Raw genomic sequence first — 72,089 nt, 5'->3', positions numbered from 1 at the left:
CCTCAGTTATCAACTCCTCTTTTTGTAGATAATCTGATTTTTCTGTAAGTTATTGAAAATTGTGGGGTGGGATAGTGTACTAAGGGGAGTTGAAAATGAAATGTACATCTACAATAATTCATATACCCTGCCCGTCTCCTTCTGCAGAAATGAAGTTAATGGATCAAGAGCAACATGTACAGTTTTCACATCTTGATATTGCACATGCACATGCAAACCATAACCGGCCAGATAATAGCCCTGACGTTAAAATTAAAAATATGTGATTTATTCAAAAACACAATCACACCAGGCACACCTTTATTGGCTGAGCGGTGCCTGAGGACACCAACAGCACCCTGCCTTTGCTGTGTCCTCTGGTGGAAAGGAAATGTAATCGTCAAGAGAAAAAGGCACAGTCTCACATCTCAATATTACACATGCAAATGGAAGGGAGCAGGGCAAGACAGACAATGGCTAGATAATAGCCACCTGCTCTGACTTCATACAGGACATCTAGAGTATTCAACAACACAACCATGCCAGGTATACCTGCATTGGCTGCGAGGCATCTGAGGGCACTGCCAGCAGACAGAAGAAATGAATGGGTCAAGAGGGAAAGGGACAATTCAGAAATAAATAGAACACATCTAGTGATGGCATACATATCACTTCATGCCAATGATCCATACTAAACTTACTGGCAGATGTGTACGTGGAAAGCGCATTGTTAGAATATTATCTGGGAATCTTAGTCATTATGTGGGGGCCTTTTTTGGTGAATTTGGCGGACTCATAAAACGCAGCACTGAAATGAAGACTGCATACATGGAAACAATTTCCTATTGTATCTAATAAGACTTAATTTGCACATCTGCTGACCTCAGCTGATTAACGCTAACCCCATCCCCCAATTGAGTAGCCATTGCTGGATTGCTGAAATATCTTTGGGGAGCACCAGGAGTGCGGTGCCTGGCTACTTGGCACGTAAGTATTAAGACAAGAGACGACATGCAGACAATGCAAGACAGTGGGCCTCATTACAAGCATGGCGTTCCGGGAACTACGATACCGGTAAGCATGCTGGTACCGTAGTTCCCGGGGCCGCCATACTACGGGCTGTGCTCGTGGATGCCTGACCGGCACCCGTGAATACAGCACGTTGGATGCACCGGCACAACTCTGCATGTGCCGGTGCATCCGACGTCCCCATCCCCATTCAGCCCTATGGGGCAGAATGATGATGGGGAGGCCCTTGATTACGGCACCGAAAATGGGCAAGTACCGGGTCCGCCTAACTCGGCATGACCCGGTTCTTGCCCATTTAAGGGTGCCGGAAAAAATGCAACTCTGGCGGCAGCCTTGCCGTTTTTAACAGCACGGCTACCACCAGAGTTGTAATGTGGTCCAGTATGTTACTAACAGAGGACACATCTGCAGTGCTTGGTCAATAACACTTAGATTGCGGAAATAAGACATTGTCATAAATATTCATACTAGCTTCAAAAGAGTTTGGCAATCCCAACAATCAATGATACAATTCACACTATGATTCCTGCACAGGACCTGGATAAAGTTATTCTGATTTTGTAATATCTTGCTTGATTTATGTACAACCGGAGAAACAACAACATATCAATTAAGAACAGCAATAGGAATAATGGCATGTCCCCCACCCCTCCACTCTTCTCCATTTATTACCAAACAAATGGTGACCTGACAATCACCCGCACACTATTCTGTTCCGGTCCATATTCACTGTTATGAGGCCATGCTATTGAGAGGTCCGTATGCTTACAGAAATGTGTCTTGGAGTGTGTAGTGCAACTGTAATCAAATTGCAGGAAAGCGATGCAAAGCAACGTCATGCACAACATCAAGTGCGGTCAAGCATACCCATTTTTTAAATCTTAGGTTAATGCAAGGACGCATTAAGGGCCTGCTTCACACGTGCGTTTTACAATGGTGCAACCCCATTAGAAAACCCTCGGTGAATCGGGCCTTAAATCCAATCTGTAACGAACAGTTTGAAGAAAAAAAAAATCATCCCCTATTGAGAAAAATGGCTCATTGCCATCACATTGACACCTAGCTCTGTGGATATCGTTATCTGCAGAAGATAATCCAATACGCTTTTTTGGCCAGCTCCCAAATGCTTCCGATGCCATGCTATGAGCCATTTCACTAGCACAATGCCTAGAGTCATAACATTAGTCGTCAGTTTCCCTGTATTTCACAAGGGTGTCACACCTAGCAAGGATAATGAAAGTGACATATCAATTTCCCTAATGATCACCGCAATCAAATATTTCAGCTCCCTTTACCACACATGGTGCATAGGGGTGCAACTTCAAACCATGAAAGAGCATTCAGATAGGAACACTTGGGACTCCCTGCAAACCAGTCAGGTGCAAACTTGAGTATTGGCACTGGAGGCAGGTAGGCTCTGTGCAGAAATGTAAAATGCATTAATTAATATTGAGCATTTGTAGCGATAGCGATGCACCAAGTGTTGCAACCCATACATGCTCATTCACCATCCGTTAAATCTACACCTCGTTTATCCTCCCACTGGCCCCTGCTTTTCAGTTAACATATTTTCAGTTAACATGTTTCTCTATGGAAGTCATTAAATTTAGAGCAAGGAGGAAGAGAAATATTAAGTGAATGAAATTCGATTTTACCTTATGCAAACTCATTAACATGTTGCTTACCTTTTGTGCTTGGATGCATAGACAATGCCGCCTTGACTAGTGGTGTGTACCTAATCAAAGCTGCAGTAATTCATTCATTTTCGAAGCAGCTGTGACTTTATACAGTGGGGTTTTGATGTGGTTATGGAACACAGAGTTTGTACCTGGATGAGGATTTATTAGACTTTTGTGAATTGATTTGCCCTGCTATAGACATGGGCCCAGGTTCTCGAATTGTCTGTTGGCAACAGTGAGGCTGTGCACTAGACCTCATCACTTCTGCCAAAAAAGAAAACCCCATTTCAAAAAGGGCATCTACATGAACACACCTTAGAAGCGATCATTCAGTTGCTCTGTTTTGGCCACCTTTGCACATTTGCACAAATAAGGAGGCATTTTATGGCATTTAAACGTGCATCCTGAATTCTCAACCAGGATGCTCTTTTAAATGCCCTGAAATGAGGATCTTCCCCCTGCGCCTTTTGAAACAGGTATGGGGGTGAAAATCATGCTAGTGTCATTTCTGACCCTATAATAATTTTTGTTTGAAGTGTCACAGCAGCCGTGGGTTAAACCAGGGGTTTCACACTAGCATAGACGGATGGACATGGAAATTCGTCTGCTTTTTCATATAGATGGGCCTTTTAAATGCCTGTCTCAGTAAATGTGCTCCCAGCAACCAATTGGTTGCTGGGAGCCTGTCAAACATTGTTGTCTGAAGCATACTCCAAACACGAATGTATACAAAGGGGCTGGGCAGCACATCTTTGCTCTACATTCCATCCCACGCCTGAAATGTAAATTGGTGCAATTGGTTATAGGTTTCTAAACACAGACCTAGCATTGAACCTGTGTTGCTCTGCATCGTCTTGCTTCCAAGGTGAGCACTTTGCCCCTGAGCTATCCTCCCAAGACAACTGCTCAGGTCACCTTTGTGAATAAGGCGATCTGAGTATTTCTCAAAGTAGAGCAAATGAAATGAGGGAATTCTCTGCACTCCTTTCATTTCCTCTGCTTTTCTAGAATCTGGCCCAGAATGTGTGCTTCTGTCCACGAACATGGAAAGACTCTTGACTGACATTAAAAGCTATTTTACCTGTTATAGGTAAAGTGACCCAAGTGCTCAATGCCATGCACGGCGTGAGGCAAGATCAAGATAAAATCATGCCAAGAAGAGTGTTGTGATATTTTGAAAGCAATGTCTTATACCTCAGTATGACATCCCAGTGTATTCTCGTTCCAAATACAAGACTTTAAGCCACATCAAACAGATCGAAATCAAACAAATGCATGATAAGTAGATGAAATATAAAGGCACACAGTGCTTTTGACGTGACATTCAGAGACCAATAAGGACACTAGCTATTGGGAAACAGTGGTTGTAGTCAGGGACTCATTTCACCAAAATGCCAGGGGTAGCGGAAGTGACATTGCATGACCCTTGACCTCTGATGACATCACAGGAAGTGATGTTATTTGACCCCCACCTCAAAGTGAATCACAGGAAGCGATGGAACACAATAGTTCACCCCTTGACAGAGCAGGAAGTGACATCACATAGCATTGTTCCTAAGTACACTATGATAAATATGGTTACGCTATCACTGTAATTTGATATACATTTCATACAAGATGGAATCACCATATGTATTGTTAATATCAGTGTGTATAGGCCCATATACCAAATTAGATTGCAAGCACATGTCCAAGGCCAAATGATAATGATGTGTTATTATATAGCACTTACGCTTAAGCGCTTTATATAGAACAAATATACATATAATAGCACCCAACCTGTGTTGGGACTCATTTCTAGACCTCAGAAGGATGAAAAGCTGAGTTGGCCTTGCCGGGATTCGAACCTGCAACCTGCAGATGACACACACATCGCAGCAGCGAGCACTCAACCTTTACATCTATGAATGTTCTCAAAGACAGAAAGTAAATTACACTCTGTAGTGGACAACAAAAAACTGGTAACTGAGATTTAACAGTAAGCCAGTTCATCTGCAGGTCTTGTGCAAAGTTGGCCACATGTGTATTAAAGAATTCAGAATAGCGCTTGAAAAGCACTGCACTCAGACAGCATTGCGTTCTCTGGCCATTCGTTACCTCACACATGCAAACAGCCAGCCTGAACAGCATGCCAAGGAGCTAGGAAAGCTAGACACATTACAACAAAGCTGTAAATGTGGCAAAATTAAATCAAGGGCCCCTTGATGTGCTATGGTAAAACATTTCTACACTGTACACAAGCTTTTAGGCACAAGGATTTTGTCAAGTCACAGAGAACACCGAAATGGAATGTCTTGTGATGATCGTAACAGAGACAATGGCAGCAAAAAACATGCCATAACTGCAACTTGCGAAAAGCAAAATTCATATAGTTTTTGTGTACTTTGTGAATTTAAGTTGTTTCAGACCAGACTATATCATACTAAATCAGTGGCTCACCCCCTGAAGTGTGCCTAAAATAAACTTTTAATGAGTCTAGCAATTATTGTATAGAATTCCAGAAAAAAACGATTTGTTATTCCTATTCTTTCTTGTTTAGGGTCACTGCTCAAAGTGTTACTCTTGTGGAACCCCCTGTTTTTTTAAGAGTTCTGTTCATGAAAGCCAGCCACTCCAGAAACAAAGACCTGCATGGCCCTGGCCACAGCCCAGGAGCTTCCAATAAAAAAAAAAGAAAAAAAAAAAAGAAGAAAATGAAATATTTTCTTTTTTTCTTCTTTTTTTAAGGGGTAGCAAAAGAAACCTCAGTGGTCGCAGTTGCGACCCCTGGTAACCGCCAAAGAACACCCCTGCTTGTAGTTCATTAAAGATTCCTACAGAATTGACTCAACTACTTGAAAAGACAGAGCTTCCTAGAGTGTATGGCTGACAGTGGGCAACATTACAAGTCTGGCGGTAACCGTGCCGGTTAATCCAGCAGGTTGCCGTCGGACTTGCAAATTTTACCAGCACCTGGCTTGCCGGAAACACCGGGGCATTACAGCTCGGCGATCTGCAAAGTCAGGTGCCGGTAAAATGTTAATCCCCATTCCCATAGAGTCCCATAGGACCCAACGGCAATGAGGAACATGGAAGCACCGGCACCGTTAATAACCGTGTAACTCTGCGGGCGAGTCGTACTGTGCTGGTCTGGTAACAACGGTACACGGCAAGGCCACCGTTGTTACTGGACCGGCATAGTTAGAATGATGCGCAGTGTCTTCAGACACACTCAGGTTGAATACATCATAGTATACATGAGAAAACTCACCAGAGCATGAGCTGTTTGATTACAGAGATATTGTCATTTCCTGCCCAGTGATGGTCATCAGGGGATAGGGCAGCCAATTGTAGTGCTGCATTCATAACATTTTACACTTCCTTTCAAATGATCAAAGGTGTTATATGTATGTTAGCTGATCATTGTTTTCATTGATACCAACTTTTGAGAAGGCATTTGAGTGTCATCTGCTGTGACGAATCCCAGAATGTCATTTGTGACAAATCAACTTCCATGGCATCATTAGTCCATGGATGAATATCTGTTTCTAAACCGTCAATTAGCCCCACACCTCTAGTACACCAGAAGGGATCCAATGTCACACCGCCCCCCGCACAAAAGACACGCCTTTCCACGTCCACACTCTCATCCCAAGCAGCACTCAAAAACACACGTCCCGATAGAGGTACCTTATTGCCTCAGCAGGTTTCACATTGTAGGGCACGACATGGCATACCTGACAAAACGGGAGTTTATTGCCCTTCACGTTTATGGCAAGTGAGTTGGAGGCTCCTTCATCACAAAAGATCACACCATCCACGGAGGACTGTCCGACACAGCACGGCAAGGATCACGTGACTCGTTGTCTAGCAATACGGCAACGCTTTAGTAACTTTCGTCACGTGACCGTTGTCACGTGTTTTCCTTAACTCGGATAAAAGGAGTCCAGTTACTGAAGGCGTTGCTTCACAGCTGTTCTTTTGGATCACGTGTTGCTATCGCTTTGTTCAGGACTCTCACTTTGATCACGGCCTTGTACTACGGATTGCTTTTTGTCTAGCCCTTGTCTGCTTTTGGAACTTTGGATACATTCGGCTGCCGAACTGGTTTTCCCATAACGGATTGCTTCGTGTCTTGCCATCATTGGTTTTGGAACTTTGATCAGCTGTTGCCGACCTACGCTCTGCCTTACGGACTGCTTTTGCTTAGCCCTCCTCAATCTTGGATCTCCTGTTTTTTGACCTCGGACTGCTCCAGTATATCCTACGGATCACGTGTTTCATTGGGACCTCGGTCCTACCTTAGGTGGTTGCCTGCCAGGAATTATCCTCACGCTCTACACAGCTATACAGACCACTTGCCACTAGAACCCCTATCTGGGTCAACACTTACAGGTATTTCAGTGTTTCAGATGTTTATACTTTGATAACTGCACACTGTACCATTTCATAACCATATACTTTCACTTGCAGTGCTCCAGGGGTTCTTCCGGTTGTTTCCGCGTCCTGACTCCACGGACTACCACCTTTGGCCCTAAATTTCATTCTGGCAGGTGTTGTCGTGGATGTCAGTTTGATACTTGGGGACAGAGGGATAGCCCATACTCTGCACGACCAGCAACTGTGTAACAGACTGTGAAGCCAATTGGTCGTTCAGAGCATGAATCCCTCCACCGGGGACCCCGTGACCGCTTTGATCCAGGCAGTAGCTTCCCTCAGGACTGACATGGCCGCCGCCACGTCCGCCATACATAATCGGCTTGATGCCCTACAAAGCACACGTTACCCATTGCCACCAGATACCGAATTCGGGGATATTGTCCCCCCGGATCAGCCAGCCCCTGTTCCAGCCCCTACACCCACTCCTGTGTTGCTTCCAGCACCTGTTCCCCTTGCTGCCCCAGAACGCTTCCAGGGGGATCCTCGGAAATACCGTACTTTCATTAATCAATGTAAGCTTCATTTTTTGTGCAGACCCTTGGCTTTCCCCGATTCAGTCACAAAGGCCGCATTTCTTCTGTCACATTTATCCGGGGTAGCGGCCACCTGGGCAAATCCTATGTTGGAAAACAATCACCCCGCTTTGTATGATTTTGAACTTCTCACAGCAGAAATGGCCAAAGTCTTTGACACACGCTATAAGGCTCAATCAAGGGATCTGGAACTTTTAGACCTAACACAGGGTAAACTATCACTGATAGAATACATCGCGCGGTATAACCAGCTCGCCGCTGAGACTTCTTGGCCAGAAGAGAAAAAGGCGATTGTGTTCTACCGTGGCTTATGTAACACCATGAAGGATGCACTTTCAGTGGTTCCTGCTCTTCCCTCGGTGTTTTCGGATCTGGTGGATCTCGCTTTACAGATCGACGCAAGGCGATCCGAGAGGAGGTCAGAAACAACGTTCACCAGTCAGTCCGGTCCAGCCTCTTCTACCACCCCCGAACCCATGCAAATAGGCGGTATCCGAAGCCCGATAACATCAACCGAACGAGAACGTCGGAGGGCGGATAATGCCTGTTTTTATTGCGGGTTAAATGGACACTATGTAAGGGAATGCACCCGACGTCCTAAGAACAAAACACCGGGTTTTCTGAAGGCTCGCCCATGATTCAGGGGGCGCCGGCGAGCCTGTCCTCAAATCCCTCTGAACCCGCCTTCGGCCACGTCAGACCGGTAGTGGTCCATGCCCTTATGAAACCCACTAGAGAGGTCACGCATATGGTCCATATTGTAATCGATTCTGGGGCTACAGGATGTTATATCGATATAGATTTGGCTCATCGTCTCAATCTGCCCCTGGTCAGAAAAGAACACGCAGAACCAGTACATGCGGTTGATGGCACGTCCTTGTCTTCTGGCCCCATCCAGTTCCAGACCGCTCCCTTGGAAGTATTGATCCAGAGTACCCATAGGGAAGTCATGTCCTTTGACCTTATCACTACACCACAATTCGGCATTATAGTGGGTATACCTTGGTTACGGCAACACAACCCTTTGATAAATTGGGGGACAGGACATGTCACGTTTGAGTCAGAAGTGTGTCAGCAGTTTTGTCTTGTAGAAAATGAGTCGTTTTTCTCTCCTGCCACAATCCTGGGTGCCATGGCCTCTACTCACATTGATAACATTACATCTGACACTAGGCATTCGCATACCGTGGGGGCCATCCTGGTTGATATTCCCGCAGAATACCATGAATTCCACATGGTTTTTGATAAGGCTACGGCGGAGGGTCTACCCCCACACAGACCATACGATTGTCCGATTGATCTGGTTCCAGACACTCCTATACCTAGGGGTAAGATCTACTCGTTATCACAACCAGAGGAACAGGCCCTCAAAGTATACATCCGTCAGGCTTTACAATCGGGTCACATCCGTCCATCGTGTTCCCCGGCTGCCAGCCCAATATTCTTCGTGCCAAAGAAGGAAGGCGACTTGCGGCCATGTGTAGACTATAGGAGGTTGAATGCCATTACTATTAAAAACAGGTACCCTCTACCGCTCATCTCCACACTACTGGACAGGCTGACAAAGGCTTCCATTTTCACCAAACTGGACCTAAGAGGGGCATACAACCTGATCCGTATGAGGCCTGGGGACGAGTGGAAGACGGCCTTCTGTTCCAAACAGGGACTATTCGAGTATACCGTAATGCCCTTTGGGCTTTGTAAAGCTCCCGCAACTTTCCAACGATTTATCAACGAAGTATTCTCTGACATCTTGGATACGTTCGTGGTGGTATATCTGGACGACATTTTGGTTTACTCATCCTCGATGGAGGAACACGTTTGTCATGTCAAAGAGGTTCTTTCTCGTCTCAAAGCGCACGCTCTGTTCGCTAAGCCAGAGAAATGTATATTCCATTCGAAAGAAGTGGAGTTCCTGGGTTTTTTCATCTCCCCCGGGGGTTTGTCCATGAACCAGTCCAAGGTTCGTGCTGTCATGCAATGGCCGATCCCGATTAACATCAAACAACTCCAGTCGTTTCTTGGTTTCGCTAATTTTTACCGGCGGTTCATCGCAGGCTTCTCCTCCATTGTTTCTCCTCTGACCGCTTTGACCAGCCCTCAGGTTCCTTACACATGGACCCCTACGCATCAAAAGGCATTCGAGGCTCTTAAGTCCAGGTTTTCTTCTGCCCCTGTCCTGCAACACCCCGATCCCGACCTACCCTATGTTTTGGAAGCGGATGCCTCATCATTTGCTCTAGGCGCTGTGTTGTCTCAGCCGTGTCCTGCCACGGGTATTTTGCATCCAGTGGCCTATCATTCTCGGAAGTTCTCGGCAGCCGAAACCCACTACACGGTAACCGAGAAAGAGCTGCTGGCCATCAAAGACGCCCTCCAGATCTGGCGGCATCATCTTCTGGGGGCCAAGCATCAAACAGTGGTCTATACTGACCACAAAAACCTACAAGATCTAGCCTCCCTGAAATGCGTCAACAGCCGGCAAGTACGTTGGCACTTGTTCTTTGCTGCCTTCGACTTTGTTGTAAAACATCGACCAGGCCACAACCACGGCAAGGCTGACGCTTTGTCCCGATCTCCCAGTGGGGAATCACTAGCTTCCTTCCCAGACACATTATTAGGAAAAGGCCACGTTGTTTGTATGTGTACACCCTCGCCAACCATGCTCACTGCCATCAGACAATGGGTTGCTCAACATCCTCATGCACTCACTGAATGGGACATTATACTTCAGGACGGGCTGCCGTTTGTCCAGGGCAAACTATTTCTTCCTACCTGCGATGTAAGAAATCAGGCGCTGGCCTGGTCGCATGATTCTGCCATAAATGGTCATCCCGGGCAGCAACGCACCCTTGAATTACTACATCGCTGGTGCTGGTGGCCATCCATGAGAAGAGATGTAGATAACTATGTAAACACATGTTCTATATGCGCACAATGCAAAACGCGCAGAGGACGTCCGTTAGGGTTGCTTCTGCCGTTACCCATACCTCCCAGGCCATGGCACACCATCTCTATGGATCTCATCACGGATTTACCCCGTAGGCAGGGTTACGACACCATATGGGTTATTGTCGATTCTTATACAAAAATGGCCCGTTTCGTTCCCTGTACAGGCATACCATCGGCTCCAACACTGGCACGCCTGTTCTTCAAGGAGGTTTTTTGTCTCTTTGGGCTACCACAAGTCATTGTATCAGACCGGGGATCCCAGTTCACGTCTTGTTTTTGGCGTGCTCTTACCAAACTCCTGGGTATCGATGCTCGCTTCTCTTCGGCATACCATCCCGAAAGCGATGGGCAAACTGAAAGGGTTAACCAAGCCCTAGAGCAATACCTGCGTTGTCTGTCCCTTCAGTTCCAGGACTATTGGTACAAGCTGCTCTACTTTGCTGAGTTCGCATACAACAATTCTCGTCACTCGGCCACTGGGTTCTCTCCCTTCTATTCCATGTATGGGCAACATCCACGAGTTCTACCGCTCCCTGATTTCTCCTCTGCCACTCCTGCTGCCAACGCCTGCGTACGTGATCTAGCTGGTGTTCATGCACAAACTCTGGTCCATCTCCGCGAGGCGCAGTCCGTGATGAAGGTTAAGGCGGACCGTAAGCGGGCTGAGGCACCGGTGTATCAGGTGGGTGATCGGGTGTGGTTATCGACCAGACACCTGCGAATTCCTGGTTGTCGCAAATTGCTGCCCCGCTTTGTGGGTCCCTATCGGATCATCAAAATCCTGAATCCCGTGGCCTTGCGATTGTCTATTCCACGTACTTGGCGGATCCATCCAGTCTTCCATGTCTCCCTCCTTAAGCCTTTCCATGCTTCCACTCATGTCCTTGTTCCTCCCGCCCCTGTCTCTGTGTCTTCTCAGGACGTGTTTGAGGTCAGTGCTATCCTTGGATCTCGCTTCCATAGGGGTCGCCTCCAGTATCTGGTGGACTGGCTGGGTTATGGCCCTGAGGACCGCTGTTGGGTTTATTCCTGTGACGTCCAGGCACCGCTCTTGGTGTCGCGGTTTCATAGGGATAACCCGGCAAGCCCACGGGGTCGTGGGCCTTTGAGGGGGGATTCTGTCACACCGCCCCCCGCACAAAAGACACGCCTTTCCACGTCCACACTCTCATCCCAAGCAGCACTCAAAAACACACGTCCCGATAGAGGTACCTTATTGCCTCAGCAGGTTTCACATTGTAGGGCACGACATGGCATACCTGACAAAACGGGAGTTTATTGCCCTTCTCGTTTATGGCAAGTGAGTTGGAGGCTCATTCATCACAAAAGATCACACCATCCACGGAGGACTGTCCGACACAGCACGGCAAGGATCACGTGACTCGTTGTCTAGCAATACGGCAACGCTTTAGTAGCTTTCGTCACGTGACCGTTGTCACGTGTTTTCCTTAACTCGGATAAAAGGAGTCCAGTTACTGAAGGCGTTGCTTCACAGCTGTTCTTTTGGATCACGTGTTGCTATCGCTTTGTTCAGGACTCTCACTTTGATCACGGCCTTGTACTACGGATTGCTTTTTGTCTAGCCCTTGTCTGCTTTTGGAACTTTGGATACATTCGGCTGCCGAACTGGTTTTCCCATAACGGATTGCTTCGTGTCTTGCCATCATTGGTTTTGGAACTTTGATCAGCTGTTGCCGACCTACGCTCTGCCTTACGGACTGCTTTTGCTTAGCCCTCCTCAATCTTGGATCTCCTGTTTTTTGACCTCGGACTGCTCCAGTATATCCTACGGATCACGTGTTTCATTGGGACCTCGGTCCTACCTTAGGTGGTTGCCTGCCAGGAATTATCCTCACGCTCTACACAGCTATACAGACCACTTGCCACTAGAACCCCTATCTGGGTCAACACTTACAGGTATTTCAGTGTTTCAGATGTTTATACTTTGATAACTGCACACTGTACCATTTCATAACCATATACTTTCACTTGCAGTGCTCCAGGGGTTCTTCCGGTTGTTTCCGCGTCCTGACTCCACGGACTACCACCTTTGGCCCTAAATTTCATTCTGGCAGGTGTTGTCGTGGATGTCAGTTTGATACTTGGGGACAGAGGGATAGCCCATACTCTGCACGACCAGCAACTGTGTAACATCCAAACAGATTAGAAATGCAAGCTAATTATAAACATCCTTGTCCAATTTTGGTAATATGGATGGAAAGCAGGCCTATCTCCGAAAGGTTGAGCACTGTTCCGTCCACTCCGTCCGTTCCATCCACTCTGTCCGTTCCATCCACTTTGTCCGTTCCATCCACTTCATCCGTTCCATCCAATGCATCCACTCCATTCACTGCATCCACTCCATCCACCCTATCCACTCTGCCCATTGTGCGTTCTATCCACTCTGTCTGTTCCATCTGCTCAATCCGTTCCATCTGTTCCATCTGTTCCACACAATACATCCGTTCCATCCACTCCATCGGTTCCATCCACTCTATCCGTTCCATCCACTCTGTTTTATTCATTCTATGCTTTTCATTCATTCTATTTGTTTAATCCACTCTATCCGTTCTATCCATTCTATACGTTCCATCCACTCTATCCGCTCCACTCTATCCATTCCATCCACTCTAACTATTCCATCACACTAACTATTCAATCCACTCTAGCCATTTCATCCACTGTATCCATTCCATCCACTCTCTTGATACCCTCCACTCAAACCATTCCATCCACTCAATCTGATCTATCCACTCAATCTGATCTATCCACTCAATCCGTTTAATCTATTCTATCCGTGTCATCTACTCTAGCCATTTCATCTACTCTATCCGTTTCACCGGCTCTCTTTGCTCATTTACTTTCTTGTTCAAGCAACCATTGGATTTCTGTTTGTTGTGGATATTCATTCCATTTGCTCAACGCGTTTATTTCTTTGTTTAAGCAACCTTGGATTTCTGTTTGTTGTGGTTATTCATTCCGTTTGCTATATCCGTTGATTCGTTTAGGGAAGAGACGTATTTTCAGTAATTTGCGGAATGACAGGTAGTCTTCTTTGTGTCGAATGTGGGGTGGAAGTGAGTTCCATAGGGAGGGGGCCAGGGCTGAGAATGATGATCCTCCTAACTTGACTGAGTTGGTGTTTGGTATTACTTAAAGGAGGGTGGAGCTTAATCTTAGAGTGTGCGGTGGGCAGTAGGGTTTTAATTTGTCCTGTAGGTATAGGGGGCCATTTTTATTCACTGCTCGGTGTGAGATGCATAGAGTTTTGGAAGTCACCCTTCGTCCAAACGGGAGCCAGTGGAGAGTTCTGAGAGCTGGAGAGGTGTGGTCTCTCGGGGCAAGTGCTAGAAGCAATTCGGCTGCAGCGTTGTGTGCTCTTTGTAGCTTAATGAGATGGTATGCTTAGACCCTGAGGTAGAGGCAGTTGGCGTAGTCCAGTCTCAACATTACAATAGAATGGACAGCGGTGAGTCTATTGGGAAAGGAGAAGTACGGAAAAATGCATCTGAGAATTTTGAGGTGGTAATGTTAGGATTTAGAGACGTTGTTTATTTGGTGAGAGAGGATTAGGTCAGAGTCGAGAGTGCATTAAAGGTTTTTTACTGTGGTTGAGGTGGAGAGTGGGTTGCCCATGGATGATGGCCATGGTAGAGGATGTGGGAGAAGCTCAGTGTTGCCGCACACCATGATTTTGCTTTTAGTGGGGTTTAAGAGAAGGTGGTTTATGGTCATCCAGTGATCAATGTCGAGGAGGCAGGCTGCGAGGTCGGGCTGACAGTGGGGTTTGAGTTGGGGAGTTTTAGGATTAATTGGGTGTCATCGCCGTAGTTATAGCACAGCATATTGTGCTGGCGGATTATTCCTAGAAGGGTGAACATATACAGGTAAACAGGAGGGCTGATAGGCATGCTCCTTATGGGACTCTGGTATTGACTGGTCTGGCGGCAGAGGCAAAGGTGGAGAGCAGGGTTATTTGTTTCCTATTGTTGAGGAAGGATGCTATCCACTTGAGACCGCTCCACGGATTCCAATGTAATGGAGGCGACCGAGCAGGATTGAGTGGTTGTGTCAAAGGCAGCAGGTTAAGATCTACAAATATAGTACCTTTGCTTTGTTAGTTCCTGATTGTCATGAAGAAAACTACCAGGCCTATATATGTCAGTAAAGAAAAAAAAAGGGAGCCAGACATGTGATGTCATCTGTGATGTGATCAATGCCATTTGTGATGTCATATTTGTTGTTATGGGTATTAGTTCCTGCAGTTATGGTTGCTTAGCTTACCATAACTGGGGAATTTCTGGGGGTTTTCGGTTTTACTTGTAACCATAATATGTATAGGTTGTTATTAGTGCAAAGTAACTTCAATGTTCCTTTAAAAAAAAAAAAGAAAATGTGCCCTGAATTTGATAGGTTTTTAGAAGCACAATTTAACAAATTCATCCCTTTAACAACGTTTTTTCACTGAATGTGATAGTTTTTTTTGTAAAGCAACTTAACCATAACGTCCCTTTAACACTGTTTTTTCACAGATATATATATATATATATATATATATATATATATATATATATACAATATCTGTTTCCCTATTTATTAACCTCAATGATACCCATCTTCCACATACAAACAGATAGGTAACCCTTAACAGCTACTTCTTCCCCAAAATGTGCAAGAACCTTTGGCAACTTGTGTCAGTTGTACCACCGATGGTAGCATACGAAACATAGTGCCAGCTTTTTGACATCAACAGAAGCCTTTCTTCCCTTGATCATTGTCTTTCTAGTATAGCCATATTAGGCAATATTTATTAATGTTCCACAAAATAGCAAAGTTACTTGAGAGCAACAATTGACCAATTGTTCTTTAAAAAACAAAACATGTTTTATTGTTATATGGTCTCAAAAGTTAAACATTTTTTATCAAAATAGACAAATATTCTCAAATATTTCCATTTCGTTATTTAACAATTTTACATATAAAACAGTTTACCATTATCTCATCTTAGTAGCTATAATGACACAAAATAGACCTACAAATGTGTACATATTAATCACACATAACATCCATGTATCAATTTCAGATTCATTTATTGACCATAGGATATTGATGAACCCCTTTACTTCAAACAACTCAATTAAAAAAAAAAAAAAAAAATATATATATATATATATATATATATATATATATTCCGTTAATATGCACAGTTCACTCCTAACTTATGGCCCCACGAGGCCCCTCCATTATAAGATGATCACGGACTGAAACCCTCATCTGGGAGCTATTGACACAAATCTTTCTTTAAGAAATGGCACTAACGTTAGATTTAGTGACAATTGCCTTCCATTCATTAGACGACACCAAAACATGTCCGTTATCACTGTCACCTGTATGTACAAATTTACCAAAAGAGAACAAACAGGAGGTTCTTATTATATTGCAATGTAACACCACATGATGAAGTGTTTCCGGAGTGTAAGTCAAAGTCTGCATATACACTCTAAGGTATTTATTTGTTTGTCTTGGTCCCAAGATTTCCATGACATGTAGAGTGTGAAACATACATCGTAGGACCAAGACCATGCATTAAAGCAGTGGTCTTCAAACTTTTTTGGCCTGGGCCCCCCCATGAGCAAAGTTTGGGCAGGCTGGGTCCCCCCAAAAGTGCCAGATGGACAGTATGTAGAAATCGCTATGAACTTTTGCGTGACGTCACCGCACCCTACTCCCAGTACAGACCCTGGGCTCTCCCCACCCTACTACCACCACCATCCCAGTGCCGCCGCCCATCCTGCTAAATGATTAAAGGAAGGGAATTTTAAGACATGCGTCATAGGTGATCTCAGTATCAGTAAGCAATTAACGTATTCCTTATATAGCTGGAATTGTTGTTTTTATCAGACAAAATGGCCATTGCATCAACACCCATTTACACCACCAGATGTCTCCTTGCCATTGAATAGGGTTTGAAGTCCCTATTCATGCAAGGCCCTTAAGCAAGCAGCCCCAGGAGCCATGGGTTTGAGTTCCATCACTGATAATCTCATACAATATATTTTCATTCACTTGTCATTAGTGAGAGTAATTTCTCAGGTAATAATTGACCAGGAAATACTGAAAACACCCATAGCTTAGTGTCATAGCACAAATACGTAAACTGCATGATAGAAAAGTGTCATCCATTATGCATTTTACAAGCTTTAAAACAGGGGCTGCATTAATTTGCAAGATAACCCTACACAAATTAATTATTTTATCACATGCATTCCAGCAGATGGTGACGTGTTTAATGTTCATTCAGCACCAGAAATGTTCTCTAGAATGGTAGAAACATGTTCCGCAATTGTGCAGCTAGCCGCGGTATTTCAAGATGAGGCAAGTGTTGAACAGCAACTGCAGGGGTCTCAGTAAAGTTACTGATCACCAGCCTGAATGGTCTCTTTACATTCAGTTTGAAAAGGGGCAGCAACAACCCTTCATAAGACATTGGCAGATTGTGGGTAAGAATCCTTGCTTCGTAAGCTTCCTGCCCCATGTGCTATATTCTTCATTTGTTAAAGCGTAAACTAATATTTTGTAAAACTGTTGATAACATATTGTTTTGATTTGATTGTATACCAATTGCAGGACATAACAATTGAAATTTTTGAAAAAGAAGAAATTGGCTAAGTGTTCAAACCTAGCTCATAAAGCTGTCGTCTGTTTTATTTTAAGCTGGGTGCACCATTACAATACAATACCAAGTATGTGATTATATCCACGGCTCAATTTACAGTAACACCACCAAACTCTTGACATGAAGTCTTGATATTTGTTGGGCAGAATTCCAGCATCTTGACAATCTGTAGGCAGTCAACAGTGAGGAATCCTACTGTAATGTAATTAGAATATTTTTGTATCTGAGCACAACATTGTGGAATTCACTGCTTCTCCACCTCAAGTTGGCAATCATCTGCTCTATTACAAAGTACTGAAAACATGTCTCTTTTCTGGCTTAGAAATGGATTTCAGACAGATCCAATCATTTGGCATTGGTCTACCTTAGTGCCAAGATGTCTACTCACAAAGGGTTCACAAGAACACACAAACTGTAAAACATAGTTCTTATTAAAGAACTGAAAAGCGTTCTGTAAGGAATCTCCCTCTCTGTTGTCTAGCATGGACAGTTCCCTCCCTGCCACTCAACACCAACATGCTAGAGATCAGTAATCCCTACTGTTTACAATTCTGCCAGCCTGTTTGTGATGGAATAAGGACAAACACACTTTCTATCCATCTTCCTTTGTGAACAGTCTAAGTGACCTAGGACCAGCTCCTCCCCCTTCTCTACAGTACCACTAGTCACAGTCCCATACACACTAGTACTCTCCTCCAATGCAACACAGTAATACTCTCAACTCTTCACACTACTACTACTCTACCCCTCCATACCACACCTTCTCCCACAGTTACCCTCCTTTTACACTGCTAGTCACCTTCTCATTCACCCCTACCCTAGAAGTCTCAGTCTTACTTTGTGCATGTATGCTTATTCCCAAGTACCACTTGCTCCCAACAACCACTACCTCACTGTGCACACGTTTTCAGCAATCTACCTCAGCACTGTCCTTCCTCCATTTGGTCTGTCAGTCCTACTTCTCCTCCCTTGATCTCACTTCAACAACTCACACCTTTCTGTTTCCTGTACCCCTTTTTATACTAAATCTACCTCCCACCCCCATTGGTCCGCTCCTGCAGTATGGTTCTCTGGCCAACTGCTGCTTGCTTTTCCCCAGGGGAGGTGTTACAGATAAGCAAGCACATAAGGGGGTGGCTTTAATCCCCAAACCCTCATCATACGCAGGTTCACCGGCTCTAGGCACTGATGGCCCACTACAATAATAATCAACGTCCAAATTTATGTTAGGGCTTGGCCGGCCATTTGATGTGCTGTCTCCCTCTCTTTGGGGCTGTTTCTTTTCTTTTACACCACTAGTTTTCTGGGAACCATAGTCCCAAGGGACAAATAGAAAGAGACTGGTCAGCATTGTGCAGAACAGGTATGGGGTTAGAAAAGGTGGTACTCATTTAAACAAAAAAGGCACAGGTTTACGGGACAGAGACTGGGGCCCGCCCAACTCCCACACCCCACTTCTGGGCAGAGCTGACTCCGGTGAAAACCCGGATAGGCCTCCCACTCTATGTTGAGAGGCGTCCTTAACCCCTTTTCAAAGGGTCAAGTTGCTGACCCTGTCACATAAATTAATATTTATGGAATATAAATGTAACAAACTAAACTAATATTACAGTGAATTCTGATTCTGCTCAGTATAAGGAATATGTATGAAGTAGGTACTCCGTGAATGACTGATGCAAACAGATCATTAGTTGTCTAAGATAACTGTCAGATGCCTAACCTGTATGTTTACCTAGTTCCCAGTACCCAGTTCGACTCCTGCTGGCTGACTAATTGGCGAACAGAAGTTCTATGGTGCCCCCATTGCTCAAATTACATTTTCAAAGGTCATTCTCTCCATATGATCAATGCCTTTTTCCTTTGATTGTATGCAACTTAACCTTTAAGCCAATGATAGTTCTTTGTGCATGCCACCTATTAAATCATGTACAGTAACTCTCTTGCTGTTATTTCTATCTTGATAATGACCTCCTGCTGTTTTCCCCCACATTTAAGATGTGACATTCGATTTTGTACAATATTTCTCATTACAAATATTTCATTTTAACTGTGGAATATTTATAGTCCATGACAGTTCACATTAAATAGACATAGGCCCTCAATACAACCCCAGCGCTAAACCATGGCGCTATTAGCACCATGGTTGGTGCCGGTGTTGTAACGAGTCCGCCATGGTGGAATGGGGAAATACCGCCCCATTCCAAGGTTGGCGGGCGGTATTTCCCCATTTCACCATGGCACTTCCTCATTCCCATTTTCGCCCCATAGGGCTCAATGGAACTGGGGAAGGTGCTAAGTACGGTACCGCAAATTGCGGTACCGTAATTAGCACCGAGGTCCCTTTGCGGCACCCTACTTTAATGGCTGGTAAAACCAGCCGTTAAGGTAGGGTCCCGCAAAGGGACCTCGTAATCAGGTGTTAAGGGTTTAACGGCGCCGACACCTTTTACGGCGCGTTAAACCCTTAACGCCAGGGCCGTAATGACCCCCATAGAGACCATTGATGCAAGGTTTAAAAACACAACAAAGGGAATCAAACACGTTCAAAGTTGTGTGTTCAATCCTTTCAATACCAATGAATACGCTTCAGCACACCAGAATTTACTATAGTAACCTCACGTCCAAACTCAGAGTTCTGCAGTGCAAGAAAGTGGCAGTAATATATCAGTAATTCAGTTACCAACATTGTACCACTATTCTTCTTTTATCACCCAACTTTTAATGTGACTCTTAAGCTGCAATTAAAAAAGGTGACTTTTAAAAAGCGGCTTTAACGTTGCCTTTTTTGTAAGACATTTGCAACAAGCTTGGGAGTAACAATAGGTTTGACCTTTCTTTCAATCATTTCATGACCAGGTGACACTTACTAATTTCGAATGCATTGAACTTTACTTTGTAATATTCTTTGTATTCAAGGTGGGAGTGGTTGTTTACTCAGCATTGTGAATTGTTGGCTATTTTGCGTGATATTTCTAATGTGCTTATTGCACCTCGCGTTCCTTATCCCAGCCTAGTGAAATCATTTCCATCAGCACTCTGAAGTGAGTTAATGGCCCTTGGAAACGTGCATCTGCAACTGGATCGGATTAGACCAGAATAATTCTGAGTCCAAATAACTGGGCAAACTCAAGAAGATGGCAAGTTGCTGTTTTATTAGCAATTATCTAAAACCGGGAGTTTATAACGAACATCAACTGATGTACACTCATTCACAGTGATTTCCACATGAGATACAAATATACACTTTTCAGTGTTTCAGAATGAAGTCATGCTATGCGGCAATAGTGAAAAACCTATCAAGGGTGGGATTGGTTAAAGGACACATCTAGATATACAATCATATAGGAGCTAGGTTTGTTATTAGCTGTCAGATATCAGGTGGACAACTCATCACTACCTCTTCATACGTGGCATTTAAGAACATTCTGTTAAACAGTGTTTCACTTGTTTCTCAAGCTATAAGGTCCTTTGTTGTATGGAATAATACAATTGGTTTGGCATGCTTGTTCCATGTCTGGAACATTCGGTTCAATTACAAGCACATACGCCAAGAACCAGGCACAAGCAGATAGGCATGGAGCTGCCCTACCACCCAATTAGCCCAACATCTCTCATCTCCTATGCCTTCTGCCATGACATTCTCTTTGTACTTGGCCTTGCAGAGTAATCTTGTCCTAGGAATGCAACCGGAGTGAGGGCACTCACTATCGTGTCTGTAACTCCACGTTCAAGCCCTATTTTCAGCCTAGACTCATGTGACAAGAGACCACAATGCTGTTCATTCTGCAAGCATTTAAATATTTTTATTAATAATGAAGACTTGGCTCTTTCACCTTAACGTGAGAGGATTCATCCTTTGCACACATTTTCCTCCTCAGCATAGATAGCTGACCATGAATTCTCAGTTCTTGACTTCAGGCCTGACAGCTTCCCAACGCAGCTCCAACAACCTGCTATTCTACTGCAACACAGCCTTTCATTTTCTCTTCATGGTTCTTTGGCTGACTTATTTCATGATACCAATGTCCAGTTTCTGTACAATAGTGCCTCCGCCTGCGTTCTATGCACTACTTGTAGGTAGCTTATATGGTGACTTGATCTATCCTGCGTTTCAGCAAATGTACAATAATTATACTTCTGATTTTTGCAGCACTTTCTACCATGTAATCTTCTTCTTTTACACTTTTAAGGTTCACTTTATTCTTTACTTAGTCCTTTCTCTTCTCGGATTCATACATTGTCTTTGTTCAGTACTTCAGGACATTGTGCACACTTTCTTATGAAATCATCAGTCCATTTTCTTAGCTCTTTCTCATATTCTTCAGGGATTTCCTCCTGCAGGCTGTCAACTTGAGGCTACATTCACTATTCCTGTCTTAATGGATACCATCTTCCAAATACTCGCTGAAGTATTGGTTCATTAGCTGGTGTTAGGGCACAGTCTCATGTCTCCAATACAGGAGATGTAAGGGGGTAGGATCTCCTGCGGATGTGTATGTCTGCTCCTCTACACAAATAACTTGATATCACATTTTTGGTTCTTTATCACTGAAAATGGAAAAAATTGTATAACGTGTACATTTGTTAGTTGTGTAAAAAATGCATTGCTTTCTTTTTGACACCCACAAATATACATTTAGGCCAAAGTATTGTTTTCATCTTGTGCAGCACAAAGAGGTCCGCTCCTGTACATGTTGAATTTTCTTCAGTGTCCCGGAAAAATTCCGCTGGTGCTTCCACAGCTGGTTGACGTGTTGGTCCTTTTCTTGTTACAGTTATAACCTTTTCTGAGAATTTGGCCATGACGTATCAGTAAAAATGTGCAAGCTCTAAAAAGGACTGAATATGCACTATAATCCTGATAATTGGCCATTTAATAAAAGACTTTTTACGTTTTGGGTATCACTCTTTTTTCCTTGTGGTGTAAGAATGAAACCCCAAAACACTACCCTATGGGTTTGAAATGTGCACTTTTTCTAATGTGTCATAAAGTTTGCATGCTCATCAACACTGTAGTAATGCTTTAACATTCATACATGTTGAGCTTCTGACTTGCTGTAGACTTAGAAATCATTTATGTATGAAAACATCAATGTTCCCATTTTGTTCCTCAGTGATTGCATGTTTGTGATAACAGGACAAGCGGACATCTGATTCTAAGTCAATGGTGCAATCATGATTTTGGAGAGATTGCGCCCACTTTTTAATCAAACATTTCTCTAAGTTTCTCAAAGAGCTCTCGGGGTTCTGACTCAGGGGTCCTACTCCCATGCCCTTCTCTAACGCCTTGAAACACTTGTGTATAGGCGCATTATGAATGTCATATAATATCATATAATATCATATGGCCTGTAAGATTATTTAGCATTTTTTCATGCAGCACCACTGCATGGGTTTGGTGCATTGCTATAATGCGGTACAGCAAGGCATGTGTTGCCAGTGGGACATGGACATGTAAATGAAAACAGGCTATTCAGTCAAAAACGATTTCTACATCTAAAATGCAAATAACTTTTTTCACAGTTAAAAGCATATATATTTTTTTCCTACCTGACATTCCTCTGTTTCAGGAGACACATTTGAGGATTAATGAACTAACCTCATTAACAATACTGACATGATTCTAACTCATTAATAATATAATGTGTTCTCCAGTGCAAAATGAGATGGAAAAGACAGGCTCTGAAAGTCATTTTAAACGTGCATCCAGATTTTTTCTCTTTGCTTCTATCTGTGCTCTGTCCACAGTATATGCAGGAAGCAAAGACTCGAAAAAGCAGGAAATCAGTTTTGTTACAGTTGCAACTGTATAAGCCAAGCCATTGTTGAAAGTAGGAGTATAGGACATGATGGATTTTTATTGGATGCACGTCACATTAAGGGAGGTAACAAGAGTTTTCCTGTAGAATCTCGGGGAAGAAAAGAGTGAGAAGACATTTTTACACAGCTCGGAGAAAGACCTGGCTGGTGGCTGGGGAGTTTCCTGATTGAAAAAGCAGATCCCAGTGCACTGCTGCAGAGACTAGGAATTCCAGTCAATAAGCCACGGTTTGAGTGACGGCAGATGCTCGTCCTTGCTGGGGTGCTTTAAGAGGGAGCATTGAGCCACTTTCAGAAGGCGACCAGCCGAAGAATTTCACATGCTGGACAGGCTTGGTAATTATATTGCAGAGTGCAGGGGCAGTGTGTATGTGTGCGAAACTATTCAGTCAGAGTAGAAGAGAGAATTCCAGTGTTTTATCAACATGTTTAATGTTGCAAATTGAATATGTTCTCACCGCTCTCTTCTCATTTTGTTACAGATAATGTTGTTACTGTGCAATTTCCATTTATTTCTGTAAAAAGAGTAAGATCTTGTTGAAATGCAATTTTTTATAATACACAAAAATATCTGAAAGCAGACGGGTAATGTGTTTTATTTTTCTCTTTTCTTTGTGCATCTACCATTATAGCAATGATAATATGGGAAGATGTTTAGACAGTGCATTTGTCATTTTTAAGGTAGCTAAAAATAAGACTTGGCGGTAGATGTGTGCACGATTCCATTCAGTATATAAGTGTGTGTGTTTTCTGAACGGAACATAATAATAACATAATGAAATAGCCTGCTGCTGGAGGTACATGAGTCAGCAGAAAGAGAGGCCCTGGACATAGGTCACTGATGTAGATAAATTGGTGATGAATACCACATGTTAGCTCACTGTCATAGATAAGTCAGTGAGGGGGGCGTGGCCTGATGTCCACGGAGTGAGGACGCGAGTTCCCTGAGCTCCGTCTGGGCCGCAGCAGTCCGATCCTTTTCTAGGTGATTAAGCCCACAGACACCGCATCCGAGGAGATCCACCGGCGGCCGAAGCGGGAGACCTTGTCTTCCACCCAACCCCGACGAAAATCGGGGCCTGAGAAGCTTATACCGCGACCCGGCGCTGGCTCCCCCTTCTTCCCGGGCGAGGCACACAAGATGGCGGCCGCCTCGCGTTGATAACCCAGCGGCTCGCACTGGATCCGGGAGCCAGCGACTCGCTGACTCGAGCAGTCCCACCCTGCAGTCGAGGGCACCGTCAGGACCCGGTGCAGCAGCCAAGAAGGGCCAGAAGGAAGATCGCTATGCGGCCGATAGACACGGGGGAGAGGGTGGCGACGGCACCAAAGAGGCAAGATGGCTGCCGCGAGGAACAAAGCCAAGCACGCTACTCTGGACCCCTTTGTAACATCCAAGCCTGCTGCTCAATCCACACCGAAGACCTCCCCAGCACAAGATGCCCCTGGGGATGAGACCAGACATAATCAAGTGCTTGAGGCGATCGCGGCCCTGAGGACATTCATCGATACGAAAATCGGGGAGGTTAAGACGGACATACAACTTATCAGGCAAGATGCCCGCAACTTAACGGAGCGCGTCACCATAGTCGAATCCTCCCAGAAGGACATCTCAGATGAGACGACGTCTCTACAGAAAGAGGTAGCGGACCTCAAACGGAAAGTGCACTTCTTGGAGGCGAGATCCGAAGAAGCAGAGGGTCGGGCCAGACGGAACAATATCAGGATCCTGGGCGTACCGGAGGGGTCGGAGACCATGGATCCGACGGCTTATGTGGAATCCCTGATACAGCAGGAAGTAGGGGTTTCGAAACTCTCGCAGGGATTCGCCATTGAAAGAGCTCATAGATCCCTCCAGAAGCGCCCCCCGCCTGGATCCTACCCCCGCCCCATCATCGCCAAGGTCCTCAACTTCCGCGACCGAGAGGTGATCCTGAAATTCTCGAGGGAAGGAGGTATAATCGAGCGGGGTGACTCAAAGATTACCATCTACCCCGACTATACCCAATCGGTGCAGAGAGCAAGGAATTCCTTTGTCCCCATCAAGGCCCAGCTGAGGACACTGAACATAAAATACATGCTGCTCTATCCATCACGACTAAAAGTAATCCACAATGGGCGGGCAATATTCTTGGAATCACCAGAAGCGGCCACTATGTGGATGGAACACAATAACCTTGCTGAGGCTCCCAAAGAAACCACGCTAGAGGAACGCACTTAGCACGCCCAAAAAGCTGACCGCATACTAACGCGGCTGGAGCACCCATTTCTTTGGTATTATACTCCAAACCGAACCGAGGCTATACCAATACTGAAGCAAAACTACCACATCAGAACGCTAAATGACTGCGGGCTCACTCGACCTCCCGCCCATGGACACAGACCACGGACCCACCGTTGACCAGTGCAGACCCCTCTCCTGCACACAACCACTCGCGCCAGAGACCTGGACTAGGTCGGACGGCGCGAGGGCCCCTGTGCACTCCACCCTGGTGGCTGAAGCTGGGTGCATTAGTTTTAGTTACTTGTTCCAAGTTGTTATTGTTATGACTGTCCCAACCCGGATGAATAAAGATTTCCTGGGCCTGGGCGGGCCTACCCACCCCACACAAATGGCTCATCACCCACCCTACAATACGGCTCATGCAACACTGGGAGAAGGGGTGGCACACCCCTCATCGAGGAACCCACTTATGCAATGGCAGCAAGACTCAAGCTAATTACATGGAACGTTAGAGGGATGGGAACATACATAAGAAGAAACCGGATTTTTTCTTATCTAAAGAGGAAGAAAATATCATTGGCCCTCCTGCAAGAAACACATCTCACCTTGGAGGCCACAGACAAAATCCTGAAATACTGGGGAGGCCAGGGCAGCGGCGCATCCTTCTCAAAGTATGCAAGAGGAGTCTATACATGGGTGAGCCCGGACACACCATTTCAACAAATGGGAACGGAGCTGGATAAAGAGGGCAGGTATGTCATAGTGTGGGGCATGCTTGAGAACACTCCCCTGTGTATAGTAAACTCGTATTTTCCCCAGCACAATATACCCTCACACATCAAGGACCTATGCGCTAAATTGCTGCACTACCGAGAGTATACGTTCATATGGGGGGGGGACTTCAACTCTATTATGAACCCGGAACTGGACAGATCGACAGCTCCACGCATGCCCCATAGCGCCTCTCCTGGGGCCCTCCCCAGGATGGTGGCATACCTACACCTGACGGACATTTGGAGAGACCTCCACCCCTCGGATAGATCATATTCATTCTACTCGGCTCCCCATAGCCTCCACACGAGACTGGACTACTTCCTCATCGCCAACGAACTAACCCCGCAAGTTGAATTGGCAGAATACATGGGCAGAACAATATCTGATCACTCCCCCTTGTTGTTGCTGCTCTCCCTCAAGGGCCCCCGCCCCCCCATCCCGACGTGGCGCATGCCATCAGATGCCTTGACCGACCCAGCATTCAAGGAAACCCTAAGAGAAAAGCTGGAAGAATACTTAGCGATAAACAAAGGTTCGGTCGAGAAGTGGAGCACGCTTTGGGAGGCGCTGAAAGTAGTGACAAGGGGGGAGATAATCGCCGAGGCGGGCGGGATCAGGCGACAACTGAGGAGAGAACTGGAGGTTGTGGAGGAGAGAATAAAGCGACTTGAAAGTGGCGCCCCACCAACCACCGAAAGGGAGGCTGAACTGAAACTGATCAGAGAGGATTGCAGGGAGGCATGGGAAAGACTCTCGAAGTTTGACTTCTCTGTGCGCACCTCGAAGGCCCACAGGGAAGCTGACAAACCGGGCAGAATACTCGCATGGCTCTGCAGGAAAGAGCACCCGAGACAGGCCCTCAAGGAGATCAAAGATACGAATGAAAAGACCTGCAGAACACGACAAGAGATCAATGATACCTTCACGGAATTCTACAACGACCTATACACTCATGAGACGAAGGTCCCCATAGCAGATATAAAGGATACGCTGGCTGAGGTGGAACTGCCTAGGCTGAGCCAGGAACAACAGGACAAACTTGGGGAGCCTATCACGGTGGAGGACATCACAGATGCAATCAGATCCCTCTCCACAGGCAAGGCTCCTGGCACAGATGGCCTCATCCCAGAATTCTACAAGGCCTACGAGGAGATCACCTCTCCTATACTACACGCAGTATATACGGAGGCATATGAGTCGGGCACTCTCCCTAACACTATGAGAGAAACCCTCATCGTCCCGATGCTCAAACCAGGCAAACCAGCCGATAGATGTGACTCATATCGCCCACTGGCACTCCTAAACTACGACGGCAAAATATTGACGACCATATTGGCCAAAAGGCTCTCGAGGGTGATCGGTTCCCTGGTACATGAGGACCAGAATGGCTTCGTTCCGGGGCGTAACACCTCCGCCAACCTCAGGAGGCTCCAACATATCATTTCACAGACGTCCGAAAGCGAGGAAGATCTAGCAGTACTCTCACTGGATGCCATAAAAGCCTTTGACTCTATTTACTGGGAGTGGCTGATCGAAACCCTGAGGGAGTTCGGACTTGGCGAACACTTCATCCGCTGGATAGAGGTCCTGTACAGCGACCCATTGGCAAGAGTTAAAACGGGTGTCATGATATCGAGGGCCTGGCCCATCCAGAGGGGTACCAGACAGGGATGCCCACTGTCTCCAATGCTGTACATTCTAGGCCTGGAGCCGGTGGCAATATACTTCAGGAAGCAGTTCTTTGACGCTGGCATTAGCATTGGAGGATCAGACAACATCATCTCGTTATATGCCGACGACGTCCTCCTATACCTGCGCGACCCCTTGGAGAATGCCCCGATTGTATTGGATGTTCTGGACAACTTTGCAAGATACTCGGGGATAAGATTTAGCAGGCAGAAGTCTTGCGCGTTCCCACTAGCAAGACTGAAAAATAAACCTGAGGAGGAGCTTCCTGAGATCGGGATCCGTTGGCAGGTGGACACTTTTCGATACCTAGGCCTCAACATCACACATTCACCAATATCCACCCACAAAGCCAACACGGAGGCCGCAATGGGCGGAGTGCGGAGATCCATACAGTTCTGGTCAAAGCTCCCGCTCTCCATGATGGGGAGGGCGGCGATAGCTAAAATGATAATCCTCCCCAGGTTCCTCTACTATTTCACCAACGTGGTGTATTACATTCCCCCACCCTTTTTCAGGACACTCGACTCTCTGATCAGGGACTTCCTCTGGGGACGAGCCCGGCACCGACTCACACTGAATACCCTCACACTCCCTTACGCAGAGGGCGGCATTCAGCTCCCCGACTTCCAGAGATACTTTCTGGTGGCTCAGTCGACACACCTGGCAAAATGGCTCTTAGATGAACCTTCAGCTGAGCTAGAACTTCTATCCCACTCCTCTTCACCGCTGCATCCCAAGGAGCTACTCTGGAACCCCCGACTTGGACCCCCCAACCCACCCACTATACTAGAGGTTGGAAGGCGGGTATGGAACAAGGTGAGATCCATGGCGGGCCTGCAACGCTCTTATACACCCGACACCCCCATGATGACGGATGTCTGCAAAACCTCCACCGACCTGGCAACTATGAGGAGATGGGAGAACCATGGTCTCTACACATGGGGGGACATGTTTCATGATGGCCTCTTCAGGGACTTCGAGTCGCTTCGAGAAGGAGATGGACTGCCACTGGGCCATTTCCTCTGGTACCAAAAAGTGAGACATGTGGCCAGAAAGAACTGGGTCGCATGGCCTGAGGAACCAGAAACTCACCCCCTCCTGAGAGAAATGTATGACGTTGGTGACGGATGGAGACCGACGTCCAGGTTGTACACTCAACTGAACAATCGACCCAACCCAAAGAGCGCCCGGCTGAAGGTAAAATGGGAGGCAGACCTCCGGACTGAAATCACAGAGGCCGAATGGGCGAGAGCCCTGATATATCCAAAGGAGGTATCCAGAAACGCCAGGTTTAGACTGATCCAACTGAACGTACTCTACAGAACGTATATGACCCCTCACCGGATATCCACGTTCAACAACAAAGCGGACTCAAGGTGCCCCTGGTGCTCCTCAGACCTGGCGGACATGATTCACATGTTTTGGACCTGTTCCAAATCTCAGAAACTCTGGCAGGCCGCTGAACGGACCTGCAGGAATGCTGGCCTAGAAACTTACGAGTGGACACCCAAGGAGTGCCTACTGGGCACCTATCCGAGACTTGGTAAAATCAAACACTTGACGAAGCTTATGGATATGGCCTGCCTTCTAGTTAAGAGAACAATTGCCATGGCCTGGAAGGCCCCAGCGGGCCCCAGGTATGACCCCTGGATCAGGGAAATGGAAAGATGGACTACGGCTGAGACTGTAGCCTGGGAGGAGGGAAACAGATGTGGCGGCGACGATGTGAGCAATGTGCTGGAGGCCTGGAAAGCCCTCCTTAGAGACATGGTCTTTGCAACGAGCTACAAACCTCCTTGAACCCATCCCCCTTGCATCCTAGAAAGCAACAGACACTACAGATTAGCCCACCACACCCAAGGGCTCCACCCAGCAACTGTACTGAGGGAGCAAAGCCGATACCCGCCTCCGGACCCACTCCCCGAACCTGGCGACATCGATTAAGAAACCACACCGAGAGTTGGGACAGTCACTGTTACTGTTATTGTTATTTCTTTTCTCTTCTTTTCCCTTTCTTCCTTAGTTTGTTTGTTCTTTATTAATAGTTTTGTCGTTGGTTATAAGCTGATCACCATATCACATTTACGCCAGTTATTGCATTTTGAATGTAACTGCTTTCAGAATCTTATCCTTGTACAAGTTTATTCACAAATGCCAATAAAGACATTTAAAAAAAAAATAGATAAGTCAGTGAGAACAGCCCATGGTGGCACTCCAAATGAAAATGTGGTGTTCCTGAAATGTAAGCTTGAGGCCTCCTAGTGATCACACGAACAAACTAAACAAAAATAAGGGGTTCTGGATATTGGGGCCACATATAAAACAAAGGAATTATGCTCACCAGAAATACCACCAATAACGCCTACCAACATAATGTATTCCACTAAATGTATCTGTGTGCTGAAATAATGTACGTATACTGTAGTACTATATACCAAATCTAATCTGAATGCAAAGAGTGATTATTACTGAATTATTTTCATTTTGGCGGTAAGAAAATAGCGCTAGGCCCCAAATCTATACAAAATACCCAACAGGCCTTTGACGAGATCTTTTGCAGGCCCCAACTCTGACACAATATCAGAGCCGCACTCTGGTGCATCGAAAACAACCTGTGCATTGTTGCCAGTCTTTGGTGGAATAATGCAGGGTGAACCCTGGTCTCCAACAAAAAATTAGCCCACATTGCCGTGCTGTTATTAGATCAAAACAAACATCTTCTTCCTGCTCGTGCAAACAAAGCATTTTAAGTTGGTTTGATTAGTAATTGGGACAGAGAATAAAAGTGAACAATCAACAGATCGTACTAGTTCTGACACTGACTTATGTTCAGCTGGCATTCTCAGTTTTTTGCCCCGACTGATGTCATTGAAGTTTCCAGATGTTCCAGAGTAAACCACAGCAGACACTGTGGCTTTAACATTATTAAAAGTTCAAGAATACCAACATGTATAAATGTGGTATTGCACTCGGCACTTTGTTTGCTATACTATTTGGGGCTTCTGGAACACCATTACGGCCGGCCCATCTCTTTTCACACCTCAGAATTTATTTTTTTATTTTTTTAAAAATGTAATGTCTCGAATGTCAGGCTTCAGTGACACATTTTCCTAAATGTCCTCTCTATTCTCATTCAAATGTTATCCATAAAAAAGGCACAGCCTCCCCTAACCCCCCTCTTCAAGATATTCGTCTTCTCTCTGATTACACTGCTGTCAGCAATGTCTGGAGGTGCTTTTGCCAATGTGACCTGAGACCAGGACACCCACCCACAGAGAAAGAGAGATAGAGTCAAAGACATAGGGCCTCATTAGGACCCTGGCGGTAGCAGTGCCCTTATTAACGGCACGGCTGCCACCGGTAATTATTTTTTTCCAGGGCCCAGAAAAGGCCAATAACCGGGTCATGGAGACCTTGGCGGACCCGGTTATTGCTCTTTTCTGATCTCTGGAAACAAAATATTCCCCATTCCCATTGAGCCCTATAGGGCTCAATGGGAATGGGGAGGATGCTAACAATGGGCCTGTTAATGACGGGCCCATTGTTAGCATCCTGAACTGCTAGTGGGACCCACAAAGGACGCCCAGTCCTCGTAATAGGGCAGCCCGTAATGAACAGTGCCGGTCCTGTACTGGCACCATTCATTACGGGACCGCCAGAGTCCTAATGAGGCCCATAGAGTAAGACAAAGGGCCTCATTACGAGTTTGGAGGTAGTGAAAGTGAGAGGCCCCCAAAAATGCAGTTATTTCTCCCAATGAAGTCAATCAGGACACTTCCCTGGAGGGAATGAGACAAAGACCAAGTGCTGGTTATATCAGAAGGCTTTATCTAAAATAGGGCAAGCAGAATATACTCTGCTCACACTGAGAGCGCTCTGCAGAAAACATGTTACAAATTACTTTTATACAGCTTTGTCGTCATCGAACAAAGGGAAGGCCTAAGGGGCACATGAACAGTCGGGATTGGTCACTAGGTGTGATCACTTATAGGTGCCATAGGGTCGGAGGGTTGAGGTTGTCTCGGAAGCACGTGGTGTTGTGATGATGCTTCTCGGGTCAATCGGTCAGCTGGGCTAATCGAATTGGTATTCGAGATCGGCAACTGTTATGATGTTTCTTATTAAATAACCATTTGAAATTTGCCCTTGTGGCCACACATTCCCAGTCATCCAATACCATAATTTGCTTTGTCCAGTGGGCTCTACGACCTGTGAGCTTAGACACTAAAGAAAAGACGTTTCTCAAATACAGGTTAATTTATCATTGGGCATAGGTCAAAATACAGCTATTAAATGCAGTGTTTGATCCGTTGATGGGCAGGTTTACTAGGTGTTGATACAATACAAGATATATTGGCTAAAGAGGTGAGACTTTTAGGGTCATTGTGTGGTCTGGAATGTCCATCTGATAAACAACAAAGGATACTCTAAATTTAAGGCCTCAATTACACATTAAACAACTAGGTCACAAAGAGGCACATAACACCATTGTCGTAAGTCTCATAGTGGGGGTTAAAGACTGGTTGTTCAAAGATCATTAAATGTCTGCTGATCTGCTTTGACACTATGAAGGGTGGCGGGGAATCGAAACACCTTTGCGATGTGGTTCTGCATTATACAAGAAAATAGGGCCTTCAGAAGTAGGTTTAATTAAAGGCTTTTTAGACGTGGCCTATTACATTCTGGTTATAGTCTTCTAAAGTATATTATCTTTCCTACCTGACTGAGTATTCTAATGGCTACACGACTTATAATGAAACTATGCACATACTTGGATTATTATCCATACAACAGTTCATGATTCAGGTTCTGCGCATGCGGCCTTAACACATATTGTCATGATGCAAACATACTGGTCAGGATGATTGGCTGCTGTATTGGTATTACACAATATCAAGCATGTATTTACATTGAACTTAAAAACAAGGTAGCTTTGTGCTGGCATGTACAGTGTTATGTTCTGTTATGCATTTTGTTATTTCAATCCATTTCTATTAAACAACATCATACTACACGTTAATACACATCACACTGTTATAACTGAATTCTAACGGTGGGGCTTTTGATTACACATATATTATACAGTGCGCTAATATGCTTATTGTTTTACTACAATCCTTGCATTATTCCGCATGTGATGGAAATCACCCATGAGCAGCCTATTCTGATTGTACAGGAAGGCACTTTGGTTTACTTCTATTAAGGCATGAACCTTCAAACATACTTAACGTTGCTTCTATCTGTTTGACCATGTTTAAATGAATATGGGGATGGTATTCTTTATGGCTAGGGTCTGTTGGGTGTTGGGCAGTTTTATAGAGATGAACGACTTCTGTTGCTGGCCCCTGTGCTGGGCCGTGTCAGGGTTAATGAAGTAAGACGGAAATCAGAAGATACAGTGTAAAATTTGTTGCATTCTCATGGCTCGTCTCTCATGGGAACCGGACAACTGTAGAGATGGCAAAGGGGAGGAGGTAGGGGGAGTAGCTTGCTCGCTGTGTGTGCCTGGCTGGGAGAGCTGCAGGCCTGCGTTCAAATTTCAAAACAGACCTGCCATTATAAAACAACAAAATGGAGTTGGTAGCCCACAAAATGGAGTCTCATTCAACTCTGGTCTTATGCTGTTTTAAGGGGGGCCCAGTTCCTAGGGGTATTCCTGCGCGGGTGCTGCGGGGCTGGGGCCCTGAACCCAAAGCAGCTGCAACTGTGCCTTCCCGTGAAGTATAAGAATGGAGGGGGGTTTCCAAGACCCTCTCCTCCCACACATTCCCCCTTTCATTACTTAAGTAACAAATATTGTAACTGCCCCAACCTCTTATGTTCTTCTTCCTCAGCCACTGCTTAATCCCATGCAGGTGTTCCTTGTATTGGCATCCATGCTCTGCATACCGCGCTGAAGCTTTCCCCCCTCTAGCATACTCATCAGGTCACCTTTCCTCACCCTCCAGGTCCACCCATACTTCCTTTTACCATTGTAACTCTCTGTGCTCCTTTATGGTTGTGCAATATAAATTATCCACTCTATGCCCTGTATTGTATATAGCAGTCATTCTGTATTTGGGCTCTGAACTATCTCCTGTTTGCACTTCTGCTTCGTGTTTTATTTGCACCACTCCATTTGCACATCCCATAGTTACCATCATCAGCGCACCATTAGGTTGTGCGTTAGCACAGAATATGAGTCCTAATTGGCACACACAAAAAATGAGGAGCAAATAGACGATGAGTGGTATGAGGCGTTTCACTGTCATTCCAAGCCACAATGGTACCCACGAAAAAGATTGTCGAACCAGGTGCTGGGCTGGGCTCCTCCTTCATCTTTCATACGTTCTCCAAGGTTGTGCACTGCTGCTATGACATGAGCAAGGGAGCCGTTGTCCGTGTCTGCAGAAGGTAAGAAAGTGCAACACGCGCTCCTGATTTTTTGGCAAACACCACATCCATTGCTGTTAACAGGTCTAGCACATACCTGTTCTGCATAGTCATTAGTCGCAGTGCTCTGAGTTCCACTTTAATGACATTGAATCCTTGTTCAGTGTCGTTGGCCAGTTGGATGAGATCCCACCTCCTTATCTGAAGCCATTTTGCATTTGCTCTCGCCTGGATGCTGGGAACGAGAAAAATGTCTCGACGGAGCTGAACATCCGGAATTGATCTGGGATCTGCGCCAGGAGTTCTGATGACCTGGCTGAGATATACTTTGATGATTGTTTCTTCCTCCGCATTGTGCTCTCTAAACTTTCTTCAGCCATTGCATACACAGGAACCTCTTCAGGCGGCGTTGGGGACAGTTCATTTGGCGTCGCCACTTGGGTGCCTTTTCCTTGTATGTGGCTTTCTGGAATCACCATTAGTGCGGAATGCAGCATTGCCAGAGAGCATGTGCCCCTGCATAATTGCGGGAGGTGCAGGTACGCCAGGTTGCCGTAAACCCAGTATGTATCCATCATTGCAGCCGTTCCTTTCTTCATGTCAGAAATTATGAGAGTTTTGTTGCAATTTTTGTTTTCCCCCATGTTCTTTTTACCTTCCCCATGGAAGCAGAGTTCGTAAGAAATGTCTTTTTGTAGTTTAAAGGGTTTTTCTATGGCAGTAACCCAAGTGAGTTTCATTTTATGTTCAGTCCATATGGGAGCGCATGTTCTCTGTACCCATGAAAGTTTTTCTTCAGACAGCCCTCGCAGTGCTTCTGCCTTGCACAATATTTCTTCATTCTGCCACTTATTGTCTGAGTGCAACGTCCCCTTTATCACCAAAAAAGGCTCCTTTAAACAAATTACTCCTTGCGGCCGGGAGTAACATGTCCACTCATTTCGTAATAGCTCAAATGAAACCGTGTGTGCTTGAAAAGTATTTTTGATTCGACACAGTGTGAGATGTAGGAGACACTGTGCCTCTGCAAATGGAATTTCTTGTGGCAGCAATACCTTAGGTTTGCTTGAGGCCTGGGGTATAAGCGAGCAAATGTAACAACTTTCATTTGTTGTCTGCTTTGCCGTGTTGCTCATGTCAGCATACCATTTGTTTGTTTGGTGTGGGTGCGGAGGATCATCAACTGTATCTAGGCCAAATTTATAATACTATTCCCATTTTTCCTGTTGTGTTCCCCTCTTCTTCCTCCTTTGTCCGTCCCCCTCATTCCCATGGGCCTCCTTGTCATTCTCTTTTCCCTCCCACTCTGTGTATAACTTGTAGTAGCTAATGGCCATTTGTTTGTTATCACTGTTCTCTACTCTGGTGGTTATGTTGCCTGATGATGCAGTTTCTGAGACTGGCATTGTGGTTGGGTATGGGTGATATTGTACCCACGTGAGTTCTGAAGGTGTTCTGTCATTCATTGTATAAACACTAAAGTCAGATTCATTCACATATTGGGGCTTTTGAGTGGCCTGCATCATTGTACCATTTGTAATATTGTATTTGTTCCGGTGACTCCCTTGGGCCCATATTAGCTTAACACCATCCCAAATTAAATGTGCTCCTTCTTTAATTGTTTTTATGCCCACGCCCTCCTGGCTCACATCAATTGAAATAAAAGCTATTGCCCAATACAGTACCAGGCCAAATAACGTTGAAAAGAATACCACTGCACACACAAACAACACACACTCATATAAATAACTAGGATAAACATTTGTTCTATTCCTATCTACACTATCATTGGTTGCCGATGGGGCCTCATCCATGCCCATTGTAGCTCCTAATAAATGAGATATAAGCATTTGTTAAGCATACATATGAAGATTTCATTATTTACACTGTTAACTCATGAAACACTTTAATCTTTCAAGTTTCCCGCACTTGCTTTTTGTTTCTCAATACGAGGAAATATGTTTGCATCCTTCCTATCTTCCTCCCCACACCTCGAGTTTGAGGAAGAGGAACCGAGGGAGACAATTTACTGTCAACTTGAAACCAACAATGAAGAGAAATGAATCGTACAAAAAGAGAGGGAAAGAAGAGACTCCGGTGAGTGAGAGAGAGAGAGAGAGCATGGAGGTTGTTTATCCTGATTTGTGTACAGATATTTTGCATTTTAACAGAAGTTTTTCATTTTTACCTATCACACTTATTATCATTACTCATCGAGTTTATGCATCTTTTTAAATGTTCTCTTTTATTCGTTGTTTACCCATGTTCCGTTCCTACAATCTATTTCTATACTCCTGCTTTTTCACTTTCTGTGTTTGCATGCTCTGCTCATTTCTGCCATCTTCATCATCTGTGCAGTTTGTATTCCAATGAGCCTTACGAACATCTGTCAAGTGCACCCAATACCTTAAGCCCTGCACCTTGACTGCTGTAGGTGTGTAGTATATGACCTTGTAAGGACCATGGAACATTTGTCCGTTCCATCTTCACACAAAACTTCTCACGTATACCATGTCACCGGTCATCAACTGGCAGTCTGGGCTATCTGGGGCTGGAGTGGTTGTGTCTGTGGCAATTTCTTGTGTAAATGGTGGTGCTATTTGTTTTGCTATGGCTTGTGCTGCTCTTGTAAGATTTCTAACATACTCAAGGAACTCTTCTCCTAGTTCTGTGGCACTCTGATGTGCATCTGACTGTCGGCGCAGGGGTGAGTGGGCTGTGTGCATCCTTCTACTCGTCACAATCTCATGGGGTGACCGGTGGTGATCCTTACTGGGCTGAATCCTCATCTCAAAAAGTGCTAAGGGTAAACAATATACCCAATTATTTTTGAGTATATTGCACAATTTTGACAATATGCTCTTGAGCAATCTGTTCATTTGTTCAACAAGTCCGTTCAATTGTGGATGATAAATCGTACAGAGCTTGTGAGTTATACCTAGCATTGGAGTTATATGCTTGAATATGTCATTCACAAAGTGCTTCCTGTTTTCGGAATGTATGACATCACAAAGGTCCCAGCGGGGAAATACTTCCCTGACCAAGAATTTGGCGGAACACTGTGCGTCTGGATGAGCACAGGGCCCTGCTTGCACCCACCGGGAAAAGGGACATACCACGACGATCAAATATCGGGCTCCATTACACCGCTCTCTCATGTCTGCATAGTCTATATGCAGCTCTCTGAATGGGGCTTCAGGTTCTGGCAATGTTCCCTGAGTGTTCGTAACATCATGCCAGAGTTGTATGTTTGGCATGTGATACATTCTGTTATTAGCTTCTTGACTTGCTCCTATAGTCCCGGGGCGAACCAATCTTCCTGTATGTCTGTGATAATGTGTTGCTTTGCATTGTGGGCTGGGAAGTACAGTTGCTGGAATGCTACCTGCAGTAATTTTGCAGGCATTACTACCTTACTGGTGTTATTCTGTCTCCATAGAAGGTCGGTGGATGACTGGCTACACCCTCTTTTCCCCCATGTCTCCTTTTCCTCACTGGGTGCATCTTGCTGAAGCTCAATAATGTGGGAGATTGGCAAGGAGTTGAATCCTTCTGGCTGCTCCTCCTCTACTACCTTCTGTAGTATGTACTCACCTGTTGAGCTTTTTTGTAAATAGGAGGCTACCTTGGCGGCAGCGTCTGCTGCCACGTTCCCCCAATGAGATGACATCATCACCTTGTGTGTGGGCCTGACATTTCACAACTGCTACAAGCGTAGGCTCTTTCAGCACGTCACTTAATTCTCCTAATAGTGATGCATGCTGGACTGGGAACTCATCTGCCCTTCGGAATCCTCTCCTACCCCATCTTGCTAACCCTCCATGTACTGTTGTTGCCATGTAGGCAGAGTCTGTGTAGATTGTGACTGTGTACTCTTTTGCTGTGTGTAGTGCTTCTATGAGCACTATTAGTTCTGCTGCGTGGGCTGAGAAGTGTGGTGGTAATCTTTTTTGTACAATCACTTCAAATTCACCATCCTCCACCCAAACTACATCTGCTCCTATGTGTTTTTCACCTGTTTCACAATCTATGAAGGCAGACCCATCAACGAAATACATTTCTCCTTCTGCTAGTACATTTTCGTGTGTTGTAGGTGCGTCACCATTGTCATCTTTGTATGTGGCACAGTCATGCTGCTGCATGTCTTTTAATGTGCATACTCCTGTGAGAAATGTGGCGGGGTTTACACTTTTGCACCACACGATATGAATGTTTGCACAGGACAAGATCAACTCATACGCTGTTGCCCTTTGGGTAGTTAGTGAGCTTTTTGATCTTTCCAGGGTGGCAAAAAGAGAGTGTTCTACATATAACGTGACAGAGCATCCCATCACGATTGTAGAACTCTTTAAGATTGTGAACGCGGCGGCTGCGAGAGCCTGTTCGCAAGCGAAATGTCCTTGCATTACTGCATCTAGTGTTCCACTGTAGATTGCAAGTGGCTTGTGGCCTAGAAATGTTTTCTGTGTTAATACAGCTGTCATGATTGTGCCATTGCAGTGTGAGAACAGATACAATTTGCGCTAATAATTGGGGTTGCTAGAACTGGGGCAATGGCTATCAACTCTTTGAGTTTGTCAAAAGCTGTGTGCATTTCTTGTGTCCCCTCTAATTTAGTGTTTTGTCGTTGCGCTTCCTAGACTGCCTGTAATAGGGGTTTTGTATATGCTGCATAATCTAGTATCGAGGCTCGGCAGTAATTACACATGGCAAGGAAGTTCTGCATCTCTTTTACTGTGTTAGGCTCCTTTACTGCTTTTATCGCTGCTGCTCTGTCGGGTATTATTCTCTTCCCATCTTTGGATATCAACTGACCTAAGTATAGCACTTCTGTCAAGCAGTATTGCAGTTTTTGTCTGTCTACCTTGTACCCTTTTTGTGCCAAATGTGTTAACAGGTGATGGAATCCTATCTGCACTCCTTTTGATCTTTACCGCAGACCAACAAATCTTCCATGTAATGAATTATTGGACTCGTTGTGTGTATGTTTCCAAGATCTTCGTGCAATATTCCGTTAAAAAGTACTGAGACTTTCACAGTACCCTTGAGGCAATCTGCAGTGCTCATATCTTTTCCCCCCTAGTGTGAATGCTGTTAGGTACCAGGAACTTGGGTGGAGTGGGATTGAAAATAATGCATTTTTCAGATACATCACTGTGAAATGAGTGACTTGTGTTGGGATGCTGCATAATATTGAAGCAGGATTTGGGACAAGCGGGAACTCCTTCTGTACTACATCATTAAGAGGGCGTAGGTTGTGAATCATCCTCCATGCCCCTCCCTTCATTTTCTTGATCGGGTAAATGCAAGTGTTGCAGAGTGAATTGGATGGCACTATTATTCCCTGTATCATCAAATAATATATTGTGTCTTTTATTCCCTCTTCTGCTTCCCTAGATAGGGGGTATTGTTTTACACAGGGTAAAATGGTTCCGGGCTTGAGCTTTATCTTTACAGGTGTCACTTCATGGAGCAGCCCTACATTGTGTGGGCCTGTGGTCCACAACTGCTGTTTTACTTGGGACATGTCTTCCTCAAAGTATGCTGGTGGTGCTTTAATGATTGCTACAAGGGCTAATGGCACCTCTCTTTTTTGAATCATCACATCACAGGGGATTGTAATCTCCATCACTATTTCCCCATCATCCTCTGTGTCACTTAAATGTTCCTCGTCTGTCAAATCCCGCAGGGCTGTATTGGCATTGATGCACATCACTGTTCTCCACTTGCATCCCTGCATGTCCATTGCAATTACTGCTATTCTTTGTGACGACACCTGTACAGCATGTATATCTAAGGACACTATTGAGCCTGGCACTATCTCTGGGTCAGTGATTGGGCAGAAAATGAATTCTGAAGGCACTCTCCATTTTTCACTTTTCAACTCTGGCACCACTCTCGCTAGTATCCTCAACCCTTGTATGAACATATCTGGATTTACAGGCATGCCACGTGTTTGCGGGAAGTTTGCTTGAGTGTGTATCACTAACATGGCATGGATCGCACATATGCCTGGTTTAGAGCACACTATTCCTCTGTCAGTGAAGGATATGGTTATGTTGAGTTTGCTGAGAAGGTCCCTTCCCAGCAAATTAATGGGCGACTGTTCGTAGTACAGTAGGGGTGCCCGCACAGTTTTTCCCCCACTGTTATGTCTAGCTCTTCAGTGTATGGAACCTCGACCACTGCCCCAGAGAATCCTTGCGTTTCCAAAGTCTGATTAGAAAGCGGGAACCTGCCCTCCTTGAGGCATGATTTTTCCGCTCTAGAATCCACCATAAAAATGAATTCTTTGTTTCCTATTGCCGCCCCTAAAAGTGGTTCCTCTGCTGCATTAAGGGTCGTCGGCAGCACTGGACACGCAAGTGTTCCCTGTGGGATGTCCTATGCTGAATGCCATGGGAGTTCATCACTGTCAAAAACATTTCCTGTTACCATTGCCATCCCTCTACAAGGTATAGGTGCACCATTTGTAGTGGTAGCGTAAGTTCTGCCGCGAGTGGGGGTGGTACGTTCATGAAACTGGGGGTGTTGAGTAGTGTTTTGTGAGGGCATCTGGCACTCATTCATGTACCTAGGGCCGGGCTGGATGTCCCTCCTATTTCCACCCATCGGTAACCCATAGGGGCACCCTGGGTGGGGGTGTCCATTCTGTTGTTCGGTTGAGTACAAATTAGTGGGCCTGCTCTGACATTCTCTCATGAAATGCCCCCACCTCCCACAATTGCAACACTGTCCTTGCCCTTCTCCTCGGGGCCCTCCGTACCCTGCACCCCCTCCTCTTGGCCCCCTGAATCCTCCTCTATTGCCCCGGCCACCTCTCAACGGCCACTGCGGTCCCTCGTACTGATTTTCCCATGACCATTAGTCCTGGCTGTTACTCATCCAGTTTGCTGCCATTTGCACTGGTATTACCATCTGTCCGTCGTCCTACTCCCACCCTGCCATGCTGGTTCATGCTACTGCACTAACCTTCAATAGTTTGCTTTGTACTAATTTAGCCTCGTCTGCCAACCGCTGCTTAGCTATCTAATTTTCCTTCTCTTTGATCCGTTTACAGTGGTGCACTATTATGCTTTGAATTTCAGGCCATCCCTTGGCTTCTATCCCAGCTATTTTATCAAGGGCCTTCTGGACTTCCTTTGGGAGCCCCCTTATTATATTGAAATAAAATAGGGAAGTTGATTGGTCCCAGGCCGTGCCCATTTCCGCTCTCCACATGTCCTTCACCCGGAGAATGAAGGACATCGCATCTTCCTCATCTCCCTTTGTACACTGCATTACTGATTGTAAATCTGGTGTGTCTGGAAATGTTTCCCTCAGGGCATCCCACACTCTTGCTTGTACTTTGTTGAATGAGGGCCCATCATGGCGGTCACAATCTATTGTTATTCCGGGAAACCCTTCCTTCGCCCAGACTTGGTTTTCCTGGTCTCCCACTGCAGATACCAGCAAGCTTTTAACATCCCCCACTGCCAAGGGCATTCCTGCTGTGTGTTTCTGAAATGAGTATATCCACTTACTGGCACCTCCGGACAGAGGGGGTAACTGTTTGAGCAAGTTGGTCTTGTCCATTTGGGCCCATGGTATGTGTATTAGTGGCAGCTGTAGATCCCCCCCTTACTGGTACTCACCTTTTTCCCCTTCTTCCCTATTACCGCCATGCGTCCGGTTCAATTCCTTAACCTCCCTCTCAACTCTTCCATGGGGGACAATCCCTCCTCAAATGAAGCCCCACCAGTGGCACCTCCTAATCTCCTTTCTTCTTCTTCTTCCTGCTCCTCTATGTCACACCAATTTTCTTCCTCCCTGTCCGATGCCATCCTTCCCTCTTCTAGTTCGTGTTCACTGCCAGCTGTGTTTATTTCTATGATTTGCGTGGAAGTGTAATTTATTCGAAATAGTATCTCTCCTTTTTTCCATCCATCTTCCCCCACCACTTCACTCGGTTGAGGCATCGTGTCTCGTTCTACCCTGGGGGTAAGTGACCCCACTTTTTCTCCCATGGCCCTTAGGCAGGACACCTCGGTTCCAGCCAACGTTAGTCGTGAATCTAGATCCTGTGTAAGTTTCTCAATATCGATCGTGGGGGTCTCACCGGTCCTGTTATTCCTTGGCTCTCATACAGGAGTGGTGCTGTGGCAGATGGCTTAGGTAGGGAGGGTAATGTGGGTTGTGCTACGTATACAGGGTCACTATATCCTTCTGCAGGCACTGGTTTTGTCAATAAGGGATATACGTGTGTGACCTCTATCTTATTCTCATTCTGTGTAATTGACCCTTCACTGCCAGTTGTTGTCCGGGGAGATGCTTAATACCTGCCACTTTTACCCGGGTGGACTTCCTCAAACAGCCACCACATGTCCAATATTTCCTTCCTGTTCTGCAACTGTTTCCCTTTATATTTAATGAACAGACGGGTGGCAACCATATCTAGCACAGCCTTATCAAACTACCCTCCCTGGGGCCAAACTTGGGGCACTCCTTCTCTCTTCAACTCTGTGACCCATTGGTCATGGTATTTGTTGATTTTCTCTGCGTATCCTGGCAGAGTTTTACAGATGTGGGCTAGTGGCGTCTCTGCACCCATTGTAACCAGCTGAAATCGTTACTCAACTAACAATCCTTTACACTTCTCGTATGGCCAAATCAGTATGTTATGCAACCCTTCTTAAAAGGAACGGACTGTTTACTCATTTTTCAACAATTATAAACCATGTCAATTTGAACAAACTTTTCTTCAATAAAATTTTAAATCATTTCATTGACGTTCATCAACAAGAAACAATGCTTCCACAAAAGACTGACATTTTAACACATACCATGTACAACGAATAACATAGACGACATACATTCTACATCACCTTCCCTGATATCCCCTTCCTACCCCTCCTCGATGTCTTTCTATTATTCTACAATCCTTTTGAATAATGCTCTCCCTTTACCCTATCTACATGCACCTGAGAGGGAGAAAGATAGGTAAGAAAAAGCATTTCTAAATACTACTCCGGGTCTTCCTTCGAGATCGCTATGTTTTTTCTTTACCTTAGTTTTCCCATATCCATATACCCTGTACTAGTCAAGATAGCACTATGAAGCGCCGCCTTTCACCCCCCAACAGAGATAGGATCCCTTTAACCTCTTTTCACCTTGTTCTCTGTCACCGTCCTAATGGCCATATGCTATAGAAGGAGAGTAGAGAGAGACCCAGACCCCCAGATTCCCCCCTGTGCTACAGGTCTCTACACCTGTTCAACCCTACTTGTGCTGTATTTCCCAGAACCTTCTAATCTGACTCCCACCCTCCTTTTAATATCACCTGCACTTGATACTCACGTGCCCGTCTTGATCCAAGACCATCTGGACCCGATCGGTCGGTGCGCCGCCCCTTGCTCAAAGACCATGCCCGGCTCTGGCGAATGGTATGGTGGATTTTGTAAAGGGGGATCCCATACCCTTTCGCCCTATTGCGTGCGCACGTCTATGTGTACCGGTTGCTGTTGGCGGGTAGCTCTTAAGGGAGCGTGCTCCAGGTCATGACAGGGGGACATCTCGGTGCCAAAAGGACGAAAAGAACACTATCGGGTCGGGTTCATCAATGAAAGTGAGAGGCCCCCAAAAATGCAGTTAATTCTCCCAATAAAGTCAATCAGAACACTTCCCTGGAGGGAATGAGACCAAGACCAAGTGCTGGTTATATCAGAAGGCTTTATCTAAAATAGGGCAAGCAGAATCTACTCTGCTCACGCCGAGAGCACTCTGCAGAAAACATGCTACAAATTATTTGTATACAGCTTTGTCGTCATCAAACAGAGGGAAGGCCTAGGGGGCACATGAACAGTCGGGATTGGTCACTAGGGGTGCGGCTGGCTCGGGAGCATGTGGTGTTGTGATGATGCTTCTCAGGTTAATCGGTCAGCTGGGCTCATCGAATTGCTATGCGAGCTCGGCAACTGTTGTGATGTTTCTTATTAAATAACCATTTGACATTTGCCCCTGTGGCCACACATTCCCATTCATCCAATACCATAATCTGCTTTGTCCAGCGTGCTCTAAGTCTTGTGAGCTTAGACACTAAAGAAAAGACGTTTCTCAAATACAGGTTAATTTATCATTGGGCATAGGTCAAAATACAGCTATTAAATGCAGTGTTTGATCCATTGATGGGCAGGTTTACTAGGTGTTGATACAATACAAGATATATTGGCTAAAGAGGTGAGACTTTTATGGTCATTGTGTGGTCTGGAATGCACATCCGATAAACAACAAGGGAGACTCTAAATCTAAGGCCTGAATTACACATTAAATGACTAAGTCACAAAGAGGCACATACCATCATGGTCATAAGTCATATTGTGGTGGTTAAAGACCAGTTGTTTAAACATCATTACATCTCTGCTGATCTGCTTTGACACTATGAAGGGTGGAGGGGAACCGAAACACCTTTGCGGTGTGGTTCTGCATTATACAAGAAAACAGGGCCTTCAGAAGTAGGTTTAATATAAAGGCTTTTTACACATGGCCTATTACATTCTAGTTATATTTTTCTAAAGTATATTATCTTTCCTACCTGACTGAGTATTCTCCTTGCTACACGACTTATAATGAAACTATGCACATACTTAGATAATTATCCATAAAACAGTTCATGATTCTGCGCATGCGGCCTTAACACATATTGTCATGATACGAACATACTGGTCAGAACCATTGGCTGCTGCATTGATTGTACACAATATCATACATGTTTTTACATTGAACTTTAAAACGAGGTAGCTTTGTGCTGGCATGTACAGTGTTATGTTCCGTTATGCATTTTGTGATTGCAATCCATTTCTATTAAACAACATCATACTACATGTTAATACACATCACACTTTTATAACTGAATTCTAAAGTTAGGGCTTTTGATTACACATATATTGTACAGTGCGCTAAAATGCTTATTGTTCTACTACAATCCTTGCATTATTCCGTATGTGATGGAAACCGCCCATGAGCAGCCTATTATGATTGTACAGGAAGGCACTTTGGTTTTCTTCTATTAAGGCGCAAACAATCAAACATACTTAAGGTTGCTTCTATCTGTTTGACCATGTTTTAAAGAATATGAGGATGATATTCTTTATGGCCAGGGTCTGTTGGGTGTGGGGCAGTTTTATGAAGATAAACAACTTCTGTTGCTGGCCCCTGTGCTGGGCCGTGTCAGGGTCAATGAAGTAAGACGGAAGACGGAAGATACAGTGTAAAATGTGTTGCATTCTCGCGGATAGTCAAAGGGGAGGAGCTTGCTCACTGTGTGCGCCTGGCTGGGAGAGCTGCAGGCCTGCGTTCAAATTTCACAACTGTCCTGTCATTATAAAATAACAAAATGGAGTCAGTAGCCCACAAAATGGAGTCTTGTTCAACTCTGGTCTTATACTGTCTAAGGGGGGGTCACAGTTCCTAGTGGTATTCCCACGCGCGTGCGTGGCCCTGAACCCAAAGCAACCGCAACTGGGCCTACGCAGGAAGTGTAAGAATGGAGGGGGGTTCCAGGCCCGTTAATGATGGTGTAATGAGGCGGTAGGGGGATAACGGCACCGGCAGCTCTACCGGCGCCGTTACCCCCTACAGCCAGGGTCGTAATTAGGCCCAAAGAGTTTCAGAGAGAGAGAGAAAGAGAGAAAGAGTGAGAGAGAGACCGAGTGAGAGAATGGGAAAGAGAGACAAAGAGAAAGAGAGAACGTGGCTAGTTGGCGTATTATATTCTGGGTAAAAGAACTTAAGGCTAATGACTTTTATTTGCAAACCTGTTTTAACACATTTTTGTCGACGCAGGCTATTATTTCAAATGCTGCTGCTGATCAGCAGTTGGTGCTTCCTGCAATATCCTAATTATAAAAGCAGTTTAAATGCAGTTTTTTTGTATGTGAATACAATAAACTTTTCCTTCACTTACTTAGCATTTATTCACAGAGAAAGAACCATTTGTCAATTTTGCATGAAATATGTGTAGTTTCAGTTGACCCTGAAACTAGACATTTATCACTCAAACCTCTGGATGGAAACTTATTTTCATTTGTTTTTAAATTGTCCAAAATATCTTGCAGTTTTTAAATTACTGCCTCTTGCAAAATCAAAAGGTTTACATTTTCTTTTTCTAGACTAGCCCCAGTGTTCAAAAATGTTTTGCTGTCCTCAAATGTTCTATCGTTTTCGGCAATTTTCATAGTAATTTGCTGCAAAGCTTACAAGAACAACTTTCATTCCAGTTGGAACCATTCCCTGACAATAGCTAGGTTTCTTATGATACAAATGTCTAAAATGGGTACATGTCAACAGCGTATCTTTGAGCACTAGCAGAGCAAGACATTTTACTTACCTTCAAAAAAGTGCCTCAGCTCCCCTAGACTTTGCTCAAGTAACATTGACTGTCCTGGCTTGCTGAAGACTCTTCTAAACTCTGACTTTGTGTTTTGACCTGTCCCTCCAAAAGTCATACATTCTTTATATGTATACCTGGGAAAGGGTTAATCTACATTGCATTGGGCTTTCAAAAGTACTTACCTTTTTGAGAAATGTGTTAACCATTGTTTCCTTCACTAACCTTTTCCTTTTTACACCAAATTCAGTATTGCTCTAAATGTACCAGTGATATATCAACATCCAGTGTCCTATTTTTGTTTTTATTTGCTACTGTTTTTATTAAAACAGTTTTATTTTAGGTGTGTATGGGATGAAAGGTCTTCATGGCCCCCCTCTCCTCCATTCTCACCAAGCATTCAGCCTATGACTCGTTCAGCAGCCACCCGTGCGCCTCTGGCCAGGGATGCAGGATGACTGTGGACCGACACATGTGGTTGCAATGCTCATCTGTTAGGATGATAACAGACTCCATTTTATGACACACTCAGACTCCATCTTGAGACAAAACTACTTAGGCCTCACAGGCCCAAGTGGCCTGCAGGGCTGCAACTCTCCCCTGCTGACCGTTCACAGCGTGCCCGGCGCTTCCCTCGCCCTCCTCCCCTCGGCACCCTTGCTGCAGTCCTGTTCTCACAGAAGACTAGGCGCAAACTAGTTACATGACAAACACTGTATCTTTCACCTTCTGCAGTCCATCATTGACCTGCAGATGACCAGGCTGAAGCTGAGCTTTGAGAAAAACAAGCTACCTCCATAAAACTTGTCCTGTCCTATCACAGACCCCACATTCATGATATATGCTGCAGATAACCCCCAACCCTGTTCCCCGTTTGAAGTGCTAGACACGTATGCTAAACCTGTGTGCCACCCTGTTTCACCCATGCAGCTAAGCCATCTGAAGGGACGATAAATTTGCTTCGCGTCCATGATATTGATTGGACATGTTGAAATAAGAAGGCCCTCACCCATCCCAGATTGCACACAAAACCATGAAGTATATAATCAAGTCTTTTATTACTAACTAAGGATTACTGTTGGTGCACAATACACAAAGTAATGTATGATATCCATATATACACAATGATGTCCTAAAAATGTACGATTTCAAATGTATTCAATTGAGCATTGCAATATGTATGGTTTCAATGAACTTGGTGCCGACTGTATAATAGAGTGTCCCTTGTAGCATTTGTTTACCCTCTGAGCATTGAGTTACGCACGTCATATTATAAGCAGAACGTTACAGACTTTTCACTGTACCAATGCACACAATAACCTATTTCTACCTCATTTGAATGTAAGCTCTATATGTGCCCCTTACAACGTAGTGAATGTACAGCCCAACATGCCACAGGGCCATTTTTCCCCTCACCCCTCTCAGTTATCACCGTATGCACAGCCCCGACCTACCCTCCCCCTCTGGTCGGGCCAGGATTCGAAGTCTCAGCCCTGTGAATGATGTGATGCTACAACTGTAATCTCTCTTTCGCTGAGCCTGCACCAAGCATGCACCCTCCCCTCAGCCCCCGTAATTCACGATGCTACCATGAATCTGGCTGGCACCCCCAGACTCTGGTTAATGAAATATGGGCAGTAAGCCCCTAATCTTAATTGTAATGTTTTTTGGAGTAAGAGTGCATGCCCCTCCTGAAGTTTACCGCCCCAGCTCAGCCCTGATCCCCTGTGTGGCAATATATTCTTCTCACACAAACAAACAATAAATAATTGCCTTAGGAGATCTAACAGAATGATTGGTGAATGTGCCACCATAATCTTATGAGTAATTTTGCCACTTGGACCCATGTGTTCTCACTTTTATTGTTCTGGTCAAACGTTTAAGAGTATGGGCCTCATTCCGAGGCTGGCGCAAAGGGATTACGGGCACCGGTAAGGACGCCGGTGCCGGTAATCCCTTTGCACCCTATTCAGAGGTCCCTTTGCGGGTCCCGCTAAGGCTGCCTGGTTTTACCAGGCGGCATTAGCGGGAGTCGCAAAGGGTCCAGGGAGCAAATAACAGTACCGCAAATTTTCACCTTCCCCATTCCCATTGAGCCCTATGGGGGCTGAAATGGGAATGGGGAATGGTATTTTCAATGGGGACTTACCGGTCCTGCAAAGGTCCGACTAGACCGGTAAGTCCCCATTGAATGAGGGCTACCTCCAATCTCGGAATGAGACCCTATGTCTCTCATGTGTAAACTTAGATAGATGATGGTCAAAATATGTGTGGCCACAAGGGCAACTGTTATGTAGCATAAATTGTAACAGCTCGGACTTCCTCAGACCCAGCGCTCTACCCAGATGAGCCCAGCTGACCGAGCACCCCGCACTGGAACGACGTGGATCTCTGCAAATCCAGGAGCATCGCTCTTACTCAATACATAGGAAATCGAAAAACGATGGCGGAAATGCAATACCGCCATCGAATACCGCCCGTTGCGATTATGACCCGTCACCGTAAAGTACGATGCCATTAGCGACACCGTAGTGAACGCCAACGCTAACTGCACCAAGTACGCGCACGCGCGCACTGCGAAACCGTAATTACCACCATGGCGCAACGGTACAGGAATTCTGACCCTAGTGGACATGTACCTAACGCCATCAAGAATGGCGGAAAGTACCATTCCGCCATGGTGATAAGTACGGCATCGCAAACCAACCGTAAAAGGCCTTACTGAGTGCCTGTACACCACTCCCTGGCCACATTGCACAACTCCTCGTAGGTGCAATGAAGTCAAACAATGCAACCAGTGAAATGTACAAGTCACCCATGCATGCCAACGAACAAATGAATGTAGGGGCTCCAAGTGCCTTGTGAGTGGCCATCCATATTAGCCATGGCACCATTGCCGTACTGATGCAGCACAGGCATGTGAAGCTCCAAGTACAGCAACATGAACTGAAAACTGAGACAAACAAAAACAGGCCCCCCATCGCTTGACACCAGTGCAAGGCAACATACAAAGCAGTATCCTGAGTGAGACTGCACCAGCCCTGTACTCCTGCCAGTAAACAAACCAACCAGCAGCATAAGCATGTACCACACAAGTTGGCAGAGTGACTGAGCAGCCAGGCACATCTCAAGAGGGGCCAATGGGAGCAGCAGGGCACAGATGGCACGAATACAGAAGCCATTCCAATGGACATGACCTCAGTCTCCCTCCAAGAAACGCACGCAAACACAGGCACCTGTGACCAGCCATATTCTGAAAATCACATCATTCCACCAATCCACCTGGCTGACCGGCATCTGTTACACAAAAGCCAATCCCCCTCCCATGAGCATGACATCATTAAAACAGTCATAATGGCAGCCCCTATCCCTGACCTTACTGGCCTTCGTAGGCAAACGCGCCCAGTACAGTACCACGCAACTATGCTCAGAAGGCCGAACCCAAAGCAGATCTCCTCACAATACATCGCTCCACAAATAGGAATATGCTACATTACTTGCAAAGAATAACGCTACAAGGTCAATATCATAATCAAAATTTAATGCACAACAAAATCACCCGGGCCATACAGCTATTAGGCCATGAACTCCAAATCATATCTCATAATTGTGGGCTGCATCCGCAATAAATGACCAGCTTCTTCTTGTGTGACGCCCTGTTCCTCCATGGTACACAGGGGCTACATCCACGTTCAAAAAGGCAACATGGAAGCGCCTAGAACCGCAGGGCCGTCCCATTAGCTAGGCACTAGTCCAGCTGAAAGCTCGAAATGTTGCTCCTAGCCACTAGTACTGCGTAAGGGCATGTGGGCCATTGGCGATCGTCCCATAAGATCGTAATGGTGCTCCACTGATTAACACGAAGCAGCAGGTGTCGGGAGTAAAAGCCATCTGCAGGAGTGGCATACAGATGGCAGCGGCAAAAGGGGAGGAGATACCTGTCACCCAAATGAAACGAAAAAGAATAGTATGGGCATCTGAACTCCATTTGAATTACTCACTTCAAAGATCACACTAAATCCACAGCCATATGCATGCTAGCCCACTCAAAAGGATTATTCGCACCCAATAATCACTTGTGAATCATAACCATATAAATCGAGGTGAAAACACTATTACAAACGAGTGTTTGTGTGCATGCGTCTGTTAAAACAGAATCCATTAGATGGGATTAGTAACGTGCATAGACACAAGTGTTTGAAGGCGCGTCGAGACAGGGAGGGTTCAACAAGGGCAGATAGACGATGGCCCCACTATGGCAGCCCTGCATCACATAGCGCAGAGGAAGTTGATAGATTCCAAAAAGCCATGTACATGGCAGACTCTCTATTAAATCATCTGTCCATGCATCCATACATCATTCCCTCATCCCGGTATAAAAACGCCTGATTATTTACTCACATAACATTAGAAATTTCCATTGAATCTGTGCTTAATGCAGTCTGCTAAATCCACTGTGCTCCAGGCCGGAATTCTAGTGTTGTGAAGTAACATGTATTTGGGAACGTCCTGCCTTATCCTCCACTACGCTATTGCGCATCCCATACTATTCATATCAATCATTGCATTCTCGGCATGGCCCCTGTCCCAAGACATTAAACAATAGAACTTTCTATCTGCAGTCAGACCTGTGGGCGTCTCCTCGCCGCTAGCTGGAAACCGAAAGCGCTGTCCTTCGAATTCTTCATTTGCAACATCACGTCGAAAAGGCATCTGTGACCGCTTGAAATCACAAATCCATCCATTTAGTGCGGCAGTGTGTGAAAATGGCAACTGGCTACACTCACAAATGGGACGCCCCGCCCGTCGGTGAACCGCGGTACAGCGCTGCATGAGGGTCCACCGTTAATCGAGTACTACATTCCACGGACCCTTCACAAGTATGTTCCCGACTGCAAAGATAGTATGTGAAACAATGGGAGCATAGCAGAATGAACATATGAAGCAAAATCTCACTGCCATCGGGATGAAATACATGATTGTAATAGCAAGATGCCATGCGTCGATTTGCAGCGTTGTGTGCGGGACGTGCTCGCCCAAAGGGGATTGCAGCTTGCACAGGTGGAATGAATCACCACAGGTGGAGGCTATACAGCTTGGAAACACATACATTGCACACCCAACCCCCTCCCACAACCACACCCACTCCAAAATGCTACCGGCAGGACTTGCGATGTTGGCCCTGGGGGACCTGATAGCACTGCAAGTACTCCAAGTTCAAGAAGAAGACGAACACCAACTACTACAACAACCGGCCGCACAGAGGAGACGCAGGAGGAGGAGGAGGGCAAGGCAGGGCCAGCAAGGCCCACCAGCACAGCCACTACCACCACGCAGGCAGCCCGCAATCCCACGCCTCCGAGCACATCCGTTCAACCTCACTGATGAGCAGATCCACACCCTCTACCGTTTGGACCGGGACACCATAACCGCCATTGTGGACATGACACACGCTGACCTTGTCAGCATGATAGATAGCCCAACCGCCATCCCACCCCTACTGAAGGTGGTGTCTGTACTCCACTTCCTGGCCACAGGCACCTACCAGCACACAGTCGGACAGTTGCATGGCATTTCACAGCCACTGTTGTCACGGACACTATTGCAAGTGCTCGATGCCCTCCTGAAGCACGCAGACAACTACATCTCTCTACCACGCTCGGAGCAGGAAATTACGAGCACAAAAGTGGGATTCCATGCACTTGCCGGCATACCGGGTTGCATTGGTGCCATCGACTGCACCCATGTGGAATTGGTTGTCCCACATGCCATGGAGGCCCAGTACCGCAACCGTAAACAATATCATTCTCTTAATGTACAAATGGTGTGTGACTCAAACAGGATCATTACACATTGTTGTGCCCGATTTCCTGGATCAACCCATGATTCCATGGTCTTACGGAACTCTACAATACCACGCTACATGGAGCGACATGCAGGGAACAGATCCTGGCTACTCGGTGAGTCTCATTTCATGCATGATAATGTGGGGTATGTGATGCGGCAATGACCTGCCAGGAAGGGGGGGGGCGCTTACGTAGCAATGTCATTCCTCAAACATCCTTTATTGTCCACATACAGGTGATGCCGGGTATCCACTGAAGAGATGGCTCCTTACACCACTCCGGAACCCACAGGACCAGCATGAGGAGGACTACAACCATGCCCACTCACGTACCCGTGTAGTCATAGAACAGGCATTCGGCCTACTGAAGGGTCGTTTCCGCTGCCTCAGCAGGTCTGGCGGGGCACTCCTGTACCGCCATGAGAAGGTTGCTAAGATGGTCATGGCATGTGTCATGCTACACAACATGTGCATACGTAGAAATGTGCCCATGCCCCCTGACGCAGAACTGCAAGCACCAGAATATGGTCATGATGTGGGTGGGGATGTGGCAGAACCTCAAGGAGTCCGCGAGGCACAGGAGGGCCGTGAAATTCGCCAGATTATCATAGATTCATGCTTCTAGCACTCACGCCTGGTGGTTGATACATGGACACGGGAGTTGTGGCACTGTGTGTGTCTGGAACATGCACAATATGAACTGTATGCCTATGATGGCCTCGTACACAAAGATCAATGTCCACACATCTCATTGGATGATTGTGAAATGTTTATAGCAAATGTGAAATTGTGTTACACACCCCATCGACCCACCACCCAAGTAAGCCCAACACACCCCCTCCACCCTCCTACCTTCCCCCCGAACACCAGTGTCCAAGGATGCTCATTGTCAGTGGGCAGACGCTATTGCAAGCCCCCTCTCCGGGTATCAGGGGCACCCCTGCCTGTGGAGTGCAGGTTCCTCCCAGATCTACGTTGGGGGCTGCCCTGGACGGAACTTGCAACGGATGATGTCTCTGCCTGCTCACGTCCATGCATGTCCCTAAGGGTTTGTGAGAGCTCAGTGAGCACACGGCGCACAGCGGCAAGTTCAGCACATACGTCTTTGGACGTCGCATGCAGTTCCCCCCTCAGGCTCTCGGTGCTGCTCTCCATTTGTACTCTCAGGCTCTCGGTGCTTCTCTCCATTTGTACTCTCAGGCTCTCGGTGCTTCTCTCCATTTCTGCCGTTAGTGTCTCTGTACATGTTTCTGTGGCTGCCTTGGTACCCCCACATTCATCAGCATGGTCCTTGAGGAGCGTGGCCAGTTGCTGCTGTTGCACGATCACCTGGTCGAGGGACTTTTGCCTCTGCTGGGCCATGGCCATTTGCGGTGGTGTCACAGAGGGGCTGATCACCTCATGTTGCCTTGACACAGGGCTTGTGGGGGATGGCCAGTCGTCGTCTTGTGAGTGCCCCTGCGTGGTATCCTCATGTTGTACGGGATGAAACAAACAGGGGGATTGAGACAGGTCATGGATGGATTGTACATCGACATCACCGTTTTCTGTGTCGGAGCATGCTGCCATTAATGCAGTGTCACCTATGGTGCTGCTGCCACCAGAAGCAGTGCCTTCTGTGGCATCCATTGGGGGGGCCTGTGGTGGTGGTGGTGTTGTGGCCATGCTGGCTGCTGGGGTGCCTGTTGAAGTCCCCTCCTGTGTGCTGCCACTTGATTTGTGCTGCTGCCGTGTCTTGATGCGTGCAGCTGAGGTGGAGGGTCTTTGGCCGTTGGTCTTGGCCCTCTTTGCAGGTGTGCTGGTAGGGGTGTCCTGGAGCTCGTCGTTAGAATCGGACCCTGTGGTGGAGTAAAGGAGGGCGAGCGTTATTAATGGGTCTGTGGAAATTGGAATGGCAATGTATCACATGCATTGGGGTGGTACCTGAGGGTGATTTGGGTCAGGGCCTTGGAGGTGGTTTCCTTTTTGTGTGGATTGAGGGTGCAGTTGTATTGCAGCCTGCAGTTAGGGGGTGCCTGCTGCACGTGTAGAGGGTGTTTTTAGGAATTTTAATTATTTATTTATTTAATTTGACTTTTAATGTCCGCTATCAGGCCAATGTAAGTGGACGTTCTCCTGGACATGTGTTTCTGTAGCACTATGTGGACAGGTGGTACTTCACATGATTGGACATTGTGGTTTTAGCATAGTTTTATTTGGGCCACCTACCTGATTCTTCGGATGTCTGCACTCATTTCTCCATCCCTCCGACTCCCTCTATGGTCTCCATTCCAATGGTGGAGGCACAGATTTCTTCCCAGGGGGTCAGCTTGATGGGTGATTCCGATCCTCCCCCGGTAGCTGTGGCAATGTTACGGTTGGCGGATAGTATGCTCCGTACGCGTATCCGCAAGTCGTCCCATCGCTTTCTGCATTGTTGTGGGTTGCGGGGTGCGGTCCCCACCGCACTTACCCACTGTGCCACCAGGGCCCATATGGCCTTCTTGTTCGCAAGTGCCGTCCTGGTCATTTGCGTCGAGAAGACGATGGCAGCATTCTCCTGGAGGGTCTCTGTGAGCACCGTGAGTTCCTCACGTGAGAAGTGGACCTGCCGCTTGCGGTCGCACGCTTTTTTCGCTACTTTTCCCATTGTTTTGGTTTCACTAGGGTGGATGACGGGTTGGGATGTCTCTCAGGGTAGTGTTTTTAATGGTTGTGTGAATGTTCTGATTTTATAGGTGTACGGCGTGCTGTTTCCCGTTCCGGGACCATGTTTTTGCTTCCGTTTCCGTATATTTACGGTCACCGTATTTTCCGATTGCCGCTCTTTACGGTGACCGCTATGTCCGGTGGCGGAATTGCACCTAGGTCGCCATACGACGGCGGTGAGGGGCGTTTTGGGGACATTTCCGCCATCGCGGACTTTGCACTTCCGCCAAGGCGTACTGCTCGTGCCCGATGGGTCAGAATTAGCCGCACTTTCCTCTGTCGTGCCATGGCGGAAACGCTATTTACGCTATGGCGGTCAGGTCAGTTGTAATGAGGTCGTAATGAGGGCCATAGTATCTAATCTTCGCCACCCAATCCCCACGACTATGTGTCCCCTGTAGCTTACCTCACTGATGACGTTATTTTGTAATAAATATGAAAGTTTGTACATTGTATTCTTTTCTCTGCTTGCCCTATATTGGTTTAGATACAATTTTACTTTTTGAATTCACCCGTACTTGCTCTTCGCCTCATTCCCACCTGGGTGTGTCCATTATTGACTCTCATTGTGGAGCTTTAAATGCCTCTTTGGGTGATGCTCACTTTCAGTTGACATGCAACTTTCCAAATCTATATCAAAATATTTTTACTTCATACTTACAAAATCTTGATTTTGTGAGAACACAATAAACTGGATCATAATTGCACACACGACCCGCAAGTAACTACCATTTACATGATAATAGAACTAGTAAACAGTATAATCATATTGGTGCAAATAATGGAGGAGGCTATTGCAAATTATTCAGGATCATTTCCTCTAAATTGATCTTATAGAATTGTTCCATACTTCATTGAGATTCAATAACTGTTATCTATTGGTCAAAATTATATTTTCTTATGATTTATCTAAATCACATAGTTAGACTTTGTATTCGCCTCCTTTCCTTCTACATTCCCAATTCAATGTCCACAGTGTCCTACTTATTGAAGTCACCTCAGGGTGTAGGAAGTGTCTGTGTGCCGTCCCAAAAGGGTATCTATCGATTTATTGAAACTGAGAGTGTGTATTGTTGATGCATACTAAAGTGTTACATATTTGCTCCCTTCTAAAGAAGGTTTATTCAAACTGACTGTTAAATTAATAAATCATTGTTTAATTAAGACCTTGAGTGTGTTATTTGGATACTTGTCACTGTGAAACTCTATGTTGCAACACTACAGCTCACATTGACCCGTCTTGAGATAAGCCTGGCTGCTCAGTCACTCTACCAACTTGTGTAGTACAGTCGTATACCAAAGGTTCGGTTGCTATTGCCAAGAGACAAGGCTGGTGCAGTCTCCCAAAGGGTACTGCATAGAATCTTGCCTTTCATTCACATTACAACGTATTGTTGTCTGCCTTTTCGTTTATTACATGTAACCATTAACTTTTGTAAAATGTGTTATTATAAACTAAGTACTTCAGCATGTTCATAAATAATGGCTGATATTAGGCCGTGATACCTCAGGCCCTACAACATATTGCATTTGTTATATGCCGTGATGCTTCAGGGCTTGGGCGTATAACAAATGCAATAAATAAATAAATAAATAAATAGATAAATAAATAGGCACACACTCTCAGCTTGTAAAACTAGGACAGTCTGAAGAATGTCTCCCTTTGAATGGGTCCAGAGTCAGATTGGTTGATTCATAGGGGTTGCAAATGCCCCCAAGGTGCTTACAAGCAGCACAATTGGGCTAGCAGCTGGAACCCCACAAACAGTCCCAAATCACTATTTATCACTTGAAAAACTGCAGGAAAGTGTTGGTTCTTTAAGCGTCAACATGGCAAAATGCTAGTTGAGGAGTTAGTTGGGTTATGATATGATATGATTGGTTATTTATAACACGTTTAATACCCAGAGGTTTCAAAGCGCAGACCCAGGGATCGAACCTGTGCTGCTTGGTTTCATCTTGTTTCCAAGGTGAGCACGTTGCCCCTGAGCTATCCTCCGGAGACAGGGGTGCTGTAACGGAAGAGCAGCTTGCGTTCCTCTGTATTGCTTCCTTTTGGCAATAACAGAAGGTGTTTTGAACAAAAGCACAATACATGACAGCAGCAGTTAAATTTATTGGTGCTTTACAAGTGAAAGAAGTTTGGAGGAACAATTTACATGAGACATTGAGAAGAGAGCATTTTGGTGAACAATTTGACATAAAACGGGTAGAGGAGTGGAGAGGAATGAATTGACATCCATCAAGAATGGTAGATGTGGGGTGAGGTTGAATTGTGAATGAAGGGAGCCAAGTATCTGCAGAGCATAGTTGGGTGGTGCAGTGGGTTGTGAAGGTTGCATAAAATCAGGCTTCTGTGTGGCATGAACGTCGGATGATGTGGAGAGAAAGGAACCCACATCCAGCACCGGAGCAGGGGTATAAAATGTGCTTTTTCTGGAAAGAAGGACGCACTCCTGAGGTGTTTGAGGAGTGAGAGGTCCTCTGAGTGAGGAAGCTCAGTACCAGCCCCATGATGCAGGTGAGGTGGGCATTAAACGGAGCCAACTACGAACCCAAGGGTTGCTGCCTGGCCCCTGCCTCTGCAGTCAGAGGAAGTATGGGGAAGTGTGATATGGAAGCAGTAGCCCACACAGCATTTATAAGGCAGGTTTAACACAGTTTGGTGTTGTGGGTTGTGATTTCCGTGCATGTGTAGTCACCCTACTCCACACACCATATGTGACATGTACCTGGTGAGTGTATGGGAGAGGGTATGGGACGCTCTCTCTTATCAGTCCCTTCACAGTGTTCTAGAGAATCCCTGAGTTCTCTCACAGTAACGGGAACAGAGATAATCATGGAGTGCCTCTATGTCAGTGGGGTACCCCGCCATGTGTGTTGTGGACCTACGGCTGATGGCGTGGCTTTCCCACGAGCACGTGTTATCGCAAGCGCATCACATCACACTCACTTGCTAGGGAAGCACTGCTAAATCAGTCTGAAACTCCATTGACAACTCCAGAGAGTCGAAAAGGCTATTCACCCCCCCCCCCAAACCACACCCCTCAACCAATCATGTTTCATTCTAATTGCCAACATGCATCTCGAATTGTTCTGGGGAAAATGGGGATATTGGAAGAGAGGGAACACGCCATCGGATGCCGTGGTGTTAGGAACCAGAAGTCAGAAAAGGCACATACAGCATCATTTTTCGATGCTCTGGGCAACAGAAGTAGCAAGGTTTTAAATATGAGCAATGTATGCCCAATCCCTCAACACATCATGGAAAGTTCAGCACATCAATCTGGGCAACTTCATTTCCGTGTGGTTTTGCAGCCCGGCCGCCCACAAACTCAATGAACCCACCTCCTGCATGCTCATTTTACTGTTGCGACCCTTTGGAAACCTGCAAAAGTCTCTGATCTCTACAAGATCTTCAGGGGCTATGGATCGCTGTTACTTCAGCCTAGTTTGATGTTAGTCCACCACAGATGTACACTCTGACCCATTCTGCGTATTCCTAATAGGTTTTGCACATGCTGCATTCCTTTTACCTAAATGAATTGACTTTGCCAAAACTGGTGTGATGTTGCTCTCTCTGAGGTGAATTGCTTGTGTTCTTTTTATTTGTACTTTTTGACCATCCTGAATGTTTTTCCACATTCGCCCACCCTGCTTTTGTCACCCTATTACTGATCCACTTTACCCAATCATGACCTCTCCTCACCAACCCCAAACCCTCCTTGCATGTCGTGAACTGTCTTTGCCAAGCAAGACATCTTTTCACACATTCTGAATTTGGTTTCCTATCCAGAATTTGTTGGACTGACCGTTGAATATTCCAACAATAATCTTTTTTTCTTTGTCATTCACGGTTTGGCACAGTTATTCTGAACCCCTTGTCTAATCCTGAATTGTTGCGCATCCTGAAGCTTTTGTTCTCCATTCCTGAGTCTGTTCCTATCCCTTTCCAATCCCCCTGACTGCTGCATATTCTGCCCTGCTCCTAATCCCCTCTGCCAATTCTGTTCATGAAATGTCATTGGCCGAAAGTGTCAAACAAAATAATCGATTGCTTTGCACCCTGCACCATTGAGGCATTCCTCCACGAATGCTTTGATAAGTACTACTGCTTCAATCGAGCTCTTCTGCAGACTGCCGACATGAAATATTGAGAGCTGCCTCCTGGCTAATAGTTTGATAGAACGCCGAAGGAGTTCTGCATCGCTGACATGTCCCCATGAGCCACATCAGCAAAGGTCCATATGCGCCAGTGTTCTCAACAACAGCCCAGGCGCAGTTCACCTCCACAGGAGGAGATTAGGAGGATGACTTATGTAGGTACACCATCTACTTTCTAATGAGCTATTGACTGTTTCATTCAATCCCGACCAGTATTTTATCTCTAATCTAAATTAATGTATCATTAAACTAATTACCAGAATAATTGGAGCTGCTCAGCATTGCGCTCAATCTTTGTCCGGCTCTGCATTTCCTGCAGTCTACGCCGGCCCAAGTGAGCGACTGCTGCTTTGTCGATTGAGTGGGTGACAGCTTTAATCGGTGAGCATTCCAGTTGGAGGACAGGCTTACGCTGAATGGAAATGGTGGAGTGACAGATTCAATTTGCCCAAATATTGAGGCGCTCATTCAGTGCACTGCTAAAACAGTAGGCCGGGAATACAATATTAAACAGCCAATCAGACATTTCTGGCTGCCCTCCTAACAAAGTGTTTTCGAATTAAATAAACGAAGCTCGCTGTAAAAGAGAACATTGTGGCCATAAACCAAATACAGTCTGCAATAAGTAATTATTTACGTTATTTAGAAATAGGACTATGCTGCTGACATATGGAACTGGTGATATACGTTTTACTAGACCACTAGAAATGGCTTAACAGTGATTGGCGTGCTTGGATTCCTGTTTTGCCCATCACTGTTTCCGTGACCATGCCTACCCTTGCTCACAAATCCACCTCACATAATGTAGGCACCTGGGCTGCCCCTACATTCTAAGGAACTTCATGAATGTGTTGACACAGTGAAAGATACGAACTATCACACCACTAATGAGGAAAAAAACACAGGGTAATTCATAGAATTTTGCACAAAAGTGGCACACGCGGCTGGCGCACAGTGTCCCCGTGCGATACATTGCACCAGCCGAGTGTGATAAAATCCATTTCATCGCACAGCGTATTCATGGATTTTAGCCTCCAAAACCATCCGTGGTGCAGAGTGTCGCAGCGACCCTGCAGCACCGCCAGTTACGCCCCCAAGAACGCCCTCGCGCAAGGAAAAGCCATCAAAATCCCCAATTCATGGCAAATGTCTGCGCTAAGCCTGGACCAGTTCACAGGGCTGCCAAACAGCAAACGCCAAGCGGGGAACATGTATTTCAGGGGTTCGCGGGAAGTTTCACACGCGATTGTCCTGGGTACGTGTATATCAGGGGTGCGCGTGAAGTAACACACGCGATTCCATCAGGGCACGTGTATTTCAGGGGTGCGCTGGAAGTTCCATACGCGATTGTCCTGGGTACATGTGTGACAGGGATGCGCGGGAAGTTTCACACGTGAATCCAGCAGGGTATGTGTATTTCAGGGGTGCGCAGGAATTTCCACACGCGTTTGTCCTGGGTACGTGTATTCCAGGGGTGCGCGGGAAGTATCACATGCAAATTCAGCAGGGTACGTGTATTTCAGGGGTGCGCAGGAAGTGTCACACGCGATTCCATCAGGGCACGTGTATTTCAGGGGTGCGTGTGAAGTTTCACATGCGATCGTCCTGGGTATGTGTATTCCAGGGGTGCGCGGGAAGTATCACATGCAAATCCAGCAGGGTACGTGTATTTCAGGGGTGCGCGGGGAGTACTACACGTGAATTGGCCATGTGGGTCCTCCCAGGTGTTCCCTCTACACCCTCTACGGCCCCTGCAGGCAGCCCACACCACAGGGGACTACCCTGCACCCCTGCTCATGTCCCGCAGGCAGCCCATCCACCATGGGCATGCCCCCCATCCCAGCCACATGTCACCTTGCACTACTGATAAACAATGCATGTCTCCCAGCACCCTCACCCCCCAGCATTGTGGGGCACCTGCCAGCAGGCCCCCACTCATGTCCAACTCATGTCCCTCTGCACCCCTACCCCCCAGCATCCAGGGGCACCCTCCACCAGGCCCCCACTCATGTCTCCCAGCACCCCCATGCCCCCGCAGTGCACGGCACCCTCCACCATGCCCCAACTCATGTCTCCCAGCACCCGCACCCCCCGCAGTGCACGGCACCCTCCACCAGGCCCCCACTCATGTCTCCCAGCACCCCCACCCCCCAGCACTGTGGGGCACCTGCCAGCAGGCCCCCACTCCTGTCTCCCTGCACCCACACCTCCTGCATCCAGGGGCACCCTCCACCAGGCCCCCACTCATGTCCCCCTGCACCCCCACCCCCCAGCACTCATGTCCAACTCATGTCCCTCTGCACCCCCACCCCAAGCATCCAGGGGCACCCTCCACCAGGACCCCACTCATGTCTCCCAGCCACCACTTCATCAGAATCTAGATCCCTGGCCCTTATGCGCTGCCTCCACATGCCAAACACCCACCCAAGTATTGCATCCACCCACTTAGAAATGCCAATTACATGATACAACCCCAATGGCAAGTATGTAAATGAACACATATCCCTTACATACACACAATGGGTGTCAGTGAATGTCAAAACACATATCATGACATGCATGAAACCAATGAGATGCTACTACACATTGAAGTTTGATGAAGAAAATGTATTAAAAGCAACATAAATGGAATCAAAAATAAACAAATGACAATGGGAATTAAAAACAAAAAGCAGCATGTCCGTAAAATAATGTAAAACCACAAATCATAATTCAAAGGAAAGGTGTCCAAAGTCACAGTTCCAAAAAGTAAATCCAAAGGAAAATCAAATCCGAAAACTATTGCTCCATGGGTAAATTCCAAATAAAAAAAAATCCAACAGTCAACTATATACAGCTTAACCAACCCAGGGTCCATGATCCCAACAGAAGAAATGAAACCTATCTACTAATACTACCTAATTTAAAAAATATATACAAAAATGTGGTCCATTGTCCAAAAGGTCAAAAAAAAACCAGAAAAACCAAAGGAAACCTAACACTAACTACATAACTATTTACAAGGGCAGTGGGCTAGTCCGACGGCTCACTTCGGGATGTTCCGGGCCAGGGCATCATTGAACTCCTGCTCAATGTCCCGGAGGCGGTCCTCCCCCATGGCCCCGAGGGTCCGCAGGGCCGACAACATGTTCTCCTCCAACTCCCTGCGGGTTGCCTCGAGGCACTCGGCCCGCCTCAGGGCCCTCCGCATGGAGTTCTCCGCCCTGACCATCGTGAGCCTTGCCTCTTCCACCCGCTGCAGCTCCGCATCTATGGCGTGGCCCAACCGCTGCCACACGGAAAACACTTCCAGTCCTGGGTCCTCCTGCCCTCCGGCCGATGCCTGCCCCTCTGATGTCGAAGGCCCGAGCCATCATGGCTCCCACCTCGTTGCTGCTGCTGCTGTGCCTGTGCCCGTGCCCTGGATCCTGCTGTCTGCACATCCTCCACCGGCCGGGCTGCAGTCGTTGATGTGGCCACCCCTGCTGGACGTCCGACTCCCGACTGTGGCAGGGATGTGTCCTTCACCAGCCTGCCCGCACCGTCAGAGGCAGCTCCACAGGGCACCCAGGTGACAAATGGGTGGAAAGATGGCACAGAGGACGACTGGCGCATAGGGTGTTCAGTTGAGTAGGGGGTCGGAACAAGCTCCAGCAAATGGAGGAATCCGGCCTGGGTGACCTGTCCCAGTAGGCCGACGCGGTCAACGAGCCATTCGAGATGACGTGCAGTCTCCTCATGAAAAGACTGCAGGTCACCTCGCATGGCCCGTTGACGCAATGCCACACCAGTCAGGACAGACTCAACCCGTACCTGGATAGCCACATCCGCAGGCAAAGGAAGACCAGTTGTTGTAAGCTCATCCCCTGCCTGAAAACGGGTCTGGACGTAGGCATCCCTGCTGGTGCAAGATGATGCAGTGACAGGATCAGGGACAGGATTGCACACAGGCACCTCCGCGGCGGCCTGTGCTGCCTCCTGTCCCTGGTCCTGCACTGCACCACTAGCACCAGTGGAATCCCCACCTCCAGACCCCGTCTCTGTCGCTTGCACGGCCTCCTCCTCCACCAAACCCCCCACCAATCTGGATGACTCCGTGCCATCTTCCCCCGTTGGGCCCTGTGGGGTCCCAGCTGCCCCTTCTGCTGCCGAGGAGTCCAACTCCGACCTCCGCCTCTTGGATCTCCCCCCGGCAGCTGTGGCCTGGGACGCAGCACCGGACTCCTCACTCCCCGACGAGATGACAACCTGGGAGGGGAGCCGGGCCTTGCGTCTCCGGCTGGTGGTGCGATCCCCGCCGCTGTGCTCCACAGCACCTTCTCCGCCCTCTTCATCAGTTGACGCTGCAGACAGGGAGAAGTAAAACACAGGCATCAGGGCACTGTACAATGGACACATCCACACATGACAGTTGTACATGAGTGGAATTGGCAAACATCAGACATGGCATCACAATCGACAAAACACATGTCATTTAAACTCGCACACATGAGCCATACCACAGCCATATAGCAACAGCCAGTACCATCCATACACATACAACTGCATGAGCAGGCAAAGGTGACCCAGACATCACATGCAACAAAGGGGGTGCACTACACATGCACACACACCACCACACTTGCATGCATATGTACAACTTTGCCAACTGTCGCAGTGTTCAGAATGGCATCCATGTCACATCTGCCAATCTGGCTTCCACATCCCGCTGTCACATGCATCTATGCCTCATCACTGTTGCACCCTTGTCAAATACACACACATGCACATGTGCACACTACTGATACATACATCCGAAACCAACGTCCATGTGTGACATCACGGACATGCCTACTTACATACACATTCATCCAAACATGTGTGCCCACACAACTGCATTTGGCATGCAAGCCTACACACACACGCACCATCCATGTCTAACACATGAGAGCCCTCGCATGTGTTCGCCTCACGGCCCTGTACACCACACCCCATACTTGGCCACATAAAAACACATGTTCAACCTGCACACTACTGGCACATCACAACACGCACAGCTTACAATGATGATGCATGTACACTTACCGCTCGACTCCTGATGGGTCTGCCTCTCAAGGACCTGGACGTGGAGCGCTGGGGATATGCGTTGGGGATATGCGTTCCAGGACCCTCATCTGATCGTCCGACAAGTGGCCTCGGCGCCCCTTAGCATCCGCTGCCTTCAAGAGGCGCCGGGCCTTGTTGAGGGTCCTGGACCTGAAGTCTCCCAGCGCTTCTTGACATGATGGAATAGTCGGACTGCCACCCCCTCCACGTTGATGGCAGTCACGATGTCCGTCCAGATCTGAGTCCGTCCTTCCTTGTCGGCGTGCAAACTTCCAAAGAGGGCATCATACTGCCCCAGGACTTGCTCCACCAGGACAACAACTTTGGTGGCAGTGAAGCTGGTGCCCCTCTGCCTCTCTGGCCGGGGGTTGCCAGTGGTGCCAGTGGTGCCAGATGTTGCAGTGCCCGACATGACAACCCCAGAGGCAGGAGTGGGTGGGCAACTGGGTCCTGGGGCTGGTCTGTGGAGCGATGGAATCCCAGTCTGGAGTCACAGCAACAGCACCCCTGGCTGATGTGCAGGCAGCAAATGGCAGGACACGTGGGCAGTAGGCAATCAGGCAGCAGCAGATGGCAGGTGGGAGCGTGCTCGGGGCTCTGGGAGGCAGTAATTCGACCTTATGGGCAGGAGCGTGGTCTTCTGTGTGCTTACGCGTGGCCAGCTTGATATGGAGTGATTTGGCACGTGAAAATCAAGCGCGTCTGCGTGTAATTCGAGGAAAGGGCGTTAGCGCGTAAGCGCATCATCACCCGTACGCAAATTAATTGGCCCAAAGGCCACCAGCGCATATGCGCGGCTGTGACGTGTGCGCAGGCGTTTCCCTGTACACGGGTGCATGTTACACATCCAATGACTGCACGTCAGAGTGTCAGCTCGTGTAATTGGAGGATGGGGCCTTAGCGCGTACACGCGGAAGTGACTCTGGACGTGTTGGCATGTTTAAAAGGTACGTGCAGAACGCCATTTCCTTGTACGTGCTTTTCGTGGAGAGCGAGTGGGTGAAATCTGTACTTCTTTTCAGTTCACACGCGATTTACTTCACGGCGTTCCAAGTTCGTACTCCCTGTTACCTCTGACAGCTTTTTCTCCTTTTGTCTTTTTCCTGGGCCTGTTTCCTCAAACAGCGTTCACTTCAACTGTTGTCCTGTCTTCTCAGACAGCGTACAATTCTTCTTTTGGCGGGGGTGTTGCCAACGCACACACGCGCATATTTTCACGTGATTTTTCCTGGCAGACGGTGAGTCGCGCACGTATTTAACATCTGTGCTTGCCCCGTGTGTTGCCTACCCCTTCAGAGGTCAGTCTAGGCTGCGTGTGACACGCATACGTTCATTTTTGTGTAGTGCAGGTTTATTTTTCCATGCACGTGGTCTAGGAGGGGTTGCGTGCACATTATCTCCCTTTTTTGGGTTGCCTGCGCGTTGGGTGACCCGTCATCTTCCCCCAGGGGTCACATACAGCCTTGCTAGAGCACTAGGGTACGAATTCCATCTAGTACCCTACCCCTTTGACCCCCAATTGCCCAGGACAATAGTTTACTGCAACTCCCATACGCACAACAACATCAGTGCCATGGTTGGGAGGCGAGCACGCGGTAAGGGTGGCAAAGGTGGCCGAGCCACAAGAGGTGGCCGTGGTGGAAACGGTAGGGGACGTGGCCGGGACTTGCAGGGTGCCCCTGCCCCCCATGTGTGGGTGACCAGTCAGGGACACCCATGCCCCCCCCTGGTTGAGGGTAACGTGGCTGACACCATCCCTGCTCAGCCCTTGTTGGACCAGCCCATTGTGGCACCAGACCTGGCACAGGGTGACTCCATGGCTGACTTCCAGGTCAGCAGGTCTCGGCCACGTGTGGCGGTGCACGTTGGTGTCACCAGGCCACGTGGATCAGGGGCAGCTATGTCATCTGCTGCCCCGAGTAGGCAGGGTGGGGAGGCTGCAGGGGCAGCTGCGGCTCCATCCACCCCAGCTCTGAGTCTCCCAGCCAGGACAGTGTCGGTCCCAGTCCATCCTGCTGACGTTCCCCCTGACTACATCACACTTCAGCTAATGCCTGCACCAAGACCCATGGTGAGTGTTCATTCCCACACTCCTAGTCCACAGTCCACAGGGGCTCCTGTAGTCTGTGGACTGTGGTGTCCAGAGCGGCGTAGGACACTCGGGATCCCCACCACCTTCCAAGCGGAAGAGGAAGAGTGCTCGTCCAGTACAGGCTGATGCCCCAGACACGCTACACAGTCCGGCCCACCAAGGAAGCCCAGCTTCAATCAGGCCGAACTCGATGCACTTGTTGAGTATGTGTCCGCACATGACAGCGAAATGGTGATTACTGCAGAATGCAAGCCCACACCTGCACAATGTCAGGCACACTGGCAGACCATCGCGGACCTCATAAGTGCCCTTGGATTCGTGAGGCGCACAGCTAATGATTGCTACAAGCGCTGGAATGACCTGAAGCGCAGGGCAAAGAAAAAGCTGGCCTCAAGTCATGCCACAACTCTAGTGACTGGAGGTGGGTCTCCAGAAGAGGACATAGAACTCACTCCACATGAGTATGTTGCTGGGACCTACGTCACGGAGGAATAGATCCAAGGCGTGGGAGACCTGCCAGATTACGAGGCATTGTCCGGTGAGTGCACATGCATGTGTGTGTCATCCATGTGCATGGTGTGTGTGTCAGGGCTTCTGATTGAGTGCCAGGTGAGGGAGTGTGTGCCTGAGTGGTTTGGGTCACCCATGTGCTTCATCCAATACATTCTGCGCACCAGGATTTGGGTATTGCAGTATCCCTTCTGGCAACAGTAGACATTCAGCCCAACCTCACGCCAGTTGCCCTTGGAGTGTCATCTTGCCACAACATAGTTACGTATATTCTGTGTTCATTCAGGCTGATTGTCGGCATTCCACCACTTTCACTAGGCATTTCTCAGTCCTATTGTCACATGTGTGACATGGCTATGATACATGCCATCTGTGTGATGGCATGTGTCATGTATGTGTATTGGACATGCCAATCACAGGCCAATGTGTGATGGCACTGCTAGCCAGCATGCAGCAAATGTGTTGGTCTTCCATCTTGGTGTCATCAATGTGTGCCATTTGCCTCCCCTTCATACGCAGTGATGGTGCATGCATGGGAGGGTTATAGTCATGTGGGACATGTGTCAATGAAGTACTGTTTCTGTTGCTTCTCAGCCCTAATTGTGTGCCATGGTGCTAATGCCCGTTCCCATTTCTTTTCTTTCATGTCTTTTTAGGGGATGACGCACTTGATACTGCTGGGGTTGTGGAGATGGTGCAGACCCAGGAGGGGTCTCAGGCCCGACCGGGCACCAGTGAGGGACGTGGTGTGATGGTGGGTGAGAACCCACACTTGCTGCAGACCATCATCTCAAGGGGTGTCTCTGGGTGCACCTCCCCCGAGCTCTATTCAGGTGTCGATTTGGATGATGAGACCTATGTGCCGTCGCAGGTAAGTGTTTCTGGGAGGGATTCTGTACTGTCCAACCCACCTGCACCATGGGTAGAACCCTCAATGGGGATGTCAGTGTTGGTAGGTCCGCCTTTGGTGGTTACGGATGCAGGGTCACACTCTGCAACATCTGATCCTGTGCCTGGGCCAGAAGATCAGAGGGGGAATGCAGTCCTGCAGCCTCAGCCAGTGCCGGCACAGCAAGGCGCAGTTCGCCTTGCCCCAGAAAGGTGTGGTGCCCGCCGACGAGGTGGCCGTACGCCATCTGGCAATACTGCATGGGAGCAATCCATATACAGTATGGCAAACCAACAGGCAGCATCATCTGAGATGATGGCTCAGGCCATGGATAGGGTGGCCACTTCCATTGTCTCCCAAGAAAGGCTGATTGAACAACTTGTGAAAACATAAAAATTGCTATGAGGCCGGGAAGCCCAAAGGAAACACACCAACACAGGTTACAAAGAACATACAAGTGCTTTATTTAAAAGCTACAACAGACCAAAGTCAATTGACAAACGGATAGCTATTCGGCTCTCAGAGTAACGTAACAAACTTCAACGAAGGTTCGATGCATTAGTAGAGAGACCGTACATTGGAATATTTGGGTCTTTTATATGTTTTGTCCAGCCTTTGGCCAACCCTCTCGCGGGTTAAGCATTCTTGGGATCAGGCCTAGAGTTCCTTGCCAGGTCAATCCTATAATGTATGCGTTTTGACCAGTTTCGCTGATACAGTTGTTCATTTACACATAGGTCAGCAATAGGACAAGGTCTCAGTTTGCGACCCCGACAAGTGGCCTGCAGGCATATTAATTATTTGTGTGTGCGGAGGTCACAACGGCCAGAATCTCGCTCAGAATATCATTCAGCCTCCATTTTGATGTTCAGGGTGACTCCCACATTTACAAGAGGACCTAAAATGGCGGTTAAATCCAAGATGGCGACTTACATTACTTTTCGTTAAGGTCAAGACCTTGCCGCGGAGTCTATTCACATGATATTTTAGACGACTTGGCGTATGCCAATACACATTCAATGTACTGCGATAGGAGGCATAATATTATTTCAATTCCAACAGACCGTCCTTTTGGCCTATGCCAAGTGCTAATATAATTTCTAATACTTTTGCAAATAACTCCATGCATTGTCATCCATACATCCCAAATCATTATCTGCAATATCTATAGCCATTAGGTCGTTCATCAGAACCTCTTGTAACACAAACTCTTTAGATGCTGTATCTGGGGCATACATTCTATGCCCTATTGTGCTCACTGCTTGCGCACAACATCCCCCTAGCATTCCACATATACTCGGAAGACATTGAAAACAGCAACAAAGGAATAGCAGGATCCCCAATTTAACCAGAATGACAGAAAGCACCTTCCAGCCCCAAGATCGTAAAGAATCCCAAAACCAGGTGCTAAGATTCCAATCTACTACAGGGATATGTACTTCAGAACTAAGGAGATGTAAGTTATGTATTGCTTTAAAAATTGTCGGCGAAGAATCTGGTACGAAAACACAGCAAGCGGACCCCACCAATTTGCATACTCCACCTCGTTCGTCCAGAATGATATCTAATGCCATCCGATTTTGAAGTGCTACCAATCTTATTGCTTTTTGTTTTACTGTCATATTGTAGAGCATATCCGTGGTCCGGTTGATCGTTCTCTCCAGTACCCTTGCTAATCCCCTAATGTTCTCAGAGTTTGTTATTTGTCCCCAAAAGGGCACAACTGATTTTGCTATATCTCCCAATACTTGCCTAGGGATATCTCAGTTCTTGTCCCGCCGTGGGCGAGCCTTAGAAACCTCCAATGTACTAGCTACAAATACCCCGGTTAACAGGATTCCTAAATAACAGGTTCCCTGCCAATCCTTGGGCAACCAGGGAAATGCTAAACTACCACAAACAAAATAAACAGGCCCCCCTACATACAGAGGCCTGTTTTCTCCAGTCAAATGTACAATGTTCACACAACCTTCAAACTCTCCCATTGGCCGAGCTCCATTTCTTTGTACACAAAAGGGGACTGAATCAGGGCTATGATTTATAGAGTAGGAAGGAGGCACGGTGTCCTTATTGCCTATCAGAGCCATTTTAAAGGAAATTAGAGTTTGAAAGGGAATAGATAGTTTATCAGACGGCCTAATAGAAGCAACGTTAGGTTTACTTCTATTCGCGAAAAGCGAGCATCCCAGGGGAGTCAATTCACGTTTCTCAAAATCATTCAACTTAGTTCCATCAAAGTTCCCCGAGATGCTATCATTCAAACGGCCAAAGAATAGTGCTCTAAGAGAGGCATAGCAAGCAGTCGTTAAAGGTAAAGGGTGAATATACCATCCTAGCCCCTTGTTCCCATGTTGCAGTAAATGAGTGCAAATCCAACAATTACTCTTATTAAAAATGGCATGCGTTGCATTCATTACTATCATTAAGGTGTTATTATGATACTTTTGTCTATGTTGGCATTCTCTAGGGGACAGAGTGTGAAGGTGTACAGAGGGAGTCAAAGCAGTTGGTACAATTTCGATTGGTAGTAGAGGTTTTAGAAGGTACATTTCTTCAAAGTACCAAAGTCCTAGAGCGGTGATTGCAAAAATACCAATTATCATTATCAAAACACAGCAATACGTTTTCGGGGCCCAGGCGCATTGTTAATTGTCCAAGTTGGTCACCCTCCTATTCACAAGTCCAGTGCGGGGAGCAGCAGTAGAGGTGACAGGCATTGTAGTTCCTCAATCGACGACCCCAATGTTCGTTGCTGGCGACGCTACGGTCGCGTGATTTCTTAGTCCTTCCCAACCCTAGCCAGCAGAATCTCTTTTTTCCTTTTGTTCAACAGAAACTTTCTTTTACAAAAGAAAAACTTTCAACCACTTCCCTTTTCCAAATGCACGGAAAGACCTGTGCCATAGTTCTATTTCCTTCGTCGAAGGTTGTACCTGGTGCTACCCAAGACTGTTTGATCCGAAAATAAGGTGTCGTCACTTCCTGAGGGAAGCGACGTATCAGAGGCGACGGAAGTCACAGAATTTGAAACAGTGTTTTCCGGAAGTGATTTTTTCAGAGAGTGCGGAGACGAAATGGACTGTTCCCCAAGCTCCACGGGCTCAGAGAAATTCTCGACACACTCAAAGCGCTGTTTGCTACTCCAAGATCAGAGACTGTAGCATCAGCGAGGGGTTCTGCTTCTTCTGTAACGTGTGGCGTCGGGTGAGGAAGTTTATTGAAATGCGTATCGTGGATCCAGTGTTTCTTCCCAGCCACCTGCACTGCTGTCTGGGTGACCAACAGCACCTAGTAGGGTCCCTTCCAGCAAGGAGCGAGACAGGAAGACCTTTCGTAGGCCTTCACTAGGACCCAACTTCCAGGCTGAATATCGTGTCCTGGGCCCGTAAAACGTACAGGTAAAGCTGAATAGACCAGGTGATAAATGAAATACAGGTTTTTAGTTAACTGGTTACAGTAGTCTACAAGCAATACATTTTCCACCTCTCTCAGGGCTTTAGGCTTTGGGAGACCCCAAATGTTAGCAGGCCTCCCCATTACTACCTCAAATGGAGAAAGCCCAGTCTTAGTTTGAGGTGTGGTACGCATAGCTAATAATACACTAGGTAAGGCATCTGGCCATTTTCAGCTTGGTATCGGCACATGTTTTTGCAAGCTTATTCTTTAAGATACCATTATGTCTTTCCACCAACCCAGCACTTTGAGGATGTCTGGCTGAGTGAAATCGTTTCTCAATATGTAACGCTGTGCATATCTGCAAAATTACTGCTGCAACAAAATGAGGACCGTTGCCCGACCAAATTACCCTTGGGAGCCCAAATCGAGGAAAGAATTCTTTTACCATAGTCTTTGCAGTGGTCATGGCAGTAGCATCTTTAACGGGGAAAGCCTCGACCCATTTACTAAAAGCACAAATAATTACAAGAACATATTTTAGATTGTTACACCGTTCCATCTCAATAAAATCAAAGTGAATGACCTCGAAGGGAACAGAAGGGGGCCCAAACCTTCCCCTTGGAGTTACTGTCCCCTTTGCCACATTGTGCTGCAAGCAGATCATACAGTTACGGACATGACATCTTGCAGTCTCCGGAATCTTGTTATTCACCCAGACTTGTTCTAACATTTTCGTGATATGCTGAGCACACACATGTGTAGGACCGTGTACCATCGTAACCATTGCCAGTACATATGAATCAGGGAGCAACCATTTTCCTTCAGATGTATCCACCCAACACCCATCATCATCTAGTTTCCCCATTCCTTCGGCCCACCTTTTAGATTCTTCTGTTGTGGCATCAGTTTGAATATCTCGCACAGACCCAAT

Source organism: Ambystoma mexicanum, chromosome 3p (genome assembly GCF_040938575.1).
Source record: "Ambystoma mexicanum isolate Mex_15411 chromosome 3p, UKY_AmexF1_1, whole genome shotgun sequence".
NCBI lineage: Eukaryota > Metazoa > Chordata > Amphibia > Caudata > Ambystomatidae > Ambystoma > Ambystoma mexicanum.
Note: the sequence above shows the minus strand (reverse complement) of the source record.